Consider the following 71,708-nt stretch of genomic DNA (forward strand, 5'->3'; position numbering starts at 1 on the left):
TTGGGTTCGAGCTTATCAGCCTGAAACTTTTTCACATAAGCGTCGCAGCCCCAAACTTTTAAGAAATGATAGCTTAGGTTTCTCTAAACAATAGTTCATACGGTGCCATCTCATCAGAATTACGTGGTGCCCTATTTAAAGTGAATGTGGTTGTCTCTAATGCCTAACCCATAAACTATTGTGGTAATTCGATAAGAGACATCATGGTATGCATCATATCCAATAGGGTGCAGTTATGATGTTCGGACACACCATCACACTATGGTGTTCCAGGCTGTATTAGTTGTGAAACAATTTCCACAATGTCTTAATTCTGTGCCAAACTCATAATTCAGATATTCATCTCTATGATCATATCATAGATCTCTTATCCTCTTGTCTGATGATCTTTCAACTTCACCCTGAAATTACTTGAACCTTTCAATAATTCAGACTCGTGATTCATCAAGCAAATATACTCAACATCTACTCAAATCATCTGTGAAGTAAGAACATAACGATATCCACTACACGCCTCAACACTCATTGGACTGCACACATCAAAATGTATTACTTCCAACAAGTTGCTTTCTAGTTCCATTTTACTGAAAACGAGGCTTTCAGTCATCTTGCCCATGTGGTATGATTTGCATGTCTCAAGTGATTCAAAATCAAGTGAGTCCAAACGATCCATCTGTATAGAGTTTCTTCATGCATATCTACCAACAGACATGGTTCGCATGTCTCAAACTTTTCAAAACAAGTGAGCCCAAAGATCCATCAACATGGAGCTTCTTCATGCGTTTTATACCGATATGACTTACGTGGCAGTGCCACAAGTAGGTGGTACTATCATTACTATCTTTTGGCATGAACATGTGTATCACTGCGATCGAGATTCAATAAACCATTCATTTCAGGTGTAAGACCATTGAAGGTATTATTCAAATAAACAAAGTAACCATTATTCTCTTTAAATGAATAACCGTATTGCGATAGACATAATCCAATCATGTCTATGCTCAACGCAAACACCAATCTCGATGGTAGAGGGAGCGTACGATATTTGATCAACCTTGGAAATACTTCCAACACATATCATCATCTCACCTTTAGCTAGTCTCCGTTTATTCTGTAGCTTTTATTTTGAGTTACTAACACTTAGCAACCGAACCGGTATCTAATACCCTGGTGCTACTAGGAGTACTAGTAAAGTACACATTAACATAATACATCCAATATACTTCTATCGACCTTGCCAGCCTTCTTATCTACCAAGTATCTAGGGTAATTCTGCTCCAGTGGTTGTTCCCTTTATTACAGAAGCACTTAGTCTCGGGTTTGGGTTCAACCTTGGGTTTCTTCACTAGAGCAGCAGCTGATTTGCCGTTTCATGAAGCATCCCTTTTTGCCCTTGCCCTTCTTGAAACTAGTGGTTTCACCAACCATCAACAATTGATGCTCCTTCTTGATCTCTACTTTTGTGGTGTCAAACATCGCGAATATCTCAAGGATCATCATATATGTCCCTGATATATCATAGCTCATCACGAAGCTCTAGCAGCTTGGTGGTAATGACTTCGGAGAACCATCACTATTTCATCTGGAAGATCAACTCCCACTCGATTCAAGCGATTGTTGTACTCAGACAATCTGAGCACAAGTTCAACAATTGAGCTTTTCTCCCTTAGTTTGCAGGCTAAGAAAATCGTCGGAGGTCTTATACCTCTTGACGTGGGTACGAGCCTGAAATCTCAATTTCAGTCCTTGGAACATCTCATATGTTCTGCGATGTTTTAAAAACGTCTTTGGTGCCTCAATTCTAAACCATTTAGCATTACGCACTAAACTATCATGTAGTCATCAAAACGTGTATGTCAGATGTTCGCAACATCCACAAACGACGTTCGAGGTTCAGCACACTGAGCGGTGCATTAAGGATATAAGCCTTCTTTGAAGCAATGAGGACAATCCTCAGTTTACGGACCTAGTCCGCATAATTGCTACTATCAACTTTCAACTAAATTTTCTCTAGGAACATATCTAAACAGTAGAACTGAAGCGCGAGCTATGACATACTTTGCGAAGATCTTTTGACTATGTTCAGGATAATTAAGTTCATCTTATGAACTCCCACTCAGATAGACACCCCTCTAGTCATCTAAGTGATTACATGATCCGAGTCAACTAGGCTGTGTCCGATCATCATGTGAGACGGACTAGTCATCATCGGTGAACATCTTCATGTTGATCGTATCTACCATACGACTCATGCTCGACCTTTCGGTCTCTTGTGTTCCGAGGCCATGTCTGTACATGCTAGGCTCGTCAAGTCAACCTAAGTGTTTCGCATGTGTTCCGAGGCCATGTCTGTACATGCTAGGCTCGTCAACACCCATTGTATTCGAACGTAAGAATCTATCACACCCGATCATCACGTGGTGCTTCGAAACGACGAACTTTCGCAACGGTGCACAGTTAGGGGGAACACTTTCTTGAAATTTTAATGAGGGATCATCTTATTTACTACCGTCGTTCTAAGCAAATAAGATGTATAAACATGATAAACATCACATGCAATCAAATAGTGACATGATATGGCCAATATCATATTGCTCCTTTTGATCTCCATCTTCGGGGCTCCATGATCATCATCGTCACCGGCATGACACCATGATCTCCATCATCATGATCTCCATCATCGTGTCTTCATGAAGTTGTCTCGCCAACTATTACTTCTACTACTATGGCTAACGGTTAGCAATAAAGTAAAGTAATTACATGACATTTATGTTGACACGCAGGTCATAAATAAATTAAGACAACTCCTATGGCTCCTGCCGGTTGTCATACTCATCGACATGCAAGTCGTGATTCCTATTACAAGAATATGATCATCTCATACATCACATATATCATTCATCACATCATTTGGCCATATCACATCACATAGCATACCCTGCAAAAACAAGTTAGACGTCCTCTAATTGTTGTTTGCATGTTTTACGTGGCTGCTATGGGTTTCTAGCAAGAACGTTTCTTACCTACGCAAAAACCACAACGTGATATGCCAATTGCTATTTACCCTTCATAAGGACCCTTTTCATCGAATCCGATCCGACTAAAGTGGGAGAGACAGACACCCGCTAGCCACCTTATGCAACTAGTGCATGTCAGTCGGTGGAACCAGTCTCACGTAAGAGTACGTGTAAGGTCGGTCCGGGCCGCTTCATCCCACAATGCCACCGAATCAAGATTGGACTAGTAACGGTAAGCATATTGAACAAAATCAACGCCCACAACTACTTTGTGTTCTACTCGTGCATAGAATCTATGCAATAGACCTAGCTCATGATGCCACTGTTGGGGAACGTAGCAATAATTCAAAATTTTCTACGTATCACCAAGATCAATCTATGGAGTCATCTAGCAACGAGGGAGGAGTGGATCTACATACCCTTGTAGATCGCGCGCGGAAGCGTTCAAGAGAACGGGGTTGATGGAGTCGTACTCGTCGTGATCCAAATCACCGATGATCCTAGCGCCGAACGGACGGCACCTCCGCGTTCAACACACGTACGGAGCAGCAACGTCTCCTTCTTCTTGATCCAGCAAGGGGGAGGAGAGGTTGATGGATATCCAGCAGCACGACGGCGTGGTGGTGGAAGTAGCGGGATTCCAACAGGGCTTCCCCAAGCGCTGCGGGAGGAGGGAGATGTGTCATGGGAGGGAGAGGGAGGCGCCAGGGCTTAGGTGTCACTGCCCTCCCTTCCCCCCACTATATATAGGGCCAAGGGAGAGGGGGGGCGCAGCCTTGGCCCTTCCTCCAAGGAAGCGTGCGGCCAGGGAGGAGTCCATCCTCCCCAAGGCACCTAGGAGGTGCCTTCCCCCTTTAGGACTCTTCCTTTCCCTTATCTCTTGGTGCATGGGCCTCTTGGGGCTGGTGGCCTTGGCCCATATAGGCCAAGGCGCACACCCCTACAGCCCATGTGGCCCCCGGGGCAGGTGGACCTCCTTGGTGGACCCCCGGACCCCTTTCAGCACTCCCGGTACAATACCGATAATGCGCGAAACTTTTCCGGCGACCAAAACAAGACTTCCCATATATAAATCTTTACCTCCGGACCATTCTGGAACTCCTCGTGACGTCCGGGATCTCATCCGGGACTTCGAACAACTTTCGGGTTACGACATACTAATATCTCTATAACCCTAGCGTCATCGAACCTTAAGTGTGTAGACCCTACGGGTTCGGGAACCATGCAGACATGACCGAGATGACTCTCTGGTCAATAACCAACAGCGGGATCTGGATACCCATGTTGGCTCCCACATGTTCCACGATGATCTCATCGGATGAACCACGATGTCAAGGACTTAATCAATCCCGTATACAATTCCCTTTGTCTAGCGGTACGATACTTGCCCGAGATTCGATCGTCGGTATCCCGATACCTTGTTCAATCTCGTTACCGGCAAGTCTCTTTACTCGTTTCGTAACACATCATCCCGTGATCAACTCCTTGATCACATTGTGCACATTATGATGATGTCCTACCAAGTGGGCCCAGAGATACCTCTCCGTTTACACGGAGTGACAAATCCCAGTCTCGATTCGTACCAACCCAACAGACACTTTCGGAGATACCTGTAGTGTACCTTTATAGCCACCCAGTTACGTTGTGACGTTTGGCACACCCAAAGCACTCCTACGGTATCCGGGAGTTGCACAATCTCATGGTCTAAGGAAATGATACTTGACGTTAGAAAAGCTTTAGCATACGAACTACATGATCTTGTGCTAGGCTTAGGATTGGGTCTTTGTCCATCACATCATTCTCCTAATGATGTGATCCCGTTATCAATGACATCCAATGTCCATGGTCAGGAAACCGTAACCATCTATTGATCAACGAGCTAGTCAACTAGAGGCTTACTAGGGACATGGTGGTGTCTATGTATCCACACATGTATCTGAGTTTCCTATCAATAAAATTCTAGCATGGATAATAAACGATTATCATGAACAAGAAAATATAATAATAACTAATTTATTATTGCCTCTAGGGCATATTTCCAACAATCTCCACCCCTTTCTCTTCCCTCCTCTTCTCTCCTCTCCCTTCTCCCTCCTCCATCTCTGTTCCCTTCCCCCGACTGGCCCGGACATGGAGAACAGCGACAGGGCCAGGTTTGCGGATGTGTTGCGGTAGTCCTTGACGGGGTGCTCGCCGGCGATGACCGTGGCCTAGCAGCAGGATAGCATAAGCTCTCCCTTGTTCTTTTGTGCTTGAATCAGATTTGGTGCTTCTCAATTTTACACATTTATTGATCTTGGTCTTCTTTTGTATGCAGGGTACATTTATGTTTCATGATCTGTTTTGCAGATTTTCAAAACACTGAGTGCATATCTTGCCTTGCAATGCTGCTGATTCGACAATCGTGAGTGCTCCTCTCCCCTTTCCCTCCCTGCTAAAATTCAGTTCCAAACACGATCTGACGGTTGATTCTTTGGTTCAGGAACTGGATTCAAACTGGACTTGCGACCAGAGCAACCCCAAGCAAGATGAACTCGATTAGAAGATGTCTTCTAAACTCTGAAGGCAAGCACTCGGCCGACACTTTTGCTCTTGTAGAAGGCATGCCATTTGATTCATGCCAAGAAGCGTACGGACAATATAAGCTATTTGCTTTGGAGGATGGTTTTGGAATTCATCATGGAAAGCCGAGATGAGGGCATGCACGTTACCAGTTGACGCACAAAGTTGTGTGCTGGTGCTAGATCAGTTACATAGCGTCTTGCTTGAAATTGTAGTACAACTATATTCTTGTCGTTTCCCCAGCCACTCCATGATGGTCTTGCGCTTGAATTTTTTCCATGCTTTGAAATTGCTTGGTATTTATATTGTAGCTAGCATTGTCATTGTCTTGTTTGGTTTTCGGTGTGCAGGTTAAGAGGGACAATGATAATTCTTCTTCGTGCAAAACAGAACGAAGGCGAGGATGCGTCTCCTCCATGCAAAGCAGGTTGGTATGTGAGCATATTCAGCAACGAGCAAAATCACCCTCTGTCTGCAATTTGTGAAGAGAAGAGGTAGTGGAACTCACACAGTGAGATCAATCCAGTTCTTATGATTTTCATCAAGAATCTCAAAGCACCTCATCAATTTTTGCCAACAGAAACAATGAAAAAACAATTGGGGGCATCTCGAGATTGAAGATTGTGAAATTTACACAAGCGAGATATACAAAAAGTTTGAAGATGAGTTCTTCAAATCAATGTCCTTGGTTGTGTCTAGGTGCATCAGTGAAACTGGATGCGAAATTAAGTGTGCGCGTCCACAATATTTTCAGGCATATGGGAATGTTGTGCAGACATTTTGTTGGTTTCAGACAATTGAAAGCAGTGCTACAGTCCAAATTTTGCCAAGAGAGAGGAGTTTAGGGAAGACGACAGAGGAGGAATATGATGTTGCCCCAACCCCAGGTACTACCTTTACACCCGTATCCACTTTTGGACAAAATCGGGATCTAGAGTTCATGAAGAACGCGACTGAATTTAAAAAGGTCCGTGCGTATTCTTGGTACCTCGAGGATGAGAGCAAGCCACCCAAAAAATGGCCAGAAGGAAGCACCATATGTGCAGGTGTGTTCATGTGCGTTAGAAGGTAAGTTTGTGCTTCTAATTTCCTAAACATTCCTATTACAAACAGAAAACATCTATGGTTGGTGATAATAATTATTGGTGAACATTGTTATTGGTAAACCTGCATGTTGTCGATCTGCCTCTTCTTCCTGTTGCAACTATTGATGGACATTATTATTGCAATTTTATCCTAATTTATGTTCAACTATTACCAGGTTCTTTGATTGAATCCTAATTCAAACTTCTAACATACGCAATACTTTTTGTGCAATTATAAGATGATGCATACTCTGACAGTGCTTTGGCCACATAAAAGGTAAATCCATCATTGTGGAGATGTCAAAGTTGTCACAAAGACAAGCATCTGAACTTTCTTTTTGGAATGAAACAAAGATGCAGACTAACCGTATCATGTTTTTTTACATCAACCAATATCATGGGTTGGTTCAGGACTTTAGGTATATATCACTAGTATAACAATCAATTAACCATAGCAATTGTTACTTTTTTTATCTACTCTCAAATGCTTTTCTATTTTAAATACCTATTAAATGTTGTCACAATCACCCTATTTCCGCCGCACTGAGGGCTATGGCAGGAAGGAGCCCACCGTCGGCATCGCCCATGGTCGAGAAGACCGAGGATGCCGAGGACCCAGCGCTCTCAAGTACGATGGTGTTCTTTCTGTTACGACTTATGGTGATGCTTGAGGAGTTTTGAGATCAATCTTGATCTTCATATGACCGTGACCGGGAGGCGAACCCGGTTGCGCTTAGAGACAATTGATTAATGGAGATCCTCCAGCCACCCAGCTCGGAAAGGAAACCTAGGCGAGAAATCCACGCTTGTCCATACCGCTTGCCGTTTAGGCCGAGCAACTTCGTGAACTTCAACCCCATCATGTTGTAAGTACTAATAGTTTACAAATTAACTAAGTTTTTAGATTGGATATTCTTCCACATCTATGCATATTTTTTCTTACTGCGGTATATATCTAACACTAGAAAATGAGTTGTTGAAATATTTTTTTACTAATAATCATTGGTCTATAGGACAAGGACTCGGCGGATGATTCCTCATTGACTTTCTACCAGCTGCGCCATGACTACGTCCACAGCATCTCGATACCATGTTCAAGACCAAGTTCTAACCCACATATCCAATCTCCCTCCATGGATCTTGCCTCTCATTGACCAAGATCAACAATTACACTCAATTTCAGATTTACAAAAGAGATGGACCTAGAGCAAACAACCTGTGAGGCTTGGTTCGTGTACATCAACAACGTTGTATGATGGTGAAGTTTCTTCACTTCCCCTGACCAGACGCTGCATGCTCTGCTCACTGAAGGTGCCCGCTGTTTGTGTTTGGATGTTGTTGCTGCCGTATGTCAAGGTATGTAGCAGCAGCTTTTGTTTTCCGTTTCACACTAGTGAATGTCAGAATTTATCATGTGGGCAATTTTTTTTACTGTAGTATGAGTACACGGTTCAAAGAAGTTTAGTCATTTAGTATCTCACAGATTGTCTAGGCTTTAAATTTAGGAGATGACTTGGAAGCTCAACATAGAAAATTATTTAGTCTAATGCAGATTACATATTAAACGCCTTTTCGAAGCAAGTATGGAAGAACATGTGGTGAGCTCTCCATGAGAAAATTTAATATAACAGTTTCTTTGACTTGAAGGAATATTTGCAGATTTTTATCTATCGAAAGTTTGACGGTATCATCTTTGCGAAATTGATGCTCTTGACGTCTATTAGTAATGGACACTTCTATCATTCTATATACCATTTTATGCACTTAACCGAGAAGGCTTTCTAATAGTTGAGGAGGCGCTCATGATTCTGAGCTTGGCTCTTCCTGACTGGCTCGTCACCAGGCTCACAACTGCGGAATCATAGGCACGAAACGCTTCAAGGTGTCCGCCAAAGCCCGTGTCATTGAGCAGAAAGTTGCCTCGCTCAACCAAATTGCACCTGTCATTGATGCACGGCGAGGGCACTCGGAATCTGGTGTTTCTCCATTGGGAAGCATGCGATGTTGAGAGAAAAGAGGGAGACTGCACCGGAGGAAAGCGAAGCATGGTAGCAGGTATGAAGATGAGAGCATAATGTTCTCTTTTAGCAAAGGATCCATGTTTCTATTTTTTTTCATCCCATTGCAACGCATGGGGACCTTTGATTTGATTTAGTATTATCTTATACTGTAGATAGGGAAATATGGACACTAAATATCCATTTCTTAGGTGTCAACCTGGTACATTAAGCTGTATATAGTACATGGCAGAGTTCTTCCAGCTACTAATTCAGGTAATCTGATTCATATCTTAGGAACTTTTCTTTAGGCATAGTTAACTAACAGCAAGGACATTGCCATATATGAAGTATGAACAAAAAAAGGAGGTACAGTAATGATTTCACATATGCACTTTCCCTACAACCTATGTCGGGGGTACCTACTGTAATGATTTTGCATATAAACTTGCTAAAAAATAGTACTGCTACCTTGAGTTTGTCAAAGAATAATGCCACTAAATTGTCAGCCATTTAGGATCTGTCATCTTTTTCCCCACTAGGGCGCTTCCTTAAAATTTATTACTTTAGAGACATGGGGATCCTCAAGTTAACACACTTCAGTTAAATTTATGATTATCTGGATATTTCCTATACTTTATCAAGTGTAGGGTTCTTAAAATAAGGACAGACATTTGTTTCACCTTTTGTAGTTCATCATAATAGCATATGATTTTAGAAGGCAAATTGCCAAGTACAATTCTGAAGCGAAGAGTTACTTATGTATTTTTTTATTCATAAATGACATGATCAAGGAGTCAGGTGTGAAAATGCTTTATAAATCAGGTGAGCCAACATGCTGAAATTTTGTGGCAATTAGTGTGAGAAAGAACTATGTACTCTTGTTTCAAGTAGACTTCATCGCCTTATTGTTAGAGTCAGCTTCACCCCTCCCATTGTTATATTCTTGACATGAATATTAGTGCCCCCCCCATTTATGTTTTTGAAAATGACAATCGCTTGATCTTTGAATCATGCAGTTGCCTATCTACAAATCATAATTGTGGCCAAATAAAACATACTGATATATCCAAATCTAGGTCGAAGCTATGCTACAGACTAGGTGGTAATAATGGCCATCATTTATATGTTTGGAAACTACTAATAATCCACTTGATCATCTCAAGTAACAAACCACTGACTAATTAGCCATGCATCAAGAAAATCAGAAGTTGTTCATCTCAATAAAAATAATCCAAATTACCATATTTATTTATTAAAAAATGGTTATATACTAACCCCAAGCCATTTCCAATAAAGCAAATATCATTGCATTTTTTTCTATTGGTACTTTGGATAAGTGTGGGTGGACTTGATAATTGACACGAGGAAGCTGCTAAAAGCAAGGAATCTAATCAACAACAAGGATCTTCTAATGGTTTCCTTCTGGTTTATCTGGTGGGAGTATTGAAATATTTTCATGAGGAAAAAAATATGATCCCCTTGCTCACTCATCGATGAGCATGAGGACGGTACGTAGTTGCAAACTCCATTGCTCTGGAGGATCGTGCACCGACGCCAAGTTCATAAATGGACTTTATCTACGTTCGGCAGTGTGTAGCTCAACAAGAACACTTCGTTTCACACTGATGGAGGCAACGGGGCCTATGGGCTATTCTTCGTGACTCATTTGGGGGTTTCGTTGCGAAAAGTGCCTGCAACTACCGGGCTTCACTGCTCTAGATATTTGATTTTTTTTAAAACACACTTAGGTTGCTAGAAAAATCTTAAATCAAATACGTGAATACATACACACATTCTTAAGGCCCGGTAAAAACCTGAAAAAAATACATTGTATTTAGATATAAAAAAGATATAATTCTGACAGGAACGACTCCCCTTTTGTCCTATATACTACTAGAAATTTGTTTTTTTTCTATAGCCAAAAACAAAACAAGATAACTACCACAGTTGCCACGGGTATTTGGAATGTGTATATGTATCCCTGGAAAAAAATTCACATTTTTTTTGAAACTTCAAAACACAAATTTCAAAATGTTTAAATATAGAGAGCACTCGAGCTCGGGTGTTGCAACACGTTGATTCATGCAGGTACAAGCGGTCAAGGTTGGACATTTCACCGATGGAAGCTGAAGCATTAATGATGGGCCTGAAGTTAGCAGAAAATTGGACATCCACTCCCATGCGGTGGAGAGATTCAATGAAAAATATTCAAGGCGTGAAGAACCAGTCGGAGTACCGCACTTTAGAGGCAGTTGTCACTTATGATTGCCGGAATTTGATGGCAAGCTTTGGAAGGGCGAGGATGATGCACCGGGGGCGAGAAGCAGATTCACATGAACACTTGGTCGATTTTGTTTTATTGACAGGCCTGAGAGGTCAAGGGGAACCACCCTCTTATTTCCCGGTTCCAGTTCTTGTAAAGGATATGATAATCATTTAAACAAAGTTGTCAAACTTAAAGAAAAATAATCTTCCACTGTTGAAAAACATTAAGGATGTGCACATTTGTGCTTGATCATGAAGTGAAATGGACCATGAAGGGACATTTTAACTTGTTTTATTGAGAGGGCATGAGAAGTCTGAAGGGATCATCTTTCTTGGCCCGTGATAATACAAAAGGTGTCTTTATATATATGTTTGTTTTCACAGAGTATGAGAGAGATGGAGATGAATTATGTCGACGTCCGAAAAGAATAGCTTGAAGACCCTTGGATTTTTTATGGCAGCGCACGGACACCTTCCAAAGACAAGGGTTTTCGGGCGATGTTTTATGGCATTGCACGTGCATCTAACATACTAAATTCAGCTTTGACCTTATCATTTGTTTGATTCATTTATATGCATGCATTGTAGCCCGTAGCAATGCACGGGCGTTTTACTAGTCATGTTTAATTATACACCTTAAGTTACACCTATGACCTATTGATTGGCTGTTATTCCCTCCGTCTCATAAAATAAGACGTGTTTTGACACTAGTCTTATATTATGGGACGGAGGGAGTAACTAATATCGAGAAAATGAGGGGAAAACTACTGGCGTCCGTCGAAACAGGATTCATCTCGAGGACAAATGAGCGTAATAAGGTAAAATATCGTTCAATTTGTATTATATATGCCGTTTGTCTGTAATTTATGACTGAAATGAATTCAAGAAGGAATAATCTAAACACTTAAGAATCATTGTGCACGAATGCACATATGAACTGCCGAGAAAGTTGCTCGAGCCTCGTTGGCTCCAGAGCTGATCATTGCTGCGGCGGCGCGATCTTGAGGTCGAGGCCGACGTTGAAGCCGTTGTAGGCGATCGGCGCGAACATCCACATGTCATCCGAGCTCAAAAGCTGTGCACAACAGGAAACAGTCAGGATCAATTTGCTCAAAACAGTTTCTACTAGTTATTAATCTTCTGAAGATAAAAGTGCAGCCCTGAAAAACATCCATAGATTTCTAATAAAAGGGTTAATATATGGTTGGAGTTTCGCCAGAACCGACCTTGATCTGGAGCTGCATGAACTTGATGTAGTGAACTGCTTCTTCCAGCATCGTGCTGATGTCCACCTGAAAGCCAAATCTCGCATGCATTAGAAATTTATAACCACATCATCATTTCCCCAGATATTTGCATTAGTATAACAAATGTTCCAGTCGTAGCTCGAATGATTGAAATTTAAAAATAATTACCTTGGTTCCGTTAGGGATGAGGTTCTGCAGCACCTTCAGCCGCTCGTTGATCTTTTCTCTACGTTTCTGCTAACGACAACACAAACATTTCAGATTAATATTCAGACTTCATCACAGACGTTGTGGCCGACTGCGTTGGCACTTCTACCCATTAACTTACCCTGGCGTAGAGGCTCTGCGGGTCGGTGGCCGCTCCGCGCCCGGCCCTCGCCTTGGCGCCGCCGCCGTGGTCACCCCGCGACGACGACGTCTTCTTGGACGCCGAGCTCATGTTGCTGCAGGAGGTCATCTCCAGCGAGCCCTCCTCGTCGGAGAGGTAGTTGCTGGAGCTCTGCACGTTGTTGGTGGCCTCGCCATTGCTCTCTTCCTGGGCGCCTCGGCTGCACGAGCCCTTCGAAGCCTTCTTGGGCTGCGCGCTGCTCTTGCCCTTCCTCTGCACCTGCATCGATCAGACAGACACTCAACGCCGTCAGGCACCCTGACCCCGTGACATATTATGTCAAGAGCTGCCAGGAACTCAGGACACGTTTTCACGTACCGGTGGTGCCGTGGAGCGCGCCTTCTTCTTCGGGGCGGTGACCGCGTCGCTCTGAGTGCCGTTCTGGTCGCCGAACTTCCTCTTGCACGCCGCCGCCGACGTGCCGGCGCCGTCGTCCTGGTCGTCGAACTGGAGGTTCAGATCGACCATGAATCCAGCCGGATCGGCCATGATCTGCTCCTCCGGCGCCACGAAGAAGTTACCGGCCATGGCAGTGGCATCGCCGTCGTAGTAGCCGTGGCTGTAGTAACCCGCTCCGGCCGAGGCGTGATCCTGCATCTGCATGCAGTACGGCGCCGAGGTGTAGTACTGGTCGGCAGCCTCCTGGCCAGGCCAGTACATGGACGACGGCGGCGCCGCGGCCGGATGCTGCTTCTGGTCGTTGCCGAAGAACTGTACCCCGAGCAGCCGCGCCATCTCCTCGGAGTCCTCCGCGGCCACCGACGGGTCGAACGAGTGCCAGCTCGCCTCCGAGGCCTCCATTGTTCGATCGATCGATCTCTCTCCTGGCACTACGGACGACTAGACGAAGACGTACGCTGTTCGACGGCTGGCAGAGTACGTATGTTGTATCTCTTGTAGATGCCAGATTGCCAATGCGCGTGTGCAGACATTTATACCAGTAGCTGAATGTGGGAGTGGGACTACTCGTGATCTTGGGGTACACAAACGGAATGTTCCGCGCGCGGACAAGTCTGACCATTGCGCTTTCAACATCAGGGCAGCTTGCCGCCATTGTTTAACACACGCAGCATTCGCTCCAGTTGGAGATGCCGGACAGCTACCGGAGACCGCTGAATTTCGCGCAACCGCGGAATAGAAAAAACCGTCCGTGAGGCCATTGAAAGGGTGCGATGAGTGAGAAACTGAGAAGAGGAGTGCGGGATGATGATCATAAGAATAATGGTGGGAGTAAACAATCAGGATCATGATTAGGGTGAGCGCCGGTAGAGTAATGTGCAGCGGGGGTGGTCTCGACGTCTCGTACGAGCGATTTGAACCGGATGACGACGCACTCGGCGAAACGAGAAACACGGATGGTAGGACTGTAGTTGGGGACTTGGGGATTAAAGAAAGAAAGGCGATCGATGGTTGTGCAGGGGTTGGCAAAGATCGTGCGGAAGAGTTCCCTGTCATTATAATCTCCGCGGGCAATTTTCTGTTTTTGCTGCTTTCAAATCATTGATTCTGATCTTTTGCCTCCTCCTGCAGGGGGTTCGGGACTTGCATTTTTTTTTCCTCTTTGATGTTTTTTAGTACTAGTTTGTTGGCTAAAATTGGAGGGAAGAGAGAATAAATAAATGATTTGGTCGGCAGTTCGTGGTTAGTGAAAGTTTTGGATTAGTGTGGTCTCATTCGTGGGTTTGTCTGGTAGTCTCTCTGTTCATGTCCATGCATTATCTGTTCACAATGGCAAAGGAACAGCAACTTTGGACCACTGGTTCAGTGTCTCCACAAACAACATTGTGTTGTGCCAAACACTCGGAAAAAAAAACATTGTTGTGCTATATTTGGTACTCCCTCCGCGACAAGTAATATGAATCGGAGGGAGTATTGTAAATTCTTTCACATCTGCGTGATATTTCATGTAAAAGAGCAATGACCTACCAGCAGAGAGGAAGTGGCATCGTGGCACGCCTAGAGATTTCCTCTCTCTAGTATCGAACCGATCTCTGGTAGGGATTGAATTTAGATTCATAGAGTTTCTTATCTCTTCTTTGCCCTAAATCACAAATCACAATATAGTCTGACTACATCCCCCTCCCCTACCCACCCACCCACCAGTTGTACCAAACTGAGACTTCTCTGCCCAAGGTCACTCCTTTGTTCGTCTCATGAAGCACATCATGCATGAGACCGTCCATCGCTTACTGACCTTTATGTTGCCTAATACTTCTCCATCCCAGTTCCCGACGTCCGCCGCAAGGGGGAGAGCAGGCCTTTGAAACCACTACTCGTATCTCCTTCCACGTTGCTCCTTTGCACATCTCACGAAACACAATGCACATGAGACCTCCCCTCGTTTACTAAGATTTATGTCGCCTGAGACTTTTCCATCCCGCTTCACGATGTCTACCGTGAGGGATAGCAGGCTTATGAGACCACTGCTTGCATCTCCTTCGAGATTGTCGCGGACAACTACCTCCTCCATGACACTTACTTCCTCCACGACATCTTGACAACCGATGCTGCTGCCACTACAAACACATCATCATCCACCACATTGTATATGCCATCATCACTTCTTTTAGGAATCACTTTTGGGACTTTGGTACTAGCAATCGAACTAGACCTGTTATATTTGTTTTACATACTAGATTACATGTCTAATTTGTTTTGAGCATCTACAACCGAACCCCCTTCCCTCCTAAACGTCTGGGCTGCCTTGCACCCCTCAAATCCAACCCATATGTGGGGCGGATTTGGGCCGCCTAGACATGCCCGGGTGCGACCGCCACATCGGACCCGATAGGACGGACCTACTCCAAATAAGAAATTGACCAAGTTCACCAAGTCATCCGCCCTCTCTTTATCGACGAGTCATCGTCCTCCTCCACCCTTGCTCCTCGTCTATGCTGCAGTCCTAGATGTCGACGCCCACTATAACATCCCCTACCGCCATTGATGATGGCTTGGCCGAGTCCGTGGGTGTCATGACCGTCGTGAGCAAGGTGGAGACCGTTGCCCGGAGAGAGCGTTGTGCAGCAGCCGCCCTCGAAGCAGCGGAGAAGGAAGCTGCATTGAAGGACACATTCGTCAGATCAATTTTTGGATGATTGCTTCGTTGTGATACATCTTTTAGGACACATTCATGATGAACATGATAAATGATGGTCAAGAAGCTCCACATTATGACTTGATACCAATGACCTTTTGTTTGATATTGGGCAAACACCGGGTACTAAAAAAGGAAGGCATAAAAGGCAAGAGGACTGACATGCACAAGCCATGAAGATGTGTTGTTGTGTGATGCTTGGTAGGCCATAAGGATGGATCATGTTTGTGGAACCGATGAAAAGGGCATAAAGTATTGGCGGAAAATCCACAAACATTATCATGAACACAAGCACTATGTGGAGTTGATTGGTATCCATCCATACCACCTACAATGAGGGCTCTCTCCAACATAGATGGGCCACCATCCAAGAGTGCATGAACAAATTTTGCAGTTTCTATGCACAAGTGGTTGGACAAAACCAAAGTGGCATTGGAATCCAAAGCCATGTAAGTTTGACTTGCTTCACGTTGTCATCATTTGTATTGCTTGCTTCCCTTCTTGCATTATCTTGAGTGATTGTTGCTTGCTAGATGGGGTTGGCCGCCACTTTGTACCAACAAATTGAGAAAACCAAATCATTCACTATGATTGGAAAACTGAAGTGGCAAACCCCTTATGATGAGCTCAGGAACCCCACCAAGAAGATGAAGAACAACAATGACTCAAGCTCCCATCAATTTATTGGATTGGATGGACATGATGATCCAAGTGGAGGGACTGGGGGAAAGAGGTCATGGCAAAGAGCAACGACAGGTGATGGGAAAGAAGTGGGAGAAGGAGAGGACCGCGCGTGACGGTGGGACAAGAAAAATGTCTGTCACATGGACATACATTTTTCCACCAAGGAGAAGAAGAAGCTCTTCTTGGATGTGCAAAGGAAGAGAATGTTGTTTGGCCGAGAGAGGGTCCGCGAGAGGTTGAGCATTGAGAGGGAGAAAATAGACATAGAGAAGCAAGAAAAATGGGTAAAATGGGAGCTTGAAAAGGCGAAGACATTGGAATCAATTGAGCTCAAGAAAGAGAAACCAAGGCTTGTGAGGGACACGGGGATTCGAGGATCATGTTGCAGGATACTTGCCTCTTGGATAAGGAAAACAAGAAGTGGTTCAACAACGAGAGGAAGGAGATCAATGAGCACAAAAAGAGAGCCGTTTGATTCATTCGTGTATGCCTATGTATGAATTCATGGATTTCATTTTTGGCATGTATTGAATGGTTGAATTGTGGATTATCTTCGTTTGTTGAATTATTGAATTGGTGATTAATTGGGCATGTGTTTGCATGACAAATGAGGGGCGGGCTGGCGCTGTCCACAGACGCGCCCGGGCATGCTCGCGGATGTTTAGGGGGTCACATTTGCACAGTCAGGTTGTAGATGCTCTTAGTACTTCCGCCGGTCCGATTATCATGGCTTCTATGTTCATCATGTTTTATCTACGGTGTTTCTAAAATAAATATAATATATGGAAAATTGCTCATATTCCCTACAATTCATTGTTTTGGAAAACAAAATTGTAACAACTTGTGAATATATTTCCTTTTCTGCATATCTTACTTGCACTATTACACAGAACACAATATATAGCCAAGTACATTGCTGTCGAACCCCCACCGTCAACTAGTTGTACCAGACTGAACTTTCGAGCTTAGTCGAGTTGCCATTGCAACAGCTAAGAAGAAGAAAATAAGCGAATGCTTCTACTTGTTTACAACTTCTTTTAGTTGGATGTCCCCGGAGGGACTACTTGTTTACAACTTTAATCAGTCCGTAAATCCAAATGTGATCGCATACGTATTTGTTTTCAGAAATATTTGTACTTGCATAGCTTTCTCGTTGGGATAAATGTATAAACTTGTTGTTTCTTGCTTTCTTTTCGAGCTGGCAAATCTGTACTTCGGCGACAGTACAGTACTTTATCCTCTGAATATTTTCCCACAGTTCTCGGTAGGGTTCGGAGCCAATTGGGGTTCGACAGCTGCAGTGCCTTGGCATTGCGTCCTGGTCTTCGCATAGTTAACTTGTTAACGTACGATCGACAAGACCGCAGCCAGATATGAAAATAGTGCCACGTTATAGCCACGTCCAACAACCATATAAGAGAAAAGAATGGGAAGAAAACTGGGGCCATATATTTGGTCTACTCCCGACGAGATTCTTGTCATCTTGCGCGATGCAGAAAATTATCTTTTTGAGCATCAGTACATATACAAGCGCTCAGAGCCGGCATATACATATACAAAGGCTTTGTTTGGTTGCGTACATTTTTTTTCCTTCTTGTATTTGTGGTTCATATGAGACGTGCTGAGCTAATGTTGGCTTGAAAGCATATTTTGCATATAATTTGGTTGTCTGTATATTGCGTTCCTGCATCAAGGCAACAATTTCTGCCCCGTGTTTGGTTGTCTGCGTATGGGTGTTCTGATGCGCTGCATGCTCTATGGTTGCACACATTTGACTGGTTTTTACTAACCTTGTATCCTATGTGGTTAGCTTACCATCTACCATCCTAACACGTGTTTATTCCATTACATACGATCACAAAAGTAAAACACCATCAGAATCGCAACGAACTGGACCATGATGACAAAGTTCTTCAGCTCACACAACCTAAATTGAGCAGCAACCTAACCACGATGACAAAGTTCTTCCGCCCACACAACGTAAATTGAGCAGCAACCTTGCGAACTTCATCATTGTTGTTTTGTTCGAGTAGGAATTTGTGATGCTCATCATTTACCTGTTGCATTATCTTAAACCCTCCTTTGAAAGGAGTAGCATGGGTAACTCTTGACCTGTTCATTGCATGTTCACCATAAATTGTATACTCCTGAAACCCCACATTTATACACAATATTACCAATTCATCTGCAGATTAATAGGAGAGCAACGATTCAAGCACCAGACAAAGAAACACAACATCTTCGTCAGCAGTGCATATAGCATGTTCTTTGTTGCTAATGTTCATTTTGCTTGCCACAAGCCGATTTGGAGATCCAAGGCTCCTCCGAGATGCAAATTCTTTATGTGCCTTGCGGTACATCGAAGGTGCATGACCGCTGATAACCTGGAGCGTAGGGGTTGGCCTTCTAATGGAAACTGCCCGTTGTGCCTCTCGACTCATGAAGACTGTACACACCTTTTTGTGCATTGTGCCTACACACAACAGGTTTGGATGAAATCCAGGGAATGGACGCGCGCTGATTTTCGAATTCTGAATGATAGTTTCATCAGTACAGAAGACTGGTGGCTGACTGCGCGAAAGGAGGTTCCCAAGAACGATCGGCGCAATTTTGACACCATTACCATACTGCTGCACTTGAGGATTTGGAAGGAACAGAATGCCAGAGTTTTTGAGCATGTGGCATGTAGCATTGACAGGTTGTTGGATCTAATCAAAGATGATATTAGGGCTTGGAGAGCTACTGGCTGTGTTAGCGATCTCTTTTAGTTTCTTCTCTTTTCTAGTCTTCGTGTGGGCTCAGGTTGGGCCTGCTTTCTTTGTTTCTTCAGAGTTCATACTCTGTCAGCAGACAGCTCTGGAGCGCCTAGACTGTCTTGCCTCTTGTACCCCCCTTACTTCTTATTAAAGAACGTCTTATGGCCCTTCAATCCAAAGAAACACAACATCTGAAAAAGAAACAACATAGACATGCATGATCATATACCCAAAAGGCGGCACAAGTTCGTCCTAACTACTATGGTGTCATCCTACCATCACATCTAAAAAGAGGATGTAATCCTAACACCGCAAGTTCACCAACACCATGAGGGGTTAGTATGTATCACATCATCAAGATATATAGGCCAACAACAATTTTCAAGCCCTACCTACCATTCCAAATGTACATCATCATCGTCATCGTCGTCAATCACCATGCACGACATCTAGGGACGGAGCTCATGTGTGACCACCGGTGTCAGATGACACTAGTGTCGATCGATGCCGATCAGCCCTTAAACTCGCACTCTTGAAAAACGTTTTCTTTGACACTAGCCAGAAAAGGTGATTGACCCCAGCCAACCAGAGAAGTCCGAAACTCAGCCTAGTTTCCAGGGGCGCTCCTATGTCTCGCTTCATGCGAGACAGAGGGAACGCTCGCCTGAAGTGAGCCGAGAGTTGGGCCAGCCCAGGCGCGCGAGAGCCATGACCACGTATTTTGTCTTTTCTTTTTTTTGCGTTTTTTGTTTTTGTTTTTTGCTTCTTCTTTTTTTATTTTTTATACTTCCAAATATTCTAAATAATATACTACCAAAACGCTTTACATAATATTTGAAAAAATGTTAACAAGCATTTGAAAAATGTTAAATGTGTTTAGAGAAAATGTTTCTCATGTATACAAAAAATATAAAATTTGTGTGAAAATCTAATCATGTATTTAAAAAATGTTAGTCAAGAATTTAAAATATTGTTAAATAAGTATTTGAATCATGTTAATCAATTATTTGAAAAAAGTTAAAGTGTATATAAAATGTTGACCATGTATTCAAGAAATATTAATCTTGTATTTGAAAAAATGTTAATCTTGTATTTTAAAATGTTAATCAAGCATTCAAAATAAATAAATGTCTGCAGAATTTTTTTTGACCATGTATTAAAAAATAATAATGTTGTACTTGAAAAATGTTAATCAAGCATTTGAAATGAATATTAAATGTCTTTAGAAAAATGTTGACCATGTATTAAAAATTATTAAACTTGTATTTGAAAGATGTTAAACATGTAGTATAAAAATGTATTAGATACATGCCAAAAATGTATTAGATACATGCCAAAAATGTAAAATCCATATGAAAAAAATAGACATAAAAAATTAAGTTTTCATAAAATGTTAATCATATATTTTCAAAAGTGTTAAACGTGTATATGAAAAATGTTTCTGATGTATAAGACATATGTTGAATCTGTACCGGAAAAAGTTAATGCGTGTTGAATAAATAAGAAACCGATGAAATCGACAGGAAAAGAAAACTAATGAAAACTAAAAATAGAAACAAAAGAATGAAAAATAGAAGAAATCAATGCAAAAGATTGAAACCGGGAAAGAAACAAAGAAACCCAATGTAAACCAGGAAAAAGCAAAGAAATAAAACAAAAAAAAAGGAAAACCGAGAATGAAACAAATAAAAATGAATAAAAAACAAAAAATATGAAAACCGAGAAAGAAATGTCGAATACCAATGATAAAGGTAAATAAAATAGAAAAATCAAAGAAAATCGGGAAAGAAAACAAAGACAAAATAACCACATAAGAAAAAGATAAAATTCGGTCACTTAATAATGTTGTCAATGGTCTAGATGAGAGCAGAAGACCTAAACAACTTAAAAGGAAATGTTGTGTTCGAGTAAAAGTAAATGAGAAAAAAATCAGTATTATTATCTAAAAGAGAAGTTAAACTCAGTAAAACTGAAAAGGAAATGTTGTGTTCGAGTCCGGCTCGGACGCCGCAGAGAAGTTGGCACCGTTTAGTGCTGCAAATCCGAAACCACCAAGAAGAAAGTTCAATGAGAATCGTCATATCTCCGACTATTTATATAGCAGTTTTGCTAAAGCACATCTAAATGTGTCATAAGTATTGCACATCTAAGTCCTATGTCTTTGATTTTACACGGAGATTCGTGTGGCTATTTCCTTTTTTCTTTTTGTTTCTTTTTTATACTTGATTGTATCACTTGGATGTGCAAATAACTAGGGCCCTAGACAAACCCAAAAATGAAAATGAAAAAGAAAATACCCACACGAATCTTCACGTAAGATCAGTGATATAGGACATAAATGTACAATACTTATAGCACATGTGCTTTAGCAAAACTAGAAACAAATACATACTACAAAGATTCGCATACTTCCTCCTTCCACGTACCGAACAGATAATATAACACTCCCACCGTCCCAAAATAAGTGACTCAATTTGTTAGTACAAAGTTGAGTCATTTATTTTGGGACGGAGGAAGTACACGAAGAACTGATAAGCAACAAGACACGAAAGAAACCAAACTAACCCAATCTTGTACCCATCACGAGCACTTTTCGCCCCTCTCCAAGTTTGATCAAGAAGCTACATTAAACCCATTAACAGTCGCGCAAAGGGCGCCCTCTCCGCTATGCCACGTCGGTTCACTGTGCTCGTCGATTGGGCAAGTTGTGTTGCTTTCTATTGGCTGGTCGTGGCTGATATACCCAAGAGAAAGCTTACGAGGGAAGGGAAAGAAGGCCTCTGTACGCATGAACCCCACCTTCTCCATCCCTACACGCAACCTCTTCCTCTCCTCCGCATCTTCTGTCAGGGGCCCTTGTGGCTGCAGCAGAGGGCAGTCAAGGGGGCGAGCAGGATGGGTCCAGCCGATTTCTTCGCCGGATCTGGAGCCCAGGGGCGACGCCGACGAGCACGCAGCCACGCCAACGTCGTTGCCTCGAGAGAGGAGTGGGTGGGAGGAGAAGGCGGCGGCGGCTCGAGGGCAAGGGTCGGATCTTCTCGCCTGATTCATGGCGTAAGTGGATATGGGTTTTGGTATCGATTCCCTTTTCTAATTCAAGTTCTTGCGGAAGTCTCGTACAGAATTGGCGTTCTAACTTTATCTCAGCGGATCTATTTTTATCAGAGTTTAGAAAAATCCTCTAATCACAAGTTGGAACCCGATTTGCTTTCTTCCCTTCAGACTCCAGTTCATGCAAAAATACGAACATAGCTTTCCTGTACCCAAGACCAAGAAACGAGCGTTTGGAGTTACCCTGTTCAGAAAAATAAGCTGAACATTTTCTTTTCATTTTTGTCCAGGGCATGCTTGATCGTATTACTCTTAATTTAGCACAGTTCTATGTTTATTGGAAAAGTACCAGTTAATCAGTAAGTCGGTTCACTTAGCTGAAAATGACACTAAAGGTCTCAACAAGTGTTACTTGCTGCCCAAAATCAGCAGTTTCCAATTTTCTCCTCAATTTCTGCAAGGAAAAGAAAGACGATAGTTATTTAGACCCGCCCCCTCCTTTTTCCAACTCCTCCCTCTTGATTCCTGGGTGTTATCTTATCAAATCGAGGTGATTTTAGCTTCCCCTAAAGCAACGGGCTCATCGCCCATGCCCATCCTCCTCGTCTCGTTATCGTCTCCGTTAGCAGGTGAGATATCATGCTTCCTCTCTGGTCTCGATTTCGTGTTGCTATTCTACTGTGTGTTGTATGCCAAAACTTATTGGAAAGCCACGTGGCTTTCAGCAGTCTGCACCCCACCAAGGTGTGGTGGCCGGTGGAGTTGACTTATTAGCTCGCATGCACTTGCTTAATTGATTCTGCATGGCAGCGATGATTTATGTTGGTTTTCCATGACTAGGTGATTGTCCGATGGGTTATGCATCCATGCGTGTAAATAATCAGGTTTCTGGCAAGGACACATGACATGATTATTTCTACTCCCGCATGTACTCTGCTGTATTTTATACCAAGGATGAAAGCTAGAGGTGGATGCAAATTTCTTGCTCATGGGTTGTTAATGAGGCAACCTTCATGGTGAATTTGTTAATTCATTCTATGAATTAATAAGTAAAACATCTTTTCTATTCGAATTGAATCTATCCAAGGAGCCTCTCGGGCAACAACATCGTCTGCTTCTTGTTTCAATTATAAAGTTTGGGCTATCTAAACCTGAAAAATTCAGTGATGTATATATGGACAGTATGAGTTTCACTATTATACTTGAAAATGATGATGTGTTGTTCTTTCCCCTCTCGCACCTATAATTATGAGTTCACTAATTACTATTCTTATTCCATTATGTTCAGTATCAAGCGGGTTTCTCTTGATGTGTACAATAGTCGAACAAATTTTTTATGGTATGACTTTTTTCATATCAAGCTGAAACTAGATTTATTTGTTGGTTGTGTTGTTCATTATTTCTTCCTTTGCTTGATGTTCAGCGTGTTGATGCTGCATGGAAGCATTGGAAGCGAAAAAAACCCTTCACATACCTAAATGTAAGTGAATCTCCCCGTCTTAATTTAGGTTGACCTTGCAGTCTCGCTTACCCGTTCTGCTTCGCCCATCGTTCAATGTAGTTTATGTTGAATAGCTAGGTTGGTCCATGAGATCATATATTGTACTACCGTTTATTTAACCCAACTGCTACATTGAATATTGATAATCTGAACACAAAATGTTGCAATTTTCATTTTGAACTTTTCTGTGCAAGTGGATAAAGCTAGGTCTGTACTTCTGGACCAAAACCAGTTTTGCATGGTCATTTCTTTAAAGAAAGGTTCAGAGCTTCTCAGAAGGAAAGGAAAATACCACCTGAACTTTTAGCTTTCCACATATGTGTGATCACTTGCTGAGTTTTCCACGTCATAAGCTTTTCTTATGAATTTATGGGATTTTAGATTTTAATCGGGTCTCGCAGTTCTGAGTTTTAATTCATGTGCAACAGTCACAAACAGATCTGTCTTGCATTCTAAATATTGCAGCCTTGAACTTATTTACATTTCAGTTAACTTTTGTTCACAAGTGACTGCCACTGTTCTGAATCTGCAAATTGTAGTTGAATTCTTTAATACATCTATGCCATCTATAGAAAAGCATGTCCTCACGTGGCACTGTGCAAGACCACAACGATGAACATCACTTGGCGAACAAGTCTCGAATCAATTTCGATTTGCGATGGTCTGCTCAGAGGGCGTTCTGGCGATGCGTGGTTCCGTCCTATTTTAGTAGGGATGTATCTCTTCTACAATCTTTTGGTACTTTTGTAGATTAGGATGTTTAATTCTTTTTCAATGATAGTTTAATAGTAGTCAAGATATGGGATCTGCATGTCCATTTTATTTTAATGCATATATATGTTTTTACTCTTAATTACATCTCTGGGAGTATTATGCCCATTCAAGAAGCAAAAGCCATAGCCTCTCCAACAAGGTTTTCAATATAAAGGGGGAAATTTGAAGGTGTATAAGGTAAATATGCAGAGCTCTAGGTATATTCCGTAATAAATTTTCTTTATACATTTCATTATAATTAAAAAGGAAATACGAATGAGGTGCCTGTTGTCAGTTGCAATCACAAATCTAAGAATCCCCCTTTAAATGTAATTGATAAATTGATCAAAGAGTAATTGTTTGCCTCCCTTCCCCCACTGCGTAGAGAGTGTGAGAACCACACAGCTATAGGGCTAACCCTGAATGATTGCTTATCAATTTCAGCTACTACAATTATTGTGTAGATTCAAGTAGTGTGTTGTAGTTACCATGTCATTTATTTACACAAGAGAAGTTTTTGTGAAGCACCAGCATAGGATAGCTTTTGAAAGTTTTGGGAAGCCCTGAAGGACATGTTTAGAAGTGGCTGCATAGATGGTATGCATAACATTGCTTTGCAAACCTTTAGGATGCTAGATTGAATCACTAGGAAGAAGACTAATGGTGGCATGATATTGTGTTCTGTCATGCCCTCACTCCTTTTCCCTCTTGTCAACGGTACTACTTTCAGGTGAAATACGCAGAGAACAATTTGAAGGAGTACATCCACGGAGACGATGATATCCTACCAGTCAAGCTTGGAGATGGACCACCATCACGACGATCGCTTCATGCTTGGAACTGACAAGAGGGCCACCATCACGACGAACTAATCATAGTTTCGCCACCACCCAAACATCCAGCAAGGTGACATCTGCACCTTCCTTTTCAAGCACAAGCAAGGGCGCTGCCTCTCTCTCTCATGTGCACCGTCTCTAGACACACCACCGTCAGCGGCATCTATCGTCTATACATATGATCCATGTATGGTCTTTAGTTTCTCTCTTATGACTTAATATGTCTATGCTCTGATGACCCAGTGAACTATGTATTTAGTTTCTCTCTAAGACTTAATATGCCTGTGCTCTGATTATCCAGTGAACTATGTCTCTCTTTTGGAGATCGCCCACCTTTGGGAGGATGGTAGAGTTTGATTTCAACCGATCGCCATGCTCTGTGATACCTTTTAGAGGATGTTGAGTTTGATTTCAACAGATCGCCATGCTTTGTGATCAGTCATCCATCTTGTAAGACTGTCACCTCCCTGTTAAAATTGACATGCGTGCTTTATGAGCTAATATTGTGCTGCTGCAGTTCTACTTCATGTATTCTCTTTTAACAATTGACACTCACTTGCGCTGCATAAACACGTTACCAAATGCTCCAGCAAGATTAGTACGCACAATACCGTAGAGGAGGAGTAAGTATACTACATATGTGGCCGTGCTAGGCGGCAGAAGGCTAGAAGCTGTATAGCAGCAGAGGCCCACCAGTTGAGGCCATTCGATTGCCTAGGTACCGTGTAAGAGCGAGTCCGGCACGCCGTTGCTCGCAGACCGCCGTTCTTGTCGTACCGGAGCTTAAACGTCGTCGCATAGTCAAGGACGTCCGTGGGCACACCTTTCCGCGACCGGTGCTCGACGAGGCAGAACTTGCCGCGCCCCATGCGCGTGAGCGTGACGGTCTTGGTCCTCTCCGTCTCCTCGCACACCATCTTCTCCCTGGCAAGCTTCCATGCCGGGGCCGGCAGTCCTTCGTCGTCACCGGCAGACACGACGTCGCAGGAGCATAGGATACCTGGCTCGGCAGAGACCCACCCATGCATCCACCTCGCCGTCGTAGTAGGCCTGCCCTTCGAAAGGCAGCATCCAAGTCGGCGCAGGACCGGCGGTACGGGGAGGCGACTGGCCTGCGAGTCCAAGTCGGCGCCAGAATCGCCATCCAAGTCGGCGACGTCCACCTTGTATATGCTGTAGCCCTCGGTCCAGTCGTCCACCGCGATGTACAGATGATGCCGCCGGCCGTGTGACCGCCTGGACCTTGGACCGCCCTCGTCGTCGGACCTGCGCCGCTTCGACATGCCTTCGCTTCTCGACGCTATCTCCGTCCGGTATGTGTGAAGCGGCGATCCCGGGCGATGTTATCTAACGAGAAATTCTTGAAACCGGTCGACCATCTCCACCAACTATACATACGGTGATTCTCACGGAACTTTCTTCTTGGCGATTTCGGATTTGCAGCACTAAACGGTGCCAACTTCTCTGCGGCGTCCGAGCCGGACTCGAACACAACATTTCCTTTTCAGTTTTGCTGAGTTTAACTTCTTTTTTAGATAATAATACTGATTTTTTTTCATTTACTTTTACTTTTTTGCGGGGTAAAGGAGATTTTCATTACTCATGGGGGCCACTCAGCCACAACTAGTCCTGGCCATCTCCGGCCCGGCCCTGTCGGCCCACCCAGGCCCGGACCTAAAATCCAGGGCCTAGGCCCGATGGGCTTGCCCGTGGGCTGGGCTTGGGCCTGAGTTTTGAGCCAGGCCCGGCCCTAAAATCCAGGGCCTAGGCCCGATGGGCTTGCCCGTGGGCTGGGCTTGGGCCTGAGTTTTGAGCCCACCAGCAGGGCCTGGACGGGCTTGGGCTTGGCATATTGGCATTTTAAGGAAGAGGCCCGGCCCATGGCCCTAAGCTCTAAGGGCTTTTCAGGGCTTTTTACCAGATGGGCCAGACTTGGGCTTGAAAAGTAGGCCCGATGGTAGGGCCTGGGAGGGCATGTGCCTCAGTTTTCTGCCATGGACTTTTTAAGGCCCGACCCATGGCCAGATATAGCCACAACCAAGTTCACGGGGGCCTCTCACGCGAGATCGGCGACCAGCACGTTATCACATGTACGGAGTTCACGGCAAGTGCTGAATATGATGTTTCCCTGAGTATCCCGGAGGATCATCCCACCTCCTGCCATACCTGTTGTTGGGGAACGCAATATTTCAAAATTTTCCTACAATTACGCAAGATCTATTTAGGAGATGCATACCAAGGAGAGGGAAGAGTGTGTCTACGTACCCTCATAGACCGAAAGCGGAAGCGTTGAGTAACGCGGTTGATGTAGTCGAACGTCTTTGCGATCCAACCGGTCAAGTACCGAATGCATGGCACCTCCGCGATCTGCACACGTTCAGCTCGGTGACGTCCCTCGAACTCTAGATCCAGCTGAGGCCGAGGGAGAGTTTCGTCAGCACGACGGCGTGTTAACGGTGATGATGAAGATACTACGACAATATGACCGAGGTGGAAATCTGTGGAGGGGCACCGCACACAGCTAAGAAATCAACTTGTGTGTCTATGAGGTGCCCCCTTCCCTCGTATATAAAGGAGGGAAGGAGGGGGTCGGCCGGCCTCAAGGGGCACGCCCCAAGGGGGGGGGGGGATCCTACTCCTACTAGGAGTAGGTTCCCCCCTTTCCTAGTCCAACAAGGAGGGGAAGGAAGGAGGAAGGGGAGAGAAGGAAGGAGGGGGCGCTGCCCCCACCCCTTGTCTAATTCGGACTAGGGGGCCCGCTCCACCTCCCGGCCGGCCCTATCTCCTCTAAGGCCCATGGTGGCCCATTAACTTCCCGGGGGTGGGGGGAGGAGGGTTTTTATCCGAAACTCTCCGGAACACTTTCGGTGTCCGAATAACATTGTCCAATATATCAATCTTTATGTCTCGACCATTTAGAGACTCCTTGTCATGTTCGTGATCACATCCGGGACTCCGAACAACCTTCGTACATTAAATCACATAACTCATAATACATATCATCATCGAACGTTAAGCGTGCGGACCCTACGGGTTCGAGAACTATGTAGACATGACTGAGACTCATCTCCGGTCGATAAACAATAGCGGAATCTGGATGCTCATATTGGTTCCTACATATTCTATGAAGATCTTTATCGATCAAACCGCATAACAACATACGTTATTCCCTTTGTCCATCGGTATGTTATTTGCCCGAGATTCGATCGTCAGTATCTTCATACCTAGTTCAATCTCGTTACCTGCAAGTCTCTTTACTTGTTTCGTAATACATCACCTCGTGACTAACTCCTTAGTCATTTGCTTGCAAGCTTATGATGTGTATTACCGAGAGGGCCCAGAGATACCTCTCCGATACTCAGAGTGAGAAATCCTAATCTCGATCTATGCCAACTCAACAAATACCTTCGCAGATACCTGTAGAGCATCTTTGTGATCACCTAGTTACGTTGTGATATTTGATAGCACACAAAGTATTCCTCCGGTATCCGGGAGTTGCATACTTTTATAGTCAAAGGAATATGTATTTGACATGAAGAAAGCAACAACAATAAACTGAACGATCAATATGCTAAGCTAACCAATGGGTCTTGTCCATCACATCATTCTCCTAATGATGTGATCCCGTTATCAAATGACAACACATGTCTATGGTTAGGAAACCTTTACCATCTTTGATCAACGAGCTAGTCTAGTAGAGGCTTACTAGGGACACGGTATTTGTGTATTCACACATGTATTTAGGTTTTCGATCAATACAATTCTAGCATGAATAATAAACCTTGATCATGAATAAGAAAATATAAAATAACAACTTTATTATTGCCTCTAGGTCATATTTCCTTCATAGGGGACATCTAGATGTTTTCAACTTTAATAAACTGGCAAATTTAAATGTGATAGTACACATTTTATCTTGAGAATACTTTACGGTCAGGCAAAATCTGCATAGAGCTGTCAACACCTTAGGGCAACTCCAACGCGGTCCACCAAATTGCTTCTAAATGTTCGGTCCGAAGAGTCCAGACATTTTTTTGCCATCCAACACCGGCCACTAAATTTTTAAGGACTGGTCTGAATGTCCGAAATGTTACAAACTGGCGAAACCTAGTGGTTTGGGGAAGTCCGCGCATTCGCCACATCAGACCCTTAGACATCACCGGACCATCCAAATACCCCACTCGAATCCATTTTTCCCACTCCGGCCCTCTTGTTTGCTCTGTATCCACATCCTCAGTAACCAACATCGTCGTTGTACCACCCAGATTGTTGCCCATGCCTTACCGAACCTCTGCCAATCTAGCAAAATGTCTGCCCACCTTGCCCTATGCCGCCGTTCCACCACGAATCCCGCTGACACCCAGGTACTACATGTCCCTGTTGTCGCCACGCCCGAAAAGTGTTTGGACAAATGCCACAACGAAATATTTCGACATTGTTGTTGTTGACTTTGAAGGAAACATGATACTCGGTGAAGGAGGATGAATTGTTGTGTGATGCATTGGTGTGGAGTTTCAAGGCTTGAAGCATAATGCGTCATTTTGGCAACATGTGCATCTTTGGTTCAATGAGCACAAGCACTACACACTCTGTGACATAAGTGATCCATGATCGCGGTGTGAGGTCACTACTCCACCGATGGCATGCCATTCAAAATGTCATCAGCAACTATCGCACTACGTATGCACAAGTGCGAACAAGGTAGCCAAGGGGTGCGTCCCTCGAAGAGCTCGTAAGTTTTGCCTCTTGTTGCTCTATGTTTTGGTCATTTCATTGATTTTCTTAATGTTGCAACTTGTTGACCACATCATTTTCTAGCTCTGGCGCACGTGTGGGTTGTACCATATGACGGAGTGCAAGCCCTTCACAAGGATGCATTGTTGGATGAAGCTCAGTGTCCATGACAACACAACCAACCTATGAAGAAGTTCAAGATCGAGGGCAGGAAGCTTGAACGAAGGCTGCTTTTGGGATCAATAAAATTAAGAAACTTGTTGAGCATCTTTTAGAATGTAGTACATCTTTCGAGGAGTGCTTTTAGATTTAAATGTATGGTTGGTTGAACTGTTATGGATCTAGATACATTTGCCAAAGTGAATAGAGGTGGTCATTTGGTTTGGTTCTATTCATTTTTCATAGAAAATGGTCGGACGTTGGATGGCCTCACCCCTATTTCTGTCTGTGGATATTTGGTGGTGTCTGTCTTGGTGAACCGCGTTGGAATTGCACTTATCACTACAACTACAAAGCTCCCTAGGAATAGAGCCCTCTACTGCCCCGAGGTTTTGTTTGGGGGGTGGGAGGGGGGGGGGTCCCCACTGTCAGGCATTGGCCGTGGTTTCACCTTCGTTGTACTCCCTCCGGTCATTTTTAGTCTTCATATATAAGTTTTTTTCCAAAGTCAAAGCATTTCTACTTTGATCAAACTTATAGAAAAAATGTATAACATTCACAATGTCAAATTGATATTGTTAAATTCATTATGAAATGTAGTTTAATAGTATATATATTTGGTAGTGTACATATTGATACTTTTTAATATATATTTAGTCAAACTTTATAAAGTTTGACTTAACTCAAATCTAATACGCGGAGTAAAAATGACCGGAGGGAGTACCTTCTCTCGGACCATTCCTCTCACGGCACCGAACATCTCGTGAAATTTGACTTGTTCTTGTGTGCATTTCTCGAGATGTGCCTGATTGAAGATCAAACCTCTCAAGGTCAGCCACATGAGCATCTCATACAACCCTTTAACGGTGGCGCAAAGGGCGGCTCCTGGCGATGTCCACCTGTCTTTTTATTGTATGAGGTGAAAAAAAAAGCCGAAGAAGAGGGCCGATTGGACGTTGCTCTTTGTCTCTTCAGTTGCCGATTGGGCGAAGCTCTCTGTTGTCTCTGCATGTGGGTCGCGTCATGTTGCTGGGCTAATGTCAGTGGCGTGTCTCACATGAGCGGTCGCCTGATCACATCTCACGCAAATAACACCTCCCCCGGTTAGCGATGAAGGATTGAAACCACGCGACCCCTCTCTTTCTCGTTTCCTCCCCTCCAGCCCCACGCCCCTCCCCTGCTTCTCCGCCGCCGCCGCCGCGGATGAGATGTGCGCTGGCGCTGGCGCTGCTCGACCTCCTCCCCTACCCCTGGTCGGCTCCTACCCGCTCCAGCACATCTGGACCGGCGGACAAGGAGGCGCGACAGCAGCGCCGCCAGGAGGTCGGCGGCGAGGGTGTAGCCGGCGAAAAGAGGTACCAGATCACGAGCACCAACAAGCACCTCATCATAGGGCGTGGGATGGTCGACGGCGACGCCTCGCGGTGGGCCACCTTCGGCGAGCGCAATGGCGGACTAGTGAGGGAGGCGCAAGAGCTCGTCGTGCTCTGCGAGGCGGAAGTCGACATCCTCGTCTTTGACAGCGCCGGCAGGCAGTTGGACTACTGCAGCCCCCACACAAGGTCCGTACGTTCCGTCGTCGATCTTCTTGTCCCAATCTCAATTCATTCCAGTTGTACATTGACATTGATTACGGATTTTCTGTCACGCCCATTTGCGATTTAGTCCTACAATGCCCTTGTTAACTTTATACTCCTGTGTAAATGTGTGAGGTCACTCGTACTGGACAAGCGAAATTCTGCACTACGTTTTGATGAACTCGCCAATTACTAAATCTACATTCCTTGCAAGTGTCAACCGATCTTGTCGTGCGCAATTGATTTGTGTGAAATAGAAGATGAGAACGAACTTTGGCATGCCATCTTAGCCACAGTATTGGGATGCTCTCATTGTGTTTCATGCTCAAGTTAGTCAGCAGATATTAAAGGTAGTTTTGATCAGTTGAAGCAGAATGCAACCAAGGTTACATACCTTTTTACGGAAGTTACCTTACATTGACAGATTTACTCATATGGATTAAAAGCTTCTCCCCAAGATCTGCGCTAAATATAAATCGCCGCCTTTGCAGCTACATGGAATTAGATACTGCAAAGAGGATTTCCGTTGAGGGCCTGGAAAGGTTCAGGGAAGTGAAATATTATCTCATTCTCATTATTGTCGACACGAGTGGGCACCATAACCAGAAGGCTGCACTTTTTGAGGAAATGCGTCAAGTTGCAGAAGCTCGTAGTCTTGCATTGTTATTGTTATCCTCTTTTATTGAGATTTTCGCCGACCTTATGGTTTTTCCACAGAAACGAGACCTGATGATATTTGTGATGGATGGCAGCATTGTTCATGCTGCTTTTGATTAGGCATAAGCATTCAAACAAAGTGCTTCCGTTGGTGCTGTGATTGTCATGAAGTTGTATGGTCATGCGAAGCGAGGCGGTGCACTGAGCGTGTTAGTATTACTCTTTACTTTTCTAGCTCCTCCTATATCTTTAGGGAACTGCTAAACACAAGGATTCAATTGGAACCTTTATCTTGTATTGAATTATCTCATGTTTTTTTATTTATACCTGCAGCTTATGATAGGAGAAGGCCCTTAAATTTAGAAGTATGATGACAACACTCTGAGGTAGAACAAGGATGTTGGAAGTGAGGTTGTTACAAATTCTTTTTTTGATTCTCTTTTGCTTTAGTGCATGAAAAAATTGGGAAGCTATTTGCTGTTTAAAGCTTAATAAGTTGCAGCCCTTTTAAATTATATATATCTTGGCTTGGATCTGATCGTACAGGCTTCTTCCTTTTGACGGTGAGTCTATCATGTTGGGTTATGCTAAGGTCACGTTGCACCGGTGCCGATTGCCCTGTGCAACTAGCGATGAAATTACAAAATAATGTTAAGTACCAAGAAAGGTTCGTTTTGTTAGCTCCAAGAAAGAGATGTTAAGAATAATTAAGTTCTCATCTCCGGCAGAAAACTACAGGATGGTACAAAAAGATGGGTGAGAGAATATGAGCTTGTTGGTTTGTTAAATTTGTCCCTCATGTGGACAATTCAGCATCTACATAATCTTTGAAGGAAAGGGCCCTCCGTATCTCTCATAGGGCTGCACATGTGAACAATGCAAGATGTGTTGGACCAGATTTTGTCAAATGGGAACAATTTTAATTTCAATGTATATCAACTGCAGCCTCTAAAGGAGCTAAACTGGTATGATTTCTTTTTTCCTGAAATTCTTTCAGAAGGTTTGTTAGGAAATTTAGTGAGCTTGCTTTTGTGCTCAAGTCTGTGCAACCAGGAAACAATAGTGTACTAAAAAAATTGTATTCATTCTCATTGCAGACAATGTACAACATGTAGATTTTTAGAAAGGTATCCTAAATTCTTTGAGTACTGGTTCAGAAAGACAGTGGTGCATAGTTTTAACATATATTCTGTCTATAGTGCACATAATAAGATAAGAATAAGATCATCCATCATATTTATTTTTGACACCGCCATGCTTCAGGATATATATATGATTGTGATATATTTGCTTTGTTTTGTACTCCAAATTTCTCAGTTGCGAGTTCATTACCATGAAAATCTCGGTGAATTGTAGATACATCAGGATTTAGATGGTTGTCCCAATCTTCTCCTCTCGGACCCATGCTCCTGGATACATGAGTTCTGATGTTTGGACCTCCCATTAAAGACTTAGGTGATGTGTTAAGAAATGCTTTGTCCACAGACCATAAAACTGAGGATGTCACCGAAAATCTCAAGGTTACTGGTATTAGCGCCATGGATTCAGTTGAATGAATAAGTCAAGCTTTCTAGCTGCCTGATAGCAGAGATCTAAAATTTTATCAAGGTAACGTTCTAATTTGTGCTATCGCACCTTTAGGAGGTGGGTGAAACCCGAAGAATCACGGGATCAGCACCTAAATTTTTCTGTTGAAACTGCAAAATTTTATCTAAGGGCTGAATGGCTAAATGTTGATATATGCATGCTTGTAAATTTACACTGTGAACCATTTTTATACTGCTACTTTTCTCCCAGAATTTGTATCTCTTTTATCCAAAGTGTCATAAGGTGCATTGCACTTGTAGTTTGTTACGTTTGCATCTGCCATTGCTTTCATATACTCCCTCCGTTCCAAAATAGATGACCCAACTTTATACTAACTTTAGTACAAAGTTGGGTCATCTATTTTGGAACGGAGGGAGTAGTATATATTTTCGCTCTGATCCGAAGCATAGCATCACTTGCATGCACCTGTACGACACATATCGCATAAAACTAACGAGAAGGGGCGCGTTCCTACCTGGCACCGCCTAGCTAGCTCTCAAGAGGCCCACAATGGAGGGCGGTGCATCTGAACCTCTGGTTTATGCGCTCCGCTATTGTGGCACCCAGGCAAGACGAAGAGGACCTACAGTGCCGGGTCCACGCAGCAACCTCTTCCTCGCGGCGGCCAGCTGGTCAACACTTCGCGTCACCGACTGGCAAGGCGTGGGCTGGCAGCCGGCGCCGGTGCTGTCTCCAGTGTCCGATTCGCGCTAACAACATCATAGTTTCCTCCCGCGACTCTGTGAGATGTCTCACCCCATTGTTATCTCTGGCTCCTGGCTTCCAAATTTGATGCATTTATTTGAGGTGAAATTAGGGTAGTTTATCTTTACAGAGGAGAGGCCTAACAGGCTTTAGTGTGGAATTTTGTTCTGCAGGGGCTGCGGGTGTACGATGCAGACAAATCATTACTCTACTGGAGGTGGATTCTGAAGCAGCACTGCTAGTTCAAGGATGAGTTTGTGGTACTTGCTGGCAGTTCAGAGGGATCTATAATAAGGTATCAATAAAATTAGTTGCAACACTCCACGAAATTCACGTTCTTAAGCATCACCGAAACAGAAACAGAAACAGAAACATCTATAGTTTTGTGGTGCCTAGGCTTTTACTATTGGAAGCAGGGTACTCCATGTGGTTCTTTTCCCCCATCTATGCTTTATTGATCTATATAATGGTGTTGGTTCTCCATTTCCCAAGCTGGTGCTTTTCCCTGCATCATTCCTACAGTCACCACTTCTATCATGGAAATGATTTGTATTTCAAGATCATATGCCAGTTTGCCCTTAAGAACAATTATCCTTTGCTTTTGTACAGGGAATGTTTAGATTATGTCAAGAGGGTTGATAAACAGGCGGGAACAGATTTGCATCTATGCCCACTCCAAGCAAGTAGTTCTAATTAGCCTTCATCAGGTGTTTATGTTTTCAAAGTAAAAACATCAGAACATCTATTCAAGTTGGGGTTCCTACTTGATTTAGTTGAGTCTTTTTTTTGGGGAGGAGGGGGGGGGGGGGGGGGTAACTTGATTTAGTTGAGTTGGAATGTAGTTCTCATGCTTTTTTATATAATTGTGTAATTCATCTTTTTAGTAACATAACTAGGGGAAGCACGATTCATATAAGATATTCTCCTTACCTGAGAAGAATGCATTTCTTTTCCGGCTTTCTTACATGCTCTCTGGTCATTACATTTGTGTGCTTCTATTACTATTAGCAAAAGTGGAATTCAGATAATATTTCTTTGCATCACAACAGATGTCTATAATGAATGCTTGCAATGGAGGTTTCCCTTTGATCCTAAGTCAGTCGATGTAGATACTTCAATTTGTTTAAACCTGTGAGATACACTGTCATTCTTCAATTAGTTACAGCTCACTTTTTGTTGTTTTCATTGTTGTGCTGAAAATAAATTCTTAGTTCATCATGTGTTCCTGTTTTTGCCTCTCGTGTATTCTAACAGGAGAAAATAGCTGATGAGATATTCAAGATATTAGTCAGTCAAATGGCAGAAAGACATAATTATTAATCTATTTAGTGTACGATGCTGTCTGAAACTCAACGATTTATTCATTTGAGTTTAGTACTCCCTCGGTTCCTAAATATTTGTCTTTTTAGAGATTTCAAACGGACACCACATACGGATGTATATAGACATATTTTAGAGCATAGATTCACTCATTTGGCTTTGTATCTAGTCACTTGTTGAAATCTCTAGAAAGACAAATATTTAGGAACGGAGGGAGTACATAAGATTAGCCTTTTCCCATAGGGAACATGTGAGTTCATATATAAACTGTAGATTGTGAATTCACGACACAGTAGCGAGCTACACCAATGCCGGTCTGAATTCCTAGATTCAGCAAACTCCTTTTGTGTGTCATATAGAACATCCAGATTAGATAGAGCAAAGACAGAGACCGATTATAAGAGTTCAGGGATATGTGCAAGAGGGAGGGGATGAGCTTGAGGCTTACGAGCTATTGAAATAATCAGACGTGCATGGTTTCTTGAATTTTCAATTTCTCTATCTGTCAACCCGAAGATTTGTTTTCTTGTTTGCGACAAACTCCAGGGGAAAAAAATGTGAAACAGAATATGTCTGCCTACAGGCATTCAGTCAAGGCTTTAATGAGAAGTTCGGTGAGTTGCTTTTATATCTGATTTGCATACTTATGATTCCAATAAATAAGATATATCTATGAATAGTTTGGTCACCAGCATATGAGTTGATGAACCAAGAGCATGTGGTAGTGGTAGGCATGATTCCAAGTCGTGGTTCCTTTTTTTTGTCTGACTGGCATGGAAAATGATGATTCATTTTATGTAATCATCTTATTTTATTTTTCTGCCTTGTGAGTAAAGCTTGCTTTTTTTAATTAGGCCAAAGCTTTCATCCGCTATACAGAAGAAAGCAAATAACTTGATGCTAACATGAGTTAGTTTGCTATTTGTGGAAGGCAAATGTGTGTGAACACGTGAAAATGCATAGAGAATGCATCGAGGCGCTCCAGCAATACGAGTGCGCAGAGAGGTTCAAAACATGCCTGGCACCTTTATAATATCTTTAATTAACACATTAACTGTATTGTGTTAATACAATTGGCTTCAACCTGAATTACATAGAAATCATCTCTTTGTTATTCTTGTAAGAAATTACTTCCTTTGCTATGCATCCCTCATGATTATTCTGTCAGCACTAGGTTGTTCAAACTACAATGTTCGTGAAAATTACAGTACGATGTATCACTTCTCTTAGATTTTGTTATTTCTTTAACAAATCTTGTATCTCTTTTCTGATCTCATTCAGGAGGAATGTTTAATATAAGGACACATTTTTTACCGACAATTTTCTATCTAAAATCATATTGTCACAGACAACATTCTCATTGGTTCTCTTGATATTCCCACTATTTTCAGGTTCACTAAACAGAAGAGTACCTCCAGGTGTGCATTAACCAGGATCAAAATGCATTGTCAATCAAGCTTGCAGATGGCGAGGTCTTCGTCGTCACTCGCCTCATCACAGGAAATGACAAGATGACCGCCATAACAACCAACTGAGTTCCGCCGTCAGCAAACATACATGAGGGAGACATTCTACTTCAGACGCAAGGCAATGCGCAAGGCGTACCGTCGACTATCGCCTATAAATATAATCCATGTATCATGCTCATGTATATTGGACCTTCTACGTTTGCCCCTTGCCTTACTTTTGGAACCACCTGAACTATCTGTAATGTATCATCTAGATATCGATGTACTACCTATGTGTTCGTATGTTTTTATCATTAAGATTAATATCCTTTCTTCCCCTGTCACTTCTCGGGGATGCCACAAAAGGAAAAATGACCAAGACTGCATCTGTCATGTTTTTTTCTTTCTAGATTGTTAATTTCAATTCATGTTTGATATTGTAGTATGGAGGTTTCGCCAAATACATGTTCTATTGTCGTTTATTTTCCACTATTGTTGGGCCTCGTTTCTTTATTTGTGCATCATCGGATGTGTAATGTTATAGTGGTTATGATCCAGACATTTCCATCGACCAAATCGATAAAGTTACTAAGCTCCCATGATTTTGAAGCTCCTGGTGAATCGGTGGTGTGAAAGCTGTTTGGGTAAACGTTTGACAAGGGGTGAACCGCATCGGATGGTAATGGACTGTGGACACATATGTTAGTAAGTTCGAGGTGAATAGCTGGGGCGGAGGGAGGTGTCTAGCGGCTCGGCCCTATCGTATACATCAGTGCTGCTCCGTCATGGGAGGGCCTTGGGTGTTCGCCGTCGGCTTCCCTCCGCCCAGCTCCGGCCGCCGTCTGCCTTCATGTTGCCTGTGGTCCCTTCTTGGCACCATCCCCCATCTAGATCCGGAAGCAAACGCCCTCGATGGTGGTCAATGACTAGAATTGTGGTGGAAAGACAGCAGGTGGTGTCCTGCTTTGTGGTAGGGTAGACATGTACGTCTGGCGGCTCTGCCCCATCATTACCTACCGCCATGAATCGGCCACAAATTCAGCATGGTTTTGCCGCACCTTCCACGGAGTAACACACTCCATACCCGGGTTCTTGATTTTTGTTCCCTTTTCATGTTCATGTTACAGGGGTTGCCCTTTTTTGTTCAGATCTTCCTTCCGTGGTCATGTCCATGAATCGGCCACAAATTCAGCATGGTTTTGCCGCACCTTCCACGGAGTAACACACTCCATACCCGGGTTCTTGATTTTTTGTTCCCTTTTCATGTTCATGTTACAGGGGTTGCCCTTTTTTGTTCAGATCTTCCTTCCGTGGTCATGTCTGGCAATGCTTGGTTGTTCGTAAAAGAGAAAGATAATAAACATTTTTTAGTGTGAGCATGCCTCCTTTTGTGATACTCCCTCCGTCTGGAAATACTTGTTAGCGAAATGGATGTATCTAGACATATTTTAGTTCTTAGATACATCCATTTTTATCCATTTATGCGACAAGTATTTTCGGACGGAGGGAGTATTATACTGCTCTGCTCTTCGCCGCTAGCTAGCTTATGGTTTCTTGGCGAGTCAATCTAAAGGCGAGAGGGTTAGGGGCATAGTGTAGTAGTAATATGGTGGTGGGTGTGCACCTTTTAGCCTTCAGATTTAGGATGCTTGCGAGATTAGTTTTGAGATTGGGGCATATGAGGCACATGAACGATTGGGGACAATTGGGCTGAGGTTGTCAGTACGAACAAATCTCAAAGCTAGGGGCTCGAGTACAAATGAAGCTCAGACTTATAGTGATTATTGCACATTAATAAACAATTACCTTATGTTCCCGACGGGATGGCCTTATTTTTTTTTCTGAACATGATATTTGTATTTGTTGGCATGTTACATGGAAAATTATCTTTTCGTGAAGGAACTTCTGTGTTAATGATCGATCTTTCATTTCTTTAATGTACGTCTTAATAAAGGGTGGTTGTGTGAGCACCAAATTAGGAGCTCAGTCTAAGAGAAAAGGTCTGATTATGTAATTTGGATTCATAGTTCTTGCTTTGTTAGGAGTAACCTGATGATCATTTGATAATATATACCTATTCATCTGCCATGTGGACTTCATTGATCAATGTGTCTCCCTTTGCCCTTGCCAATCCAGGATGCCACATTTCTTTGATACTAGAATTTCATGTTACCTACATGATTACATCAGACAAATGGATTTTACTTTGCCCTATAAAGGGTATGCATTCATAGGTGGGATGCTTGCTCACAAATTTTCTTATTCCTAGAGTATTGCAATATTGTGGTAATGTGAATGGAACAATGTATAGATTGACTGCTATATCAATAATTTTGCATACTAATATAGGGGCATATAACTAAGGTATTTTTGTATGTATGCAGAAAATTATGCTGGTTCAGCTATATTTATGTACAACGCAATGCAACACGTTGAAGGAAAGGCATGCAGGTGTACCAAGGTATACTCAATTCTCATATGCCCCTCCCCTAATGATGTCATGTCCCATCACTGGGCATACTGTATTGAAGGCTCTAAGGTTCATATTTTAGTCACCCAAAGATATCATCAATCACTTCTCGTCTTATTAGGTAATGCTGCGTAGATTAGTTTTCTTCTGCCCAACATATTCACAGAATAACAGTTTTAACATGCCGCTGTCATCTATACATTCTAATTTTTGTTAAATTTGCAGTAAGTGGGTTGGTAGCTAGAAAAATGTGGCTGCAAATTTTGTCAATCATTTATAGTTCCTACCTATTTTCCGAACATTCTCTAGGAAGGAATAACAGTAGGACATGCATGTGTTATTTTCCAAGACTTGTTCGAGATAAAGACCCAATGAGTCATCGGAAACTTCCCCTGTCTCTGCAGCAGCAAATGATTGTTCAGAGTGAGAGTTTGTCTGGAAATTGTTCCGAATGAGGCTCTAGCATGCTGCACACGGTGTAGACCAAAGGTATGGCAACTTCCATTTATATGTGTTTTTTGAAGTTAGCAGGCTGCACACATACATCTCTATGCGTAATTTTGAGCCTTTGTTAGCTTGTTGATGCAACAACGGCCGAGGAAGTGACGTGTGTGTTTAACTCATGTTTTTTTACAGGAAAACCTTCCATGAAACAACTTATTTCAGTATGTTTTTATCTTCTCCTATGATTTATATTTAGTCAAGTTTAGCCTTTGCGATGAAATTGTATATAGTGTTAGCCTATAAAAACATAAGTTGTTCTGTTCACTTTCATAAGTGAACCACAAAGATTTCTTGCCAGAAAAAACCCATATGGATTAGTATCCCTTGGGCAAATAAGAAAATGCAATTATTTCAAGGATTTCAGTCATCCTTGCGGCTTTAGGAACTATAACAACAACTTCCGTATATACTTCTATACTGTATTCTCTATACTTGAGATATTTTGTGTGCAAAGTATCCAATATCCATGTATATCTTTTTGGCTGTGCTTATGCTCTTGAATAATAGAGCCATTTTCTTGGAAATTCACTCCTGATTTAACTCTCTTCTTTTCTGAATCAATTTAACTGTGTTGGTCATACAGTTCCCCCGGAGCAAGAGCAAATTTAACAAGGCAATACAATAAAACGTGGAGCAGCTAATGGACATCCAATCAGCTCTCAAGGCATTCGAGGAGGTACTGCTCTTTGACTGAACAACATGATCATGTTTTTTTTATTGAGGGAAGCATGCTCACGTGGAGGCGCCCAGAAGTTGTGTGTGGGCATGTATGATGTTGGCATAGTCATATGCTGATTTTCTGAGATATCATCGTATCCTTGACTTTGAACATCAGTTGTAAATAAGCCGAGAAGTTGTATCTATAGCACCGGTGTTATTTATCCCTTGCATCGAAATGTAGAATTTTCTCACTAGATTTGCACGACATAGATATACTGTATATATTTTCGCAAGTATTTGCAATGACCAGATCTTAAGAAATGGTGTACATATTAAGGCCTAAAACTTTTATTTGCATTTACTGTTACTGCAATAGATCACCTGAACTAACGAAATAGTGGGTTAGCATGCTTTGAAAAGAACAACACTTGAGCATATGTAGCCATGTAGGTCAACGAAGTTGCTTTCTTGATACTTTTAGATACGTGCTACCACATGCATGCTGGATTTGTGCTCTATCCAGATTTCAGTATAAGCATGTGAGAAAATAAGCCATTTTAAATTGAGTGCCTGACATATTTTTTTTTCCACTTTGAGCTTCTGTTACAGCGAGGAACAGTGGATATATCCAATAAAAAACGTAACCAGCTTTCCCCGGGTGAAGAATCCTCTACTAATAATGAGCCTCAGGTACATCCTACTCAGGTTAGTTTTGTCGCTAAAAGACCTGGTGCATTCAATAGTGCCTGCCGTTCCTCCGCGTCGATGAACAAAAGGACCTAAGATAGCTGAGGTGCGCTTGCAAATAGGGGCTCTCCTTCAAGAGATGAGGGAGCAGCTGGTGGTCCGGATGGCGAAGATCATGTCAACGTCGGCTGCTTTGTTGTGCCATTGCCACACTTCGGCTGGAACATGCTCGGACGACCATGGTGCCGGCGCCACTTCTGCATCTTCTCTGGAGCCACACCATTTCTGCGGGATAAGCAAGTTGGAGGAAGATGGGAGAGATGAGTTGCTTACTCACTGACAGAAAATCATTTGGGCAGAACCTCCTTTTCACGAGAGATGATTGATTGTTCCTCCGCCTTCGCTTTTGTGCCTGTGTGTTGCTTGTGAGCCACTGTTGTTTAGGTCGTCGGTCATGTAAACTATAAGGACATATTAATATAATATGACTCCTAAGCCACTTCCTTTTAACACTGTGAAGTACTTTCGCAAAAAAAACACTGTGAAGTACTTCTAGCAACATGGAAGGGGCGCGTCCAACCTGGCACCGCCCAACTATCTATCAGGCGGCGCGCCATGGCGCGCCCCAACCGCTATTAAGCCTGCAAGAATTCCAAATGCAATATGGACTGAATAGAGCCGTACTTTTTTTAGCATGATGCTATTGAAGATGAACACCACCGAAAACTTCCAAAACTGCCAGGGCATGACCGTGCTACCTCAACCAAATATGTCCGAACAGGCTCGACAGTAAGTTTTGCACACACACGCACGCACGCAGGCACGCGCGCGGGCTGATCTTGGTACGAATCAGCATGTCAATAATGTTAAATACATTGGCTGGATCCTTGAGGATAAAATTTCCCTTCCATGTGCATCTTTATTGATTGCTGAGACACACAAAATTTCTTCTTGATTTGTAGTTAAGTATGATACTTTTTAGAAGCTATTTTGATTTAATCTTATATCTGTGAACACTCCATGAAGGTTGCCCAATGCTTTCTGTTGCCAAGCATTCTTTCACGAGGTGTGAGGTGGTGGACCACCTTGTGGAGGCCAAAGGGAACCAAAAATCTCAGGAATACACACACTGCATATGCATGGATGATATGTCTATTTACACAGAAAGTGTGTGAAGGCAGAGGAGATAAGAAGAGTACAAGAAAATGATCAAAAGCAGAGAAGACCAAGAAGGCCTCTGGTGCATGCTTTGTCGGTACACTTTCTCTTTCCATTTCCTTTCTTTTATATCCCCTATAAAGATCTTTGAGTTACATGAATGGGTGTTGTAATTATTGAGTTTGTAGCTATTGTCGTGTGATGGGAAGTGAATGCTTCTCACACTCGGTCTGTCTGGTGCTGTGTATATTACGAGGCCTTGAAAGCAACCTGTCTTATTGAACTTTAAGCTCAGATATTGTACTATATTGTTTTATTGTAAAATTGAGATCAGTTCTTATTCTGATTGTTGATGAAACATGTTGAAACTTCAGGTCTGTTTCTCGAACTTCGAAATGGTGTGGATGCTACATGATTTTAAGAGTTGCCTTGACTTGCTTAGCTGGAGTAGGCAACTTGATGTGGGCAAATGCCGGTTCACATGCCCAGTTTATTTTATTGGGTTGACCCATCAAATCTGAGAAGCAATTTCTGTGCAAGAACCTACAGACTACTTGGCCACTAAAACTGTCAGGTGTCACCTGCATGTTTTTGACAATAATCCATGATCTGTTGCTTATCAAGGTGTTGTTTCTAGACTTCATTTCAGAAATGATTCTGATGCAACTTATGGACTTCTACTCGGCATTCTTTTAGTTTGAGCATTGTAGGAATGATTCATTTCTTATTATGTGAAGTATAAGCATGAATAGCTTTGCATCAGTACTATACTGAAAAACAGAGCCCAGAGGTGAGATGGCTAACCTGATACGGTAGCTAACTGTTCGAGAGGCTGGGAGTGGGCCTAGCTGCTACGGCTGGCTGATCATCTGTTTATTCATCCATTCAGGGGAGGCCATCTCATGGGAGCTGGCCTTCCAGATCCAAGAACAATATGTATGAGCTTTCGTGCTGAATATGCATACAGTTATGCAGTATGTGCAGTTTGCATGCTCTGAGTTTTCTAGATGGTGATTTTGAAATAGTCCGCCCCTTCTTCACAGTTCCGTTCTGCAGTAGTGGCATTTTTCTCTGGTCCAATTATTGGATCTTATTTGGTCTCCGATCAGGCAGAACATTTGTTGTCTTTCAAAGGTACCAGGATGTGATTGATGTCGTCTATCTTAGTTCGCTCATTTGTTTTTGTTGTTGGGCAATAAGCCGTGGCGAGTCCGGGCGCAGTGTGCGCGTGTGTGCGTGCATGCGCGATCGGAGCGCGCGAGCCGGTGCATGCGGGGCGTGGCGAGTGGCAGGTGGGTGCGTTCGAGCGCGGCCCGGCATGTCGGAGCTTGCGGGTATAAGACCCACTTCACCCATGTGTAATCGGTGAAGAGAACGAGTTCGTGCTCGTGGTGAAAAACAGAAAAACCCGTTCGTGCGGGGAGGCGTTCGTGCGCCGGCAAAACTTCTGTGTGCTTCCTCCTCCTCTCCGATCGTGTCTCCGGTGATCGTCGTGCTCCGGTGGTTCCATTTTGCGCCAACATTTGGTATCAGAGCGAGGTGAGGGAGTGAGGCGAAGGAGCGTGCTGACGGAGATCGCCGGCGTCGATGGCTCTGGTGCCACACGGCGGAGGCAGCGCGGGCGGAACGGTGTCCATGGGGATGCCGGTGCTCGCGCCGGACGGCTACACCATGTGGGCGATCAAGGCACAGGCGATCCTTGATGCCTACACGCTGTGGGAGGCGATGACGCCGGCGGCCGACGCGGCAGTGAACGCCAAAAAGTGCAAGACGGCGAGGGCGATGCTCCTATCGGGGCTGCCAGAGGACGTGCTGCTCTCGGTGGCGAAAGCGACCTCCAGAGAGGTATGGGACTCTCTGAAGGTGCGCTTCGTCGGCGCCGAGCGGGTGCGCGCAGCGAGGAGGGCGACGCTGCGCGGCGAGCTGGACCGGCTCAAGATGGAGGACGGCGAGTCTCTGGATGCGTACGCCGGACGGCTTGCGAGCATGGCGGCGCGGTTCGCGGGGCTGGGGGAGACTCTGGGCGAGGCGGAGCTGGTGAAAAAGCTCCTGGACACCGTGCCGGGCCGCCTCTTCCCCGTCGTCGCCGGCATTGAGCAATTCTGCGTGATGGAGGAGCTCACCTACGACGAGGTGCTCGGGCGGCTGCGTGCTTTTGATGAGCGTGTGCGGCGTCGCGGGCAAAGCAGCGGCGAGCGGGCGGACGGGCAACTTCTGTACGTGGCGGCGCAGTGGCGTGCATGGGAGCGGCGTCGCGGGGAAGCATGGGACGACGACGACACCCACAGCGTGGCGACGCAGGACGGCGGCAACAGACGTGGCCGTTGCTACAAGTGCGGCGAGCGCGACCACTTCAAGCGCGACTGCCCGGAGCTGCGGAAGGCGCCGGCGACGGAGCGAGCACTGGTGGCAGACGTTGACGTCGAGGAAAACGGCCTCCTCTAGGCCACGGCTTAGGGGGAGAGTCTTGGGCAATAAGCCGTGGCGAGTCCGGGCGCGGTGTGCGCGTGCGTGCGTGAAGTGGTCGCGTCGGGTTCGGCCCGTGGCAGGGCTCGGGTGCGTGCGTGCGCGACCGAGCGTAGGTGTGGGTGCGTGTGTGTAACATCCCGGATGTAACTTACCCAATATGTATTCCAACTCTTGCCGTTTCCGGCCTTAAGTTATTTTATTTTCTCGGGTTCGGGTCTTTGTCTCCGTGTGTTGTTATCGTTGTCTTGCATCTCATATCATGTCATCATGTGCATTGCATTTGCATACGTGTTCATCTCATGCATTCGAGCATTTTCCCCGTTGTCCGTTTCGTATTCCGGCGCTCCATTCTCCTCCGGTGGTCATTTCTACCTTTCTTTCGTGTGTGGGGATTAAACATTTCCGGATTGGACCAAGACTTGCCAAGCGGCCTTGGTTTACTACCGGTAGACCGCCTGTCGAGTTCCGTACCATTTGGACTTCGTTTGATACTCCAACGGTTAACCGAGGGACCGAAGAGACCTCGTGTGTGTTGCAGCCCAACACCCCTCCAATTTGGCCCAAAACCCACCAAAACCTGCTCCATCATTTAAAGCGTTCGATCACGATCGCGTGGCCGAAAACCGCACCTCATTTGGACTCTCCTAGCTCCCTCTATGCCTATATATATCTCCCCCATTCCAAATCTCGGATCCCCTCTTTCTGAACCCTAAAAGAATCCCGTCCGCCGCACCGGATGTGTCCGGACGGAGCCGGACAACGCCCACCCGCCACCGCCGCCCAACCTCGTTCTGCCACGTGGCGGGGCGCGTGCCCACATCACTGCCGGCCCGGGCAGGCCCGCACCGGGCCCTGCAAGCCCATCGGGCGCCGCTGCCCTTCGCCCGCCGATCCCGTCCGCCCGCCGCCCAGATACCTCGCCGCACCGCCGCGGGACCACGCCGGCCGCCACCCCACGCTCGCCGGTCACCAAGCTCCTCCGCCCCGGGCCCCTCATCGCCGGCCATCGCCCCGGCCGCCCCGCCGCCGCAAGGCCCCGCCACCGATGTCGCCCCTCTCCGGCTGGCCTCCTCCAACTCTGGTCTCCTCCTCCCCGAGTTCTTCCACTGTTCCGGCCAGATCTCGGCGAACCTCGGGAGACGTGCCCCGGATCTGGATCTGGAAGTTTGAATCGGGTTGACTTTTTATCCCTAACCCTAGTTCATATGCCCCTTTTCATCATGCTATATCTCCACATCCGTAGCTCCGTTTTGGGCATATAGCATATCAAAATGTTCCTCTCAGAGAGTACATCATTTCATTCCATTGCATAATTTTCATTTGAGTTCATCTTGATGCCCGAAATGCTGTTAGAAGAGTGCTACTTGAGATAATTGTCAGATCTGCTACTCCTTTGAGATATTTGTCATTTTTGCCATGATTAATGTGTGCATGATATGCCCATGAGCTCTACATATGTTTTGTTAAGGGTTTTGCCATCTTTCCAGAGTTGCAACCCATGTATTTTTGTGATGTGTGTGGTGACTAGCAGAAGCTTGCAAAGTGAGGCACTTGGTAATGCTGATTTCAGGGACTCAGCATTTCCACTAAGTCCTTGACCTATTTATCTCATGTCGCCATATGTTCATATTGTTTCCTAGTGATCCGTGCCTCTTTTGAGGATGATCAGTAAGGATGTTTTGTTAATCTTGTAATGCTCTATCCATCCATGTCTTTATTTGCAATTATGGAGCACCCTAGTTTGACTCAATCGAGCTCTACTTTTGCTATTTCGTGAATCTGGGCAGATTGTCTACTTGTTAGCGATTTTGCCGGTGATGTTGTAGTTGATCCGTGCATGCTATACTATTGTTCTTGCCATTCCTAGCTTGAATTTTGTGTATTCTTGATGGGTGTATGCTTAGTTTATCATGACTTGCTCTGTAGTGAGTGCATCGAGCTCGTAAACATGCCTACTTGATATCTGTTTTCAGCATGCTCCAGTTTTCACTAAGTCTGAGAACTGATTATGTTTTTGCCATGTTCACATGCTTGCAATTGTATTTTCTGATCCCTTTTGGCTCAAGGTCACTAAGGGACTTTTGTTAAGCTCTTTGAGTAGCTCCATGCCATGCTTTACTTTGCCATGTTCAGGTCCTGTAGCATATAGTTCTCATGCTCCGAAGAGTGCTATCTGATCTGAAATTCCAGACAAGTGTTAATTTCACTAAGTCTGAGATCTGTTTACCATATGCATTTTTGCCATGCTTGTTTGAACATGTTAATGGATGAATTGGCCGTAGCTCAGTGCTAGACTTTTGTTAAGCATCATGAATACATCCCTGCCATGTATTTTTATGCCATGTTTGAGTGCTGTAGCATGATCATCTCATTGCATTTAGATGGCTACTTGCTGTAAATCGCAGAACGTGGTCATATTTGAATTGCTTGCCATTTCCAAACCGTAACTCCGATTCCGGCGTTTTTTATATCGTTTTCAAGCGATTTCATCTCATCTTTCCAGTGGCACACTTGGATCTCCAAGTTGAGGCCAGGTTCATGCATTCCTTGTCAAATCTTGCATATGCATCCCGCATCGCATCCCGCATAGCATACCATCCTTGCATCATATTGTTTGAGCTTTGCACGTGGTTGATTGTGTTCCGTTTGCTTGTTTGTCTTATTTGGGTAGAGCCGGGAGACGAGTTCGCTAACGAGGAGCCCGTTGAGTTTGCTTTCGAGGATCCAGTCAACTCTGACAACTTTGCAAGCAAGATGATCATACCCTCGAAATCACTACTATCTTTGCTATGCTAGATTGCTCGCTCTTTTGCTATGCCAATGCTATGATGCCTACCACTTTCTTTCAAGCCTCCCAAATTGCCATGTCAAACCTCTAACCCACCATGTCCTAGCAAACCGTTGATTGGCTATGTTACCGCTTTATTCAGCCCCTCTTATAGCGTTGCTAGTTGCAGGTGAAGATTGGAGACCGTTCCTTGTTGGAACATTTATTTAATTGTTGGGATATCATTATATTATCTTGTTATCTTAATGCATCTATACACTTGGTAAAGGGTGCAAGGCTCGGCCTCTCGCCTAGTGTTTTGTTCCACTCTTGTCGCCTTAGTTTCCGTCATATCGGTGTTATGTTCCCGGATTTTGCGTTCCTTACGCGGTTGGGTTATAATGGGAACCCCTTGATAGTTAGCCTTGATTAAAGCTTTTCCAGCAATGCCCAACCTTGGTTTTACCATTTGCCATCTAGCCTCTTTTTCCCTTGGGTTTCCGGAGCCCGAGGGTCATCTTATTTTAAACCCCCCCCCCCCCGGGCCAGTGCTCCTCTGAGTGTTGGTCCACCTCGTCAGCCGCCGGTGGCCACCAGGGGCAACTCTGGGCTGGCCTACCGGAAGTTTGGACAATCTGAGTGTGCCCTGAGAACGAGATATGTGCAGCTCCTATCGGGATTTGTCGACACATTCGGGCGGTGTTGCTGCTCTTGTTTTAACCTGTCGAAGTGTCTTGAAGAACCGAGGTACCGAGTCTGATTGGAACGTCTCGGGAGGAGGTCTATTCCTTCGTTGACCGTGAGAGCTTGTCATGGGCTAAGTTGGGACTCCCCTGCAGGGTTTTGAAAATTTTGAAAGCCGTGCCCGCGGTAATGGGCAGATGGGAATTTGTTAACGTCCGGTTGTAGATAACTTGAACCTTAACTTAATTAAAATGAATCAACTGAGTGTGTTACCGTGATGGCCTCTTCTCGGCGGAGTCCGGGAAGTGGACACGGTGTTGGAGTAATGCTTGCGCAGGTTGCCCTCTAGTTTCTCGCTCGCGCTTTGCATCCTCTTCTCGCTCTCTTTTGCGAACAGGATAGCCACCATATTTGCTAGTTGCTTGCTGCAGCTCCACATATTTACCTTGCCTTACCTTTAAGCTTAAATAGTCTTGATCGCGAGGGCGCGAGATTGCTGAATCCCTGTGGCTCACAGATTACTATTATACCAGATGCAGGGCCTGATGGTTTTGCTCCAGGTGACGCGCTTGAGCTCAAGTGGGAGTTCGGCGAGGACTCACAACGATACTATGTTTCCTTTCCTGATGATTAGTAGTGGTGCCCAGTTGGGTGTGATCGGGACCGTGTCGCATGTTGGGTTATCTTTTATTTTGGCGCCGTAGTCGGGCCTTGAGTGTTTGGATGATGTAATGTTATTTATATACTTGATTGACGTGGCGAGTGTAAGCCAACTATGTTATCTCCCCTTTTATTAATTATATTACATGGGATGTTGTGAAGATTGCCTAACTTGCGACATATGCCTTCAATGCGATTATGCCTCTAAGTCGTGCCTCGACACGTGGGAGATATAGTCGCATCGAGGGTGTTACAAGTTGGTATCAGAGCATTCCCCGACCTTAGGAGCCCCATTGCTTGATCGTTATTAGCGGCCGAGTTGTGTCTAGAAAAATGTTTTGAGTCATTTAGGAATTATATATCGGAGAGTTTAGGAATTCTTTTTACTTCCCAGTCTCCTCATTGCTCTGGTAAGGCATCCTGACATAGAGTTTTGACTCTTCTCTTCTCAAATTTCACTAAAAAAAATTTAGGATCACGCGGGTATCTTGGAATCGTTCCGATGGTTTTATGACGAGAACATTGTCTTGGTGCCTCCTGTCAGGGGTTTTGTGGAAGTGTCCCGGGGAGTTGAGCTCTGAGGTGTTGTCGTCATAATTTTATCGTTGCAATTCTGGTATACCTGAGTTTAGTACGCCGACATCGAAAATCTCTTTTATGCAGTTCGTTGGTGAGATAACCTCGACGCCACCCAGTACTGGGACGGGAGTTTGGGGGTATCGCCATAACTTGTATAACGGATGCTTTTCGAAGGTTGAGGTAGATGGTTTCCGAAGTTTTCTCGGTTATGTGTTTAAGGATGGATACAGCTGGATGTAGGATTTGCTAGATTTGGGTGAGATATTATGCTTCCCCTGTATCCCCAACACCTGATTGCATAACCGGAAAGGTTCGGGAGTTTCATAGATGGGAATTCTTGTAGCTCTAGTTCTTCTTCCACGGATATTTGGTTTGAGATTGGGATTTCTTACCGATTATTCGTTCTTGATCCGTACCTTATTGATTTATTTCTCTACCTAAATTCTACGTGGCTTCTCAATTTATGGATATGTGACCATTTCAAGAGGAATGCATTCGTTCATTTTGTTCGGATGTGAAGACTATATGTTGCAATTTTCATTCCGTTGGATTCAACTTCATTTTATCTGTCTAAGTGCTAACGGTGGTCAACCTCTTCAGGATGGCTCCCGCTAAGAGCACCAATCAGAATCAGAATCAAGATCCGCCACCACCTCCACCTCCTCCGGAGGCATGGCAAGCTGTGATGGCCGCAACCAATGCAAACACATAGTTGATCATGCAAATTCTTCAAGAGTGCAATCAAGGCAACCAAGGGAACCAAGGCAACAATCAGAATCACTTTGCTACACTCAACCAGTTCCTTGCTAACGGGCCAGAGACTTTCAGCAATTGTGTTGAGGCAACTGATGCTGACGATTGGCTCGTGGATCTTTGCAAGCATTTCGAGTGCAGTAACGTCAGGCCTGAGGACTTCATCAAGTTCGCTTCCTTCCAACTCAAAGATCAAGCTGCAGAATGGTTCCAGCAGTACAAGGACTCCAGAGGTGGACGTGTGATCACTTGGGATGAATTCCGTCAAGATTTCAGAGCTCACCATATTCCTCAGAGTGTGGTTGAAAGCAAGCGTGAGGAATTCCGCAACCTGAAGCAAGGCTCTTTGTTTGTCTATGACTACAACAAGTTGTTTCAGAAGCTCGCCCGCTTTGCCAAGCAGGACGTCCCTGATGAGAAGAGCATGATATGCCAGTTCAGGGGTGGTCTCAGAGAAGAAATTCAGCTAGCTCTTGTTCTCTTTGAGCCCTTGAGGTACGATGAGTTCTACAACATGGCATTGAAGCAAGAGGCCGCTCAACTGAGGTGTGATGCTTCCAAGAAGCGAGTCAGAGATGCTACTCCTTCTTCCTCTACTCCAGTGGCCAAGCAGCAGAAGTATTGGCTTCCTCCTCCTCTGTTCCGTCAGCCGTATCAGCAGAAGAGCAAAGGTGGCAGTGGATTTTCCCACCCACCAACCCTGGCTTTCAGAACAAGACTTCGTCTCAACCTCCAAGATCGAGTGCTCCGTATCACCGTCCGCTTTCAGAGGTCACGTGAAACAAGTGCCAACAGAAGGGTCACTATGCCAACAAGTGTCTCAATCAGAGGCGCCTTCCTCCTCCTCCTCCTATGAGATCGGCAAGTACAGCTATGGTCAAGCATAACACCAAGCATGCCAAGGTCAACTTGATGAATGCAACTTAGGCAGAGGATTCGTCAGATGTCATCATGGGTAACCTTCCTGTTAACGATGTTCCCACAAAAGTACTTTTTGATACTGGTGCATCGCATTGTTTCATCTCGAAGCCTTTTGCATCTAAGCATGAGTTGACTTCCCAAGTTATGCATAGTCTGTTAGCAGTTGTCTCTCCGGGTAAATGTTTGCTCGCTAACCACGAGATTCCGGATATTTCTATCATGATGGGTGATTTCAAGTTTCTGGCTTCTCCAATGGTTCTTGGTAACTCGGATATTGATCTTATTCTCGGGATGGATTGGCTCTCTAAGCACAAGGCTCAGCTTGATTGTGCTGCCAGATAGATTCAATTGACTCATTCGTTTGAGGATGTAATTGTCTTTGCCGCTCGGGATAATACCATCCGTCTGTTTTCTCTCAATGAGAAGGGTGAACTGGATGCTATCTCGCAAATTCCAGTCGTTTGCGAATATCAAGATGTCTTTCCAGAAGAGCTTCCAGGAATGCCTCCGCACCGGCCAGTTGAATTCGTTATTGATCTTGAGCCCGGTACGGAACCTGTGTGCAAGCGTCCTTACAAGCTCGGACCTGAAGAGTTGAAGGAGCCGAAGAAGCAACTCGATATTCAAGAGAGAATGGGTCTCATCCGGCCTAGTTCTTCTCCGTGGGGTTGTGGTGTTCTTTTTGTGAAGAAGAAGGATGGAACAGACCGACTTTGTGTTGATTACCGTCCATTAAACAAGAAGACCATCAAGAACAAATACCCACTTCCCAACATCAACGAGCTGTTCGAACAACTCAAAGGTGCCCAAGTATTCTCCAAGCTTGATCTCCGTATGGGTTATCATCAGATTCGAATCCGTGAGCAAGATATTCCCAAGACGGCTTTCAGGACAAGCTATGGTTCATATGAATACACTGTCATGTCTTTTGGCCTCGTCAACGCTCCTCCGACGTTCTCTCACATGATGAACTTTATCTTCAACGCCTACACCAATGACTTCGTTTTGGTCTATCTCGATGACATTCTGGTTTTCTCGAAGAACAAGGAAGATCATGCTGAGCACTTGCGCTTGGTACTCAACAAGCTGAGGGAACACAAGTTCTACGCCAAGTTCTCCAAGTGCAAATTTTGGCTCGATGAGGTTCTTTATCTTGGTCATATCATCTCTATCAAGGGCATTGCCGTGAATCCTGAGAAGGTGTTTGCAATTGTGAATTGGGAACCTCCTCAGAACGTGAAGCAACTCCGTAGCTTCCTCGGTCTCGCAAGCTACTGCCGAAGATTCGTTGAAAACTTTTCTAAGATCGCGAAGCCTCTCTCAAATCTTCTCCAGAAGCACGTCAAGTACGTTTGGTCTCCGGAGTGTGACATTGCTTTCAACACTTTGAAAGAGAAATTGATCACTGCTCCAGTTCTGACTCCGCCTGGTGAATCCAAGCCGTATGAGGTCTTTTGTGATGCCTCTCTCCAAGGCCTTGGCGTAGTGTTGATGCAAGAGAATAAAGTTGTTGCTTATACCTCTCGCCAGTTGAAGCCCAATGAGAAGAACTACCCCACTCATGATCTCGAGTTGGCGGCAGTTGTGCATGCTCTTTTGACTTGGAGACATCTCTTATTGGGAAGAAAAGTGGACATTTTCACTGATCACAAGAGTCTCAAGTACATCTTCACTCAGCCTAATCTCAACCTCAGGCAGACTCGATGGGTCGAAATGATTCAAGAGTATAATCCGAGTATCGAGTATACTCCAGGCAAGGCCAACGTGATTGCTGACGCATTGAGCAGGAAAGCTTATTGCAACAGTCTGATTCTCAAGCCTTATCAACCCGAGCTTTGTGAAGCTTTCCGCAAACTTAATCTGCAAGTTGTTCCTCAAGGTTTCCTCGCCAACCTTCAAGTCTCTCCTACCTTGGAAGACCAGATTCGCCAAGCCCAGCTTCTTGATGCTATGGTGAAAAAGGTGAAGATTGGGATTGCCAAGAGCCAACCCAAGTACAAGTGCTACCGCCTTGATGACAGGGATACTCTCTTCTTCGAGGATCGTATTGTGGTACCCAAAGGTGACCTCCGTAAAGTGATCATGAACGAGGCTCACAATTCTCTCCTCTCCATCCACCCTGGGAGCATGAAGATGTATCAGGACCTCAAGCAGGCTTATTGGTGGACTCGAATGAAGCGCGAGATTGCTCAGTTCGTGAATGAATGTGATGTCTGCAGAAAAGTGAAGGCAGAACACCAAAGGCCAGCTGGTCTCCTCCAACCTCTTGCCATTCCAGAATGGAAGTTTGACCACATTGAGATGGACTTCGTGACTGGGTTTCCAAAGTCCAAGCGTGGCAATGATGCTATATTCGTTGTCATCAACAAACTCACCAAAGTGGCTCACTTTCTGCCTATCAAAGAGTCAATCACTGCATCTCAATTGGCGGAACTCTATACCTCTCGAATTGTCATTCTGCACGGTATTCCACAAGTGATCTCTTTAGACCGTGGCAGCATCTTTACCTCCAAGTTTTGGGATTCTTTTCAGAAGGCCATGGGCACCAACATCCGCTTCAGCACAGCTTTCCATCCTCAAACTAGTGGTCAAATCGAGCGTGTCAACCAGATTCTTGAAGATATGCTCAGGGCTTGTGTGATCTCCTTCGGCATGAAGTGGGAGGATTGTTTTCCTTATGCTGAATTCTCCTACAACAACAGTTTTCAAGCAAGTTCGGGCAAGGCCCCATTTGAAATTCTGTATGGCAGGAAGTGTCATACCCCTCTCAACTGGTCCGAAACCGGTGAACGTCAGCTTCTCGGAAATGACTTAATCACAGAGGCAGAGGAAATGTGCAAAGTCATTCGAGATAACCTCAAAGCAGCCCAATCCCGTCAGAAGAGCTACTATGACAGTAAGCACCGTGATTTGGCTTTCGAGATCGGAGATCATGTTTACCTCCACGTCTCTCCTATGAAAGGTACTCGTCGCTTCGGTATCAAAGGGAAGCTTGCCCCCAGATACATGGGACCTTTCAGGATTGTGAGCAAGAGAGGCGATCTCGCCTATCAACTCGAGCTTCCTTCAAACTTTGCAAATGTTCATGATGTGTTCCATGTCTCTCAGCTCCGAAAGTGCTTCAAGACTCCTGACCGCACCCTCAACTTCGAGGACATTGAGCTCCAAGAAGATCTCTCCTATCGTGAGCACCTCGTTGCTATTCTCGAAGAGACTGAACGCAAGACTCGCAACAAGTCAATCAAATTCCTCAAAGTCAAGTGGTCACACCATTCCAACCGTGAAGCTACCTGGGAACGCGAGGATCACCTCTGTTCTGAGTACCTGGTGTTCTTTCAGTCCTAGATCTCGGGACGAGATCCTTTCGTAGTGGTGGAGTGTTGTAACACCCAGGATGTAACTTACCCAATATGTATTCCAACTCTTGCCGTTTCCGGCCTTAAGTTATTTTATTTTCTCGGGTTTGGGTCTTTGTCTCCATGTGTTGTTATCGTTGTCTTGCATCTCATATCATGTCATCATGTGCATTGCATTTGCATACGTGTTCATCTCATGCATTCGAGCATTTTCCCCGTTGTCCGTTTCGTATTCCGGCGCTCCATTCTCCTCCGGTGGTCATTCCTACCTTTCTTTCGTGTGTGGGGATTAAACATTTCCGGATTGGACCGAGACTTGCCAAGCGGCCTTGGTTTACTACCGGTAGACCGCCTGTCAAGTTTCGTACCATTTGGACTTCGTTTGATACTCCAACGGTTAACCGAGGGACCGAAGAGGCCTCGTGTATGTTGCAGCCCAACACCCCTCCAATTTGGCCCAAAACCCACCAAAACCTGCTCCATCATCTAGAGCGTTTGATCACGATCGCGTGGCCAAAAACCGCACCTCATTTGGACTCTCCTAGCTCCCTCTATGCCTATATATATCTCCCCCATTCCAAATCTCGGATCCCCTCTCTCTAAACCCTAAAGAATCCGTCCGCCGCACGGACGTGTCCGGACGAGCGGACACGTCGCGGCCCGCCACCACCCGTTTGCCACGTGTCGCTGCCCGCCGCCGGCCCGGGCCAACGCACCGGGCCTCCAAGCCCATGCGCCGCTGCCCTCGCCCTCGCGCCTGCGCCCAGATCCCGTCGCCCACCGCCCGGAACCTCACCGCCCCGCCGCGGACCGCGCCGCCGCCGCCGCCCGCCCGCCCGGCACGCCGAACTCTCCGCCGGGCCGCCTCGCCGGCCATCGCCCGGCTCGCCCGCCGCCGCGGCCCGCCGCGCGGCCCGCCGGCCGGACTCCTCCTTCAACTTCGCGTCTCCTCCTCCCCTCACTCCGGCGAGTTCTTCCACTGTTCCAGCCAGATCTCGGCAAATCTCGGGAGACGTGCCCCGGATCTGGATCTGGAAGTTTGAATCGGGTTGACTTTTTATCCCTAACCCTAGTTCATATGCTCCTTTTCATCATGCTATATTTCCGTATCTGTAGCTCTATTTTGGGCATATAGCATATCAAAATGTTCGTCTCAGAGAGTACATCATTTCTTTCCATTGCACCATTTTCATTTGAGTTCATCTTGATGCCCGAAATGCTGTTAGAAGAGTGCTACTTGAGATAATTGTCAGATCTGCTACTCCTTTGAGATATTTGTCATTTTTGCCATGACTAATGTGTGCATGATATGCCCATGAGCTCTACATATGTTTTGTTAAGGGTTTTGCCATCTTTCCAGAGTTGCAACCCTTGTATTTTTGTGATGTGTGTGGTGACTAGCACAAGCTTGCAAAGTGAGGCACTTGGTAATGCTGATTTCAGGGACTTAGCATTTCCACTAAGTCCTTGACCTGTTTATCTCATGTCGCCATATGTTCATGTTGTTTCCTAGTGATCCGTGCCTCTTTTGAGGATGATCAGTAAGGATGTTTTGTTAATATTGTAATGCTCTATCCATCCATGTCTTTGTTTGCAATTATGGAGCACCCTAGCTTGACTCAATCGAGCTCTACTTTTGCTATTTCGTGAATCTGGGTAGATTGTCTACTTGTTAGCGATTTTGCCGGTGATGTTGTAGTTGATCCGTGCATGCTATACTATTGTTCTTTCCATTCCTAGCTTGAATTTTGTGTATTCTTGATGGGTGTATGCTTAGTTTGTCATGACTTGCTCTGTAGTGAGTGCATCGAGCTCGTAAACATGCCTACTTGATATCTGTTTTCAGCATGCTCCAGTTTTCACTAAGTCTGAGAACTGATTATGTTTTTGCCATGTTCACATGCTTGCAATTGTATTTTCTGATCCCTTTTGGCTCAAGGTCACTAAGGGACTTTTGTTAAGCTCTTTGACTAGCTCCATGACATGCTTTACTTTGTCATGTTCAGGTCCTGTAGCATATAGTTTTCATGCTCCGAAGAGTGCTATCTGATCTGAAATTCCAGACAAGTGTTAATTTCACTAAGTCTGAGATCTGTTTACCATATGCATTTTTGCCATGCTTGTTTGAACCTGTTAATGGATGAATTGGCCGTAGCTCAGTGCTAGACTTTTGTTAAGCATCATGAATGCATCCCTGCCATGTATTTTTATGCCATGTTTGAGTGCTGTAGCATGATCATCTCATTGCATTTAGATGGCTACTTGCTGTAAATCGCAGAACGTGGTCATATTTGAATTGCTTGCCATTTCCAAACCATAACTCCAATTCCGGCGTTTTTTATATCGTTTTCAAGCGATTTCATCTCATCTTTCCAGTGGCACACTTGGATCTCCAAGTTGAGGCCAGGTTCATGCATTCCTTGTCAAATCTTGCATATGCATCCCGCATCGCATCCCACATAGCATACCATCCTTGCATCATATTGTTTGAGCTTTGCACGTGGTTGATTGTGTTCCGTTTGCTTGTTTGTCTTGTTTGGGTAGAGCCGGGAGACGAGTTCGCTAACGAGGAGCCCGTTGAGTTTGCTTTCGAGGATCCAGTCAACTCTGACAACTTTGCAGGCAAGATGATCATACCCTCGAAATCACTACTATCTTTGCTATGCTAGATTGCTCGCTCTTTTGCTATGCCAATGCTACGATGCCTACCACTTGCTTTCAAGCCTCCCAAATTGCCATGTCAAACCTCTAACCCACCATGTCCTAGCAAACCGTTGATTGGCTATGTTACCGCTTTGCTCAGCCCTCTTATAGCGTTGCTAGTTGCAGGTGAAGATTGGAGACCGTTCCTTGTTGGAACATTTATTTACTTGTTGGGATATCATTATATTATCTTGTTATCTTAATGCATCTATACACTTGGTAAAGGGTGGAAGGCTCGGCCTCTCGCCTAGTGTTTTGTTCCACTCTTGCCGCCTTAGTTTCCGTCATATCGGTGTTATGTTCCCGGATTTTGCGTTCCTTACGCGGTTGGGTTATAATGGGAACCCCTTGATAGTTCGCCTTGATTAAAGCTTTTCCAGCAATGCCCAACCTTGGTTTTACCATTTGCCACCTAGCCTCTTTTTCCCTTGGGTTTCCGGAGCCCGAGGGTCATCTTATTTTAACCCCCCCCCCGGGCTAGTGCTCCTCTGAGTGTTGGTCCACCTCGTCAGCCGCCGCTGGCCACCAGGGGCAACTCTGGGCTGGCCTACCAGAAGTTTGGACAATCTGAGTGTGCCCTGAGAACGAGATATGTGCAGCTCCTATCGGGATTTGTCGGCACATTCGGGCGGTGTTGCTGGTCTTGTTTTAACCTGTCGAAGTGTCTTGAAGAACCGAGGTACCGAGTCTGATCGGAACGTCTCGGGAGGGGGTCTATTCCTTCGTTGACCGTGAGAGCTTGTCATGGGCTAACTTGGGACTCCCCTGCAGGGTTTTGAACTTTCAAAAGCCGTGCCCGCGGTAATGGGCAGATGGGAATTTGTTAACGTCCGGTTGTAGATAACTTGAACCTTAACTTAATTAAAATGAATCAACTGAGTGTGTTACCGTGATGGCCTCTTCTCAGCGGAGTCCAGGAAGTGGACACGGTGTTGGAGTAATGCTTGCGCAGGTTGCCCTCTAGTTTCTCGCTCGCGCTTTGCATCCTCTTCTCGCTCTCTTTTGCGAACAGGATAGCCACCATATTTGCTAGTTGCTTGCTGCAGCTCCACATATTTACCTTGCCTTACCTTTAAGCTTAAATAGTCTTGATCGCGAGGGCGCGAGGTTGCTGAGTCCCTGTGGCTCACAGATTACTATTACACCAGATGCAGGGCCTGATGATTCCGCTGCAGGTGACGTGCTTGAGCTCAAGTGGGAGTTCGACGAGGACTCACAACGATACTATGTTTCCTTTCCTGATGATCAGTAGTGGTGCCTGTTGGGTTTCGTAGTAATTTCAAAAAAATTCCTACGCACACGCAAGATCATGGTGATGCATAGCAACGAGAGGGGAGAGTGTGATCTACGTACCCTTGTAGATCGACAACGGAAGCGTTTGGTTGATGTAGTCGTATGTCTTCACGACCCGACCAATCAAGCACCGAAACTACGGCACCTCCGAGTTCTAGCACACGTTCAGCTCGATGAAGATCCCCGGACTCCGATCCAGCAAAGTGTCGGGGAAGAGTTCCGTCAGCACGACGGCGTGGTGACGATCTTGATGCACTACCGTCGCAGGGCTTCACCTAAGCACCGCTACAATATTATCGAGGACTATGGTGGAGGGGGGCACCGCACACGGCTAAGAATATGATCACACGGATCAACTTGTGTGTCTAGGGGTGCCCCCCTGCCCCCGTATATAAAGGAGCAAGGGGAGGAGGCCGGCCGGCCCCTATAGGCGCGCCAGGAGGAGTCCTCCTCCTAGTAGGAGTAGGACTCCTACTAGGAGGGGGAAAGAAGTGGGGAGGGAGAGGGAAAGGGGGGGGGGCGCCGCCCCCCTCTCCTAGTCCAATTCGGACCAGGGGGAGGAGGCGCGCAGCCCACCTCTGGATGCCCCTCTCTCTCTCCACTAAGGCCCATATGGCCCATTACTTCTCCCGGGGGGGTTCCGGTAACCCTCCGGCTCTCTGGTTTTCTCCGAAATCACCCGGAACACTTCCGGTGTCCGAATATAGCCGTCCAATATATCAATCTTTATGTCTCGACCATTTCGAGACTCCTCGTCATGTCCGTGATCACATCCGGGACTCCGAACTAACTTTGGTACATCAAAACTCATAAACTCATAATATAACTGTCATCGAAACCTTAAGCGTGCGGACCCTACGGGTTCGAGAACAATGTAGACATGACCGAGACACGTCTCCGGTCAATAACCAATAGCGGAACCTGGATGCTCATATTGGCTCCTACATATTCTACGAAGATCTTTATCGGTTAGAGCGCAAAACAACATACGTTGTTCCCTTTGTCATCGGTATGTTACTTACCCGAGATTCGATCGTCGGTATCTCAATACCTAGTTCAATCTCGTTACCGGCAAGTCTCGTTACTCGTTTCGTAATACATCATCTCGCAACTAACTCATTAGTTGCAATGCTTGCAAGGCTTATGTGATGTGCATTACCGAGAGGGCCCAGAGATACCTCTCCGACAATCGGAGTGACAAATCCTAATCTTGAAATACGCCAACCCAACATGTACCTTTGGAGACACCTGTAGAGCACCTTTATAATCATCCATTTACGTTGTGACGTTTGGTAGCACACAAAGTGTTCCTCCGGCAAACGGGAGTTGCATAATCTCATAGTCATAGGAACATGTATAAGTCATGAAGAAAGCAATAGCAACATACTAAACGATCGGGTGCTAAGCTAATGGAATGGGTCATGTCAATCAGATCATTCACCTAATGATGTGATCTTGTTAATCGAATAAGAACTCCTTGTTCATGGTTAGGAAACATAACCATCTTTGATTAACGAGCTAGTCAAGTAGAGGCATACTAGTGACACTCTGTTTGTCTATGTATTCACACATGTATTATGTTTCCGGTTAATACAATTCTAGCATGAACAATAAACATTTATCATGATATAAGGAAATAAATAATAACTTTATTATTGCCTCTAGGGCATATTTCCTTCAGTCTCCCACTTGCACTAGAGTCAATAATCTAGATTACACAGTAATGATTCTAACACCCATGGAGCCTTGGTGTTGATCATGTTTTGCTCGTGGAAGAGGCTTAGTAAACGGGTCTGCAACATTCAGATCCGTATGTATCTTGCAAATCTCTATGTCTCCCACCTGGACTAGATCCCGGATGGGATTGAAGTGTCTCTTGATGTGCTTGGTTCTCTTGTGAAATCTGGATTCCTTTGCCAAGGCAATTGCACCAGTATTGTCACAAAAGATTTTCATTGGACCCGATGCACTAGGTATGACACCTAGATCGGATATGAACTCCTTCATCCAGACTCCTTCAGTTGCTGCTTCCGAAGCAGCTATGTACTCCGCTTCACATGTAGGTCCCGCTACAATGCTTTGTTTAGAATTGCACCAACTGACAGCTCCACCGTTTAATGTAAACACGTATCCGGTTTGCGATTTAGAATCGTCCGGATCAGTGTCAAAGCTTGCATCAACGTAACCTTTTATGATGAGCTCTTTGTCACCTCCATATATGAGAAACATATCCTTAGTCCTTTTCAGGTATTTCAGGATGTTCTTGACCGCTGTCTAGTGATCCACTCCTGGATTACTTTGGTACCTCCCTGCTAGACTTATAGCAAGGCACACATCAGGTCTGGTACACAGCATTGCATACATGATAGAGCCTATGGCTGAAGCATAGGGAACATCTTTCATATTCTCTCTATCTTCTGCAGTGGTCGGGCATTGAGTCTTACTCAACTTCACACCTTGTAACACAGGCAAGAACCCTTTCTTTGCTTGATCCATTTTGAACTTCTTCAAAACTTTGTCAATGTATGTGGTTTGTGAAAGTCCAATTAAGCGTCTTGATCTATCTCTATAGATCTTAATGCCTAATATGTAAGCAGCTTCACCGAGGTCTTTCATTGAAAAATTCTTATTCAAGTATCCCTTTATGCTATCCAGAAATTCTATATCATTTCCAATTAGTAATATGTCATCCACATATAATATCAGAAATGCTACAGAGCTCCCACTCACTTTTTGTAAATACAGGCTTCTCCAAAAGTCTGTATAAAACCAAATGCTTTGATCACACTATCAAAGCGTTTATTCCAACTCCGAGAGGCTTGCACCAGTCCATAAATGGATCGCTGGAGCTTGCATACTTTGTTAGCTCCCTTTGGATCGACAAAACCTTCTGGTTGCATCATATACAACTCTTCTTCCAGAAATCCATTCAGGAATGCAGTTTTGACATCCATCTGCCAAATTTCATAATCATAAAATGCGGCAATTGCTAACATGATTCGGACAGACTTAAGCATCGCTACGAGTGAGAAGGTCTCATCGTAGTCAATCCCTTGAACTTGCCGAAAACCTTTTGCGACAAGTCGAGCTTTGTAGACAATAATATTACCGTCAGCGTCAGTCTTCTTCTTGAAGATCCATTTATTCTCAATTGCTTGCCGATCATCGGACAAGTCAACCAAAGTCCATACTTTGTTCTCATACATGGATCCCATCTTAGATTTCATGGCTTCAAGCCATTTTGCGGAATCTGGGCTCACCATCACTTCTTCATAGTTCGTAGGTTCATCATGATCTAGTAGCATGACTTCCAAAACAGGATTACCGTACCACTCTGGCACGGATCTCACTCTGGTTGATCTACGAGGTTCAGTAGTATCTTGTTCTGAAGTTTCATGATCATCATCATTAGCTTCCTCACTAACTGGTGTAGGTGTCACTGAAACAGTTTTATGTGATGCACTACTTTCCAATAAGGGAGCAGGTACAGTTACCTCGTCAAGTTCTACTTTCTTCCCACCCACTTCTTTGGAGAGAAACTCCTTCTCCAGAAAGTTTCCGAACTTAGCAACAAAAGTCTTGCCTTCGGATCTGTGATAGAAGGTGTATCCAATAGTCTCCTTTGGATATCCTATGAAGACACATTTCTCCGATTTGGGTTCGAGCTTATCAGGTTGAAGTTTTTTCACATAAGCATCGCAGCCCCAAACTTTCAGAAACGACAACTTTGGTTTCTTGCCAAACCATAGTTCATAAGGCGTCGTCTCAACGGATTTTGATGGTGCCCTATTTAACGTGAATGCGGCCGTCTCTAGAGCGTGTCCCCAAAACGATAGCGGTAAATCAGTAAGAGACATCATAGATCGCACCATATCTAGTAAAGTACGATTACGACGTTCGGACACACCATTACGCTGTGGTGTTCCGGGTGGCGTGAGTTGCGAAACTATTCCACAATTTTTCAAATATACACCAAACTCGTAACTCAAATATTCTTCTCCACGATCAGATCATAGAAACTTTATTTTCTTGTTATGATGATTTTCAACTTCACTCTGAAATTCTTTGAACTTTTCAAATGTTTCAGACATATGTTTCATTAAGTAGATATACCCATATCTGCTTAAGTCATCTGTGAAGGTGAGAAAATAACGATATCCGCCACGAGCCTCAATATTCATCGGACCACATACATCTGTATGTATGATTTCTAATAAATCTGTTGCTCTCTCCATAGTACCAGAGAACGGTGTTTTAGTCATCTTGCCCATGAAGCACGGTTCGCAAGTACCAAGTGATTCATAATCAAGTGGTTCCAAAAGTCCATCAGTATGGAGTTTCTTCATGCGCTTTACACCGATATGACCTAAACGTCAGTGCCACAAATAGGTTGCACTATCATTGTCAACTCTGCATCTTTTGGCTTCAACACTATGAATATGTGTATCACTACTATCGAGATTCAATAAAAATAGACCACTCTTTAAGGGTGCATGACCATAAAAGATATTACTCATATAAATAGAACAACCATTATTCTCAGATTTAAATGAATAACCGTCTCGCATCAAACAAGATCCAGATATAATATTCATGCTTAACACTGGCACCAAATAACAATTATTTACGTCTAATATTAATCCCGAAGGTAGATGTAGAGGTAGCGTGCCGACTGCGATCACATCGACTTTGGAATCGTTTCCCACGCGCATCGTCACCTCGTCCTTAGCCAATCTTCGCTTAATCCGTAGTCCCTGTTTTGAGTTGCAAATATTAGCAATAGAACCGGTATCAAATACCCAGGTGCTACTGCGAGCATTAGTAAGGTACACATCAATAACATGTATATCACATATACCTTTGTTCACCTTGCCATCCTTCTTATCCGCCAAATACTTGGGGCAGTTCCGCTTTCAGTGACCAATCTGCTTGCAGTAGAAGCACTCAGTTTCAGGCTTAGGTCCAGGTTTGGGTTTCTTCTCTTGAGTAGCAACTTGCTTGCCGTTCTTTTTGAAGTTCCCCTTCTTCTTCCCTTTGCCCTTTTTCTTGAAACTAGTGGTCTTGTTGACCATCAACACTTGATGCTCCTTCTTGATTTCTACCTCCGCAGCTTTTAGCATTGCGAAGAGCTCGGGAATAGTCTTATTCATCCCTTGCATATTATAGTTCATCACGAAGCTCTTGTAGCTTGGTGGCAGTGATTGGAGAATTCTATCAATGACGCAATCATCTGGAAGATTAACTCCCAATTGAATCAAGTGATTATTATACCCAGAAATTTTGAGTATATGCTCACTGACAGAATTGTTCTCCTCCATCTTGCAGCTATAGAACTTATTGGAGACTTCATATCTCTCAATCCGGGCATTTGCTTGAAATATTAACTTCAACTCCTGGAACATCTCATATGCTCCATGACGTTCAAAACGTCGTTGAAGTCCCGATTCTAAGCCGTAAAGCATGACACACTGAACTATCGAGTAGTCATCAGCTTTGCTCTGCCAGACGTTCATAACATCTGGTGTTGCTCCAGCAGCAGGCCTGGCACCCAACGGTGCTTCCAGGACGTAATTCTTCTGTGCAGCAATGAGGATAATCCTCAAGTTACGGACCCAGTCCATGTAATTGCTACCATCATCTTTCAACTTTGCTTTCTCAAGGAACGCATTAAAATTCAACGGAACAACAGCACGAGCCATCTATCTACAATCAAACATAAACAAGCAAGATACTATCAGGTACTAAGTTTCATGATAAATTTAGGTTCAATTAATTTACTTAAAGAACTCCCACTTAGATAGACATCCCTCTAATCCTCTAAGTGATTACGTGATCCAAATCAACTAAACCATGTCTGATCATCACGTGAGATGGAGTAGTTTCATTGGTGAACATCATTATGTTGATCACATCTACTATATGATTCACGCTCGACCTTTCGGTCTCCGTGTTCCGAGGCCATATCTGTATATGCTTGGCTCGTCAAGTATAACCTGAGTATTCCGCGTGTGCAACTGTTTTGCACCCATTGTATTTGAATGTAGAGCCTATCACACCCGATCATCACGTGGTGTCTCAGCACGAAGAACTTTCGCAATGGTGCATACTCAGGGAGAACACTTCTTGATAATTTAGTGAGAGATCATCTTATAATGCTACCGTCAATCAAAGCAAGATAAGATGCATAAAAGATAAACATCACATGCAATCAGTATAAGTGATATGATATGGCCATCATCATCTTATGCTTGTGATCTCCATCGAAGCACCGTCGTGATCACCATCGTCACCGGCGCGACACCTTGATCTCCATCGTAGCGTCGTTGTCGTCACGCCAATCTTATGCTTCCACGACTATCGCTACCGCTTAGTGATAAAGTAAAGCATTACAGCGCGATTGCATTGCATACAATAAAGCGACAACCATATGGCTCCTGCCAGTTGCCGATAACTCGGTTACAAAACATGATCATCTCATACAATAAAATTTAGCATCATGTCTTGACCATATCACATCACAACATGCCCTGCAAAAACAAGTTAGACGTCCTCTACTTTGTTATTGCAAGTTTTACGTGGCTGCTACGGGCTTAAGCAAGAACCAATCTTACCTACGCATCAAAACCACAACGATAGTTTGTCAAGTTGGTGCTGTTTTAACCTTCGCAAGGACTGGACGTAGCCACACTCGGTTCAACTAAAGTTGGAGAAACTGTCACCCGCAAGCCACCTATGTGCAAAGCACGTCGGGAGAACCGGTCTCGCGTAAGCGTACGCGTAATGTCGGTCCGGGCCGCTTCGTCCAACAATACCGCCGAACCAAAGTATGACATGCTGGTAAGCAGTATGACTTATATCACCCAAAACTCACTTGTGTTCTACTCGTGCATATACCATCAACATATAAAACCTAGGCTCGGATGCCACTGTTGGGTTTCGTAGTAATTTCAAAAAATTCCTACGCACACGCAAGATCATGGTGATGCATAGCAACGAGAGGGGAGAGTGTGATCTACGTACCCTTGTAGATCGACAACGGAAGCGTTTGGTTGATGTAGTCGTACGTCTCCACGGCCCGACCGATCAAGCACAGAAACTACGGCACCTCCGAGTTCTAGCACACATTCAGCTCGATGACGATCCCGGACTCCGATCCAGCAAAGTGTTAAGGAAGAGTTCCGTCAGCACGACGGCGTGGTGACGATCTTGATGCACTACCGTCGCAGGGCTTCACCTAAGCACCGCTACAATATTATCGAGGACTATGGTGGAGGGGGGCACCGCACACGGCTAAGAATATGATCACACGGATCAACTTGTGTGTCTAGGGGTGCCCCCCTGCCCCCGTATATAAAGGAGAAAGGGGAGGAGGCCGGACGGCCCCTATAGGCGCGCCAGGAGGAGTCCTCCTCCTAGTAGGAGTAGGACTCCTACTAGGAGGGGGAAAGAAGTGGGGAGGGAGAGGGAAAGAGGGGGCGCCGCCCCCCTCTCCTAGTCCAATTCGGACCAGGGGGGAGGAGGCGCGCAGCCCACCTCTGGCTGCCCCTCTCTCTCTCCACTAAGGCCCATATGGCCCATTACTTCTCCCGGGGGGGGGGGGTTCCGGTAACCCTCCGGCTCTCCGGTTTTCTCCGAAATCACCCGGAACACTTCCGTGTCCGAATATAGCCATCCAATATATCAATCTTTATGTCTCGACCATTTCGAGACTCCTCGTCATGTCCGTGATCACATCCGGGACTCCGAACTAACTTCGGTACATCAAAACTCATAAACTCATAATATAACTGTCATTGAAACCTTAAGCGTGCGGACCCTACGGGTTCGAGAAGAATGTAGACATGACCGAGACACGTCTCCGGTCAATAACCAATAGCAGAACCTGGATGCTCATATTGGCTCCTACATATTCTACGAAGATCTTTATCGGTCAGACCGCAAAACAACATAAGTTGTTCCCTTTGTCATCGGTATGTTACTTACCCGAGATTTGATCGTCGGTATCTCAATACCTAGTTCAATCTCGTTACCGGCAAGTCTCTTTACTCGTTTCGTAATACATCATCTCGCAACTAACTCATTAGTTGCAATACTTGCAAGGCTTATGTGATGTGCATTACCGAGAGGGCCCAGAGATACCTCTCCGATAATCGGAGTGACAAATCCTAATCTCGAAATACGCCAACCCAACATGTACCTTTGGAGACACCTGCAGAGCACCTTTATAATCACCCATTTACGTTGTGACGTTTGGTAGCACACAAAGTGTTCCTCCGGCAAACGGGATTTGCATAATCTCATAGTCATAGGAACATGTATAAGTCATGAAGAAAGCAATAGCAACATACTAAACGATCGGGTGCTAAGCTAATGGAATGGGTCATGTCAATTAGATCATTCACCTAATGATGTGATCTTGTTAATCAAATAACAACTCCTTGTTCATGGTTAGGAAACATAACCATCTTTGATTAACGAGCTAGTCAAGTAGAGGCATACTAGTGACACTCTGTTTGTCTATGTATTCACACATGTATTATGTTTCCGGTTAATACAATTCTAGCATGAATAATAAACATTTATCATGATATAAGGAAATAAATAATAACTTTATTATTGCCTCTAGGGCATATTTCCTTCAGTGCCCAGTTGGGGGTGATCGGGACCGTGTCGCATGTTGGGTTATCTTTTATTTTGGCGCCGTAGTCGGGCCATCAGTGTTTGGATGATGGAATGTTATTTATGTACTTGATTGAGGTGGCGAGTGTAAGCCAACTATGTTATCTCCCCTTTTATTAATTATATTACATGGGATGTTGTGAAGATTGCCTAACTTGCGACATATGCCTTCAATGCGATTATGCCTCTAAGTCGTGGGAGATATAGTCGCATCGAGGGTGTTACAGTGTGTGAGTCAGCGTGGACGTGCGCTGGGTAGCTAGCGAGGGACTAGGGGGAGTGGACCGCGTCGGGCGCAGCATGGCCGTGGCGATCGCGTGCGTGCGCGATCGGAGTGGGCGAGCCGGTGCATGCGGGGCGTGGTGAGTGGCAGGTGGGTGCGTTCGAGTGCGGCCCGGCATGTCGGAGCTCACGGGTATAAGACCCACTTCACCCCTATGTAATCGGTGAAGAGAACGAGTTCGTGCTCGTGGTGAAAAACAGAAAAAACCCGTTCATGCGGGGAGGCGTTCATGCGTCGGCAAAACTTCTGTGTGCTTCCTCCTCCTCTCCGATCGTGTCTCCGGTGATCGCCGTGCTCCGGTGGTTCCATTTTGTGCCAACATTTGGTATCAGAGCGAGGTGAGGGAGCAAGGCGAAGGAGCGTGCTGACGGAGATCGCCGGCGTCGATGGCTCTGGTGCCACACGGCGGAGGCAGCGCGGGAGGAACGGTGTCCATGGGGATGCCGGTGCTCGCGCCGGACGGCTACACCGTGTGGGCGATCAAGGCACAGGCGATCCTTGATGCCCACACGCTGTGGGAGGCGGTGGCGCCGGCGGCCGACGCGGCGGTGAACGCCAAAAAGTGCAAGACGGCGAGGGCGATGCTCCTGTCGGGGCTGCCGGAGGACGTGCTGCTCTCGGTGGCGACGAAAGCGACCGCCAGAGAGGTATGGGACTCTCTGAAGGTGCGCTTCGTCGGCGCCGAGCGGGTGCGCGCGGCGAGGAGTGCGACGCTGCGCGGCGAGCTGGACCGGCTCAAGATGGAGGACGGTGAGTCTCTGGATGCGTATGCCAGACGGCTTGCGGGCATGGCGGCGCGGTTCGCGGGGCTGGGGGAGACTCTGGGCGAGGCGGAGCTGGTGAAAAAGCTCCTGGACACCGTGCCGGACCGCCTCTTCCCCGTCGTCGCCGGCATCGAGCAATTCTGCATGATGGAGGAGCTCACCTACAACGAGGTGCTCGGGCGGCTGCGTGCTTTTGATGAGCGTGTGCGGCGTCGCAGGCAGAGCAACGGCGAGCGGGCGGACGGGCAACTTCTGTACATGGCGGCGCAGTGGCGTGCACGGGAGCGGCGTCGCGGGGAAGCACGGGACGACGACGACGACACCCGCAGCGTGGCGACGCGGGACGGCGGCAACAGACGTGGCCGCTGCTACAAGTGCGGCGAGCGCGGCCACTTCAAGCGCGACTGCCCGGAGCTGCGGAAGGCGCCGGCGATAGAGCGAGCACTGGTGGCAGACGTCGACGTCGAGGACAACGGCCTCCTCTAGGCCACGGCTTAGGGGGAGAGTGTTGGGCAATAAGCCGTGGCGAGTCCGGGCGCGGTGTGCGCGTGCGTGCATGCAGTGGCCGCGTCGGGTTCGGCCCGTGGCAGGGCTCGGGTGCGTGCGTGCGCGACCGAGCGTAGGTGTGTGTGCGTGTGTGAGTCAGCGTGGACGTGCGCTGGGTAGCTAGCGAGGGACTAGGGGGAGTGGACCGCGTCGGGCGCAGCATGGCCATGGCGATCGCGTGCGTGCGCGATTGGAGCGCACGAGCCAGTGCATGCGGGGCGTGGCGAGTGGCAGGTGGGTGCGTTCGAGCGCGGCCCGGCATGTCGGAGCTTGCGGGTATAAGACCCACTTCACCCCTGTGTAATAGGTGAAGAGAACGAGTTCGTGCTCGTGGTGAAAAACAGAAAAACCCGTTCGTGCGGAGAGGCATTCGTGCGCCGGCAAAACTTCTGTGTGCTTCCTCCTCCTCTCCGATCGTGTCTCCGGTGATCGCCGTGCTCCGGTAGTTCCATTTTGCGCCAACATTTGTTCCTTGATTTGAAATACTGACATGAATAGCATGTATATTTGTTTGGTGCATAAAAGATCTCTAGGTTGTTCTCAGCATCCTTATAATTATATTCTCAAACCAAAATTGATGATGTTGTGATCTGCTCTTTATCCGTGTGTACTAATAGAAAGGTGAGTGAGATGCAATGCATCCCTTTATTGAAGTTCCTTATCCAACCTACAATGTTTTCTTCAGTCTACAGTCAGTTAAAATTGTATCCTAATAAAAATCTTAACACTGGAAAACTTTCTTTTATATTTGTTTGAGGAATTATGTGTCAACTGGTAATCAATCGAGCGTTGAAAATATCCATTGTATGCACCTAAACCATTGTGTATTATATGTATCTAACATTGGAGCATTCATGCCAATATCAGTTTCGAATCTGCAAAGTTTGATAATACCGCTGCAATGTAAAGGCCAGACGAAGCTATAACCGAGCGCGGCAAAGTGCGCCTGTTCTTCTAGTATATATTTTTAGCTTATTGTTTCTGTGAAATTACACTAGCCATAATGCAGTAGCTCTTCTAAGTGTTAAGTACATAGTTTTTTCTGGGTGGTAACTCTCTTGAGGATAATTATCACGCTGATACATGTAATAGAAAACGCACTTGAGGATAATTTTATCATGATGATACATGTAGTATAAAAGGTTGTGTTAGCCTCCAAATAATACTGTGTCATCTAGGCTTTGTGTTTTCTTGCTAAACTAAGCCTACTGTTATACAGACACGTTAACAAATACTGAAACTTGATTAGTGCGCACAATCCTACCTTAAGAGGCGCCACCAGGTGGCGCCCCAACCACTAGTTCAGTATCATTGGCAACTAGCTGGGAGATAGTGTGTTTACTTTTAAAAATTCATATTTTAGTTTTCTTTTCATTGGATTTTTTGCATTTGAATTTTTTTCGAAAAAACTTCCAATCTATTCATCTTCAATCATGGCAGTACAATAAATACCAGAAATAAAAATTACATCCAAATCCGTAAACCATCTAGCGACGACTACAAGCACCGAAGCGAGCCGAAGGCGCGCCGCCGTCATCACCCTTCCATCGCTAGAGCCGGGCACAACTTGTTGTAGTAGACAGTCGGGAAGTCATCGTGCTATGGCCCCATAGGACCAGCACCCCAGAACAGCAACCGCCACCGATGAAAAATAACGTAAATTGAAAGGATCCAAACCGAAGACACACGAACGTAGACAAACAACGACGAGACCCGAGCAAATCCACCAAAGATAGAACTGGCGGAGACACACCTCCACACGCCCACCAACAATGCTAGACGCACCGCCGGAACGGGAGCTAGGCGGCGAGACCTTTATTCCATCTTCAGGGAGCCGCCGCCGTCTCGCCTTTCTGAGTAGGACACAAACCCTAGCAAGATTGAAAAAAACGACTAAAAACAAAGCCCTCCCGCCGCCCCTTGCCAGGATCCACCATGCCTCCATGGCCCTAGGGCCACCGGAGACGAGGCGGACCTGCGCCGGCACCGGCGAGAGGCATGAACCCTAACTTTCTTTCTTGAAGGAGGAGGAGGCGGAGCCCTATCTTTGAATTAACTGTTAATTTGGATTATTCTTTGTATTCGGATGAATGGCTGAGCATCTTACTATCAAATTGATGATTCTAAATTTAGGATAGCGAATTTTACAATGCTAGTCATTATCGACGTATTGCTAGAGGTTTTCAAACTCAAAACAATGCATTATTTCAACTACTAGAAAACATTTTTTTGTGAAAATCCGCAACCACGAATGTTTGTGCTGAAAAAGGAAGCACATGTAACATGTTCTGAGATTGAAATCCCCGCTATATGTTTCTCTGCGTATGCGTGACATGAAATAAATAC

At 45.0% G+C, this 71,708-nt stretch overlaps 3 protein-coding genes across 29 annotated transcripts; 2 read left to right on the plus strand and 1 right to left on the minus strand.

Moving 5' to 3' along the window:
- Window positions 1-11,740: 11,740 nt before the first annotated feature.
- Window positions 11,741-13,418, minus strand: LOC123081710 (transcription factor RSL2-like). The gene is made up of 5 exons (XM_044504254.1): window positions 12,883-13,418; window positions 12,505-12,783; window positions 12,345-12,413; window positions 12,156-12,221; window positions 11,741-12,004 (listed from the first exon to the last, which is right to left on the minus strand). Exons 1-5 carry the CDS (start codon window positions 13,363-13,365, stop codon window positions 11,909-11,911), a joined length of 993 nt encoding a protein of 330 aa, XP_044360189.1. The 5' UTR covers window positions 13,366-13,418; the 3' UTR covers window positions 11,741-11,908.
- Window positions 13,419-21,750: 8,332 nt separating this feature from the next.
- Window positions 21,751-25,766, plus strand: LOC123085001 (uncharacterized). 10 transcript variants are annotated; one of them, XR_006439520.1, is made up of 6 exons: window positions 21,848-23,116; window positions 23,438-23,488; window positions 23,573-23,629; window positions 24,223-24,601; window positions 25,134-25,426; window positions 25,541-25,766. XR_006439520.1 is itself a non-coding variant. In XM_044506551.1 (3 exons), the coding sequence occupies exons 1-3, from the start codon at window positions 21,766-21,768 to the stop codon at window positions 24,403-24,405; spliced, it is 627 nt and encodes a 208-aa protein (XP_044362486.1). In that variant the 5' UTR covers window positions 21,751-21,765; the 3' UTR covers window positions 24,406-25,766. The 10 variants fall into 10 exon arrangements, 2 of the variants coding, with proteins under 2 accessions (XP_044362486.1, XP_044362488.1); XR_006439523.1 differs by having other exon boundaries at window positions 21,778-22,152; window positions 22,990-23,116; window positions 24,223-25,766; XR_006439524.1 differs by having other exon boundaries at window positions 21,780-22,152; window positions 22,990-23,033; window positions 24,223-25,766.
- A 5,427-nt stretch (window positions 25,767-31,193) lies between these two features.
- Window positions 31,194-37,812, plus strand: LOC123085002 (uncharacterized). Of its 18 annotated transcripts, none has more exons than XR_006439536.1 (6): window positions 31,194-31,694; window positions 32,134-32,575; window positions 32,700-34,695; window positions 34,832-34,953; window positions 35,268-36,983; window positions 37,370-37,812. XR_006439536.1 is itself a non-coding variant. In XM_044506554.1 (3 exons), the coding sequence occupies exons 1-2, from the start codon at window positions 31,336-31,338 to the stop codon at window positions 32,484-32,486; spliced, it is 645 nt and encodes a 214-aa protein (XP_044362489.1). In that variant the 5' UTR covers window positions 31,197-31,335; the 3' UTR covers window positions 32,487-32,575; window positions 32,700-37,812. The 18 variants fall into 18 exon arrangements, 1 of the variants encoding a protein (XP_044362489.1); XR_006439542.1 differs by having other exon boundaries at window positions 32,700-33,331; window positions 33,852-33,974; window positions 34,521-36,983; XR_006439543.1 differs by having other exon boundaries at window positions 32,700-32,777; window positions 32,913-32,929; window positions 33,095-36,983.
- Window positions 37,813-71,708: the final 33,896 nt, after the last annotated feature.

This window comes from Triticum aestivum, chromosome 4A, assembly GCF_018294505.1.
Source record: "Triticum aestivum cultivar Chinese Spring chromosome 4A, IWGSC CS RefSeq v2.1, whole genome shotgun sequence".
NCBI classification, from domain to species: domain Eukaryota; kingdom Viridiplantae; phylum Streptophyta; class Magnoliopsida; order Poales; family Poaceae; genus Triticum; species Triticum aestivum.

Coding starts and splice junctions, on each gene's coding strand:
- LOC123081710 (XM_044504254.1), bottom strand. CDS start 13,365: ATGGAGGCCTCGGAGGCGAGCTGGCACTCGTTCGACCCGTCGGTGGCC. Junction 12,222..12,344: donor TCATCCCTAACGGAACCAAG/GTAATTATTTTT, acceptor TTTGGCTTTCAG/GTGGACATCAGCACGATGCT. Junction 12,005..12,155: donor TCATGCAGCTCCAGATCAAG/GTCGGTTCTGGC, acceptor TGTTGTGCACAG/CTTTTGAGCTCGGATGACAT.
- LOC123085001 (XM_044506551.1), top strand. CDS start 21,766: ATGCCACGTCGGTTCACTGTGCTCGTCGATTGGGCAAGTTGTGTTGCT. Junction 22,153..23,572: donor CTTCTCGCCTGATTCATGGC/GTAAGTGGATAT, acceptor CTTGATGTTCAG/CGTGTTGATGCTGCATGGAA. Junction 23,630..24,222: donor AACCCTTCACATACCTAAAT/GTAAGTGAATCT, acceptor TGCCATCTATAG/AAAAGCATGTCCTCACGTGG.
- LOC123085002 (XM_044506554.1), top strand. CDS start 31,336: ATGAGATGTGCGCTGGCGCTGGCGCTGCTCGACCTCCTCCCCTACCCC. Junction 31,695..32,200: donor TACTGCAGCCCCCACACAAG/GTCCGTACGTTC, acceptor CCGCCTTTGCAG/CTACATGGAATTAGATACTG.